This window comes from Taudactylus pleione, unplaced genomic scaffold, assembly GCF_031769625.1.
Source record: "Taudactylus pleione unplaced genomic scaffold, aTauple2 ptg000602l, whole genome shotgun sequence".
NCBI lineage: Eukaryota > Metazoa > Chordata > Amphibia > Anura > Myobatrachidae > Taudactylus > Taudactylus pleione.
In genome coordinates this window covers 3,667,188-3,739,276 of record NW_028285004.1, presented here as the reverse complement: position 1 = coordinate 3,739,276, position 72,089 = coordinate 3,667,188, and the positions used below count along the sequence as shown (strand labels likewise).

Sequence of the window (72,089 nt, the reverse complement as noted above, 5' to 3'; positions counted from 1 at the left end):
TCCCAGAGCAAGGCAGACGTCACACGCAGTAACAGTCATCCTTCAGCATACTTTCTGCTGATGGAACACAAGCCACTACATCAGCCAATCGGCTTTGGCTTGCGTTCCACCCAAACAATCTGCAGAAAGATTATAGTAGTGCATAATAGTGCTGTATTAACAAAGCAGCCTCTAGAGCACAAGTGTAAATTGGGATATATTATCAGTAATAATTCATAAGCCACATAGGTGTGAATATCAAAGTGTTATGAAGCTAATAATAATCAAAGCATATTCAAAAGAAAATTAACCAGTTTAGTATCACATATTATCACAATATAATCAATATTTACTATTATATGGTTAAAGGTTATATGGACAGACTACATCGTTCAAAATTAATCAAGATGACAAAAATCTGAAAAAAAATTAGCGAAAACTAAACAAAATTAGGAAAAAAAGAAATAAATTATCAATCTTCTTGGCAGTGCACCCCATAATGTTAAAAATAGATTCAATTTCGGAATACTCTATATCGAATTGATTCATTAAGTTCCCGTGGCCAAATAGAGTCCAGCTTATGAATAACTGTAAACGTTAAATCATATAGCGCTCACCTGTTGTGCTTACCTTAGTACATTGGATCTATATATTTTAAACAGACTTACTTATATGGATTTAAGTACTAATTTTATTTTATTTGAATTGCACCAGTGTATACAATGGCACCTGTGGATGTGTGACATACAGGGGATGACAGGACACAATAGGAAATGGGTGTGGGATGGTGTAGGATAGGAATAAGGGAGATAAGGGTATGGGAGAAAAAATATTTTTTATATAAAAATTGGGAGCAAACTAAAACTTGTTGATCAACTAAAGTCACTTAAAATCAATTATTTTCAGAAGATGGAACATGTATAAAAAATGCATTATTCTTTCAGATATATATCATGTAGTCAGTTTATGATTACATCTTGGTGTTTGGTATCCGGTGGATTGATGTAGCAATTAGTGTTAAATGACAACAGATAAAATATCATGCAATGGTTGTTCCCCGTTTGCAGGCACACCATCCAGTATCCGGCATACCACGGCTGCTACACATTGACTAAGCATACCGGAGACAAGTGGGACGCCAGCACACGGGACACTGAAACCGGATTCTTGCCTTATTGTGTGGCCCACCTACATTACAGATATTCTTTGAGCCAGCAGTAGTCTATTTAAAACTTCTATTTAGGACCGAGTTTGCTAAAATTACACCCGTGATTATAATCACGATTCTTGTTAAATTCCCTTGTTGTTTTCCAGTATATGGAAAGTACCTGCAAGTTTGGCTGATGGTGTATTTACTTCGATTTGTGTTTCACCCATGTTTTGCAGAGAGTTTCATGATTTCTCACCGAGTTTGCCTTTAGTAAATTTGTGAGTGGTAAAATATGGCCAAACACGCTGTCACGATTCTGGTATTCTGTATATCTGGCACGGGGATCAGGGTATTAACTGAGGAGTGCTGGAAACGGTGAGGCATCAAAGATACCACGACTCATAGGTAATACAAGTACTGACAGACTAGAGATACTAGTAATCACAGACCGGAGCAATGCAAGGATACTAGAATTGGAACAGTAACCCAAGCCAACAGGTAGCATCTCACCTAATGGTCCAAGGATCAATCAGACCAGAGAACTACTTCAGTGACAAGAACCTGAACTCAAAACAGTATAGTATTGACAGTCTGGACCTTGGAACCAAGCCAGGAATCAGAGTCTTATGTAACCAGGGAAGAACTAATGAAGCTATATCCCTGGTACAGCTCTGACGCAAGTCCTGGACCATAATCCGGAAGAGGACCTCAGGATAGAGATCCTCTTCAGGCACATATAGTACTGAACACCTCGATGCTAAAAGACTGTGACACGATCATGTCCTCCAGACCTGGAATCCCGACACTAACTGTCAGCCCAAGACAAGAGCACACAGTAGATATCCCCATGCTGTGATAAGTGGTGCTAGATTTTGGTTCCAGGAATTTAATGATCACAGGTACAGTGCTATCATCTGGCTCCAGGCAAATGATAATTGCAGGCATGGTACTAGTTCCTGACTTTGTTCAGCTTGTTATTAGAGGCACTGGACACCAGGGTATATATTTACTAAAGTGTGAGTTTTAAGAAGTGGAGATGTTGCCCATAGCAACCAATCAGATGCTACTTAACATGTATCTAGCACCTTTTAGAAGATAATAGCTTGAATCTGATTTGTTGCTATGGGCAACATCTCTACTTCTAGAAACCTGCACTTTAATAAATATACCCCCAGGGGTGGATTAGGAATTTAAAGTAGCCCTGGAAAAAACTAAAAGTAGCCCTATGTGTGCATGGGCGTGGCCTTGTGACAGTGGGTGTGGTCTAATGTAAAATGCCATGCTCGCAAGCCACTCCCTCCTTTTGCATCATGCTGGGGGCATGCACACGCTCTAGGAGATGATCACCATGACCACAGTCCCTTTCTCCAGTGAATAAGCACTATGTCCGGATGCGGCCTGGGATCGGCCACTACTCACCTCTGCGCCATGTCCTTGGGCTTAGGTGTTCAGTCACCGGGAGTGGAGGTGAGTGGTGTCTGAGTATTCTCCCCGGGATCTGCATGCATCCTGGTTTCCAGGGTCCCGGGCGCAGCCATGTTGGTCCATATCACCTGACTAGCCTCTCCCAATGGTAATTCTGTGGTCACTCAGCTGATCCTCTGATCCAATGACCAGCTACCCAGGGGTATTTAAGTCTGACTCCAGGAACAGGAAACTGCTGTTCAACTTTGCTGTTCCAGTGACTGTGTTACTCACCAGTGTGGCTCTGTGCTATTTCCTTCAGAGTGTTGCTTCACCCTACTCACAGTTCTCCAGTGTTTCCTGCATTAGCTTCCATGCTAATTTTCAGTCTGAGACTTGAGCTCTCTCTCAGTTTTCCAGTCTTTTATGTTACTTTTCCTGTATATTTTGTAGTGTGCTTCTCAGCCTCTATTGCAGCTTCTCTGTGGTACTGAGGTGTCAGGTTTCCTGCTAATTACTACTTAGCTTCAGCTGAACCTATACCAAATCCCAGTACATGCCTGTGTCCACATTTCTCTGAGTTCCTCTGTGCAAATCTTCACCAGGATCGCTAAATTCTCAAGTTAATTTCCATTGTTCAAGTGTACCATTAATTTCCAGGGTTCAAGTATTCTCTTCATTTCCAGTGTTCAAGCATTTAGTTCATCACCAGTGTTCAAGTATTTAGTTCTTCACCAGAGGTCAAGTATTTAGTTCATCACCAGTGTTCAAGTATTCCATTCTTCACAAGTATTCAAGTATAGTGTTCAAGTAGTCACTTCATCTCTTGTGTTAAGATATTCATGCTAATATAGTCCCGGTGTTTCTGCTACACCCAGGTACCTGTCCAGAGGGCTGGGACCTGCCTACTACCCATATCCTGATTGGAGGGGTCACTGGTGAAGACCACCAAGTGGGTTAGACTCCGCACCTCTGGGCAGGTCTAGCCAAACCTGGGTTTGGCCGCAATAGGGAGACCTAGTCATTGGCACTTGCTTAGTTGTTCCCTAGCCACCCTAACCCCTTGGCTTTTACCCTCACCTGAGGATTTTCCGTATGGATCGTGACATACAGCAAGCATGTGAAAGAGTTTTCTTACCTATATGATTTCTCTGCAACGAGGGAACCTCTGAAGAAATTGATCCTATCCTGGACAGGCAGTGTCTTTAGTCAGTATTCACTATTCATGCAGAAGATCTCATGGTCTGGAAGCCACCTGTTTGTGTTGTAATGAAGCCAATGTTATCATCATGCCACAGAGGTTCAACCAGATAGTAACAAAAGTTTTTGGACAAGACAAAATGTGCGTTTCCCATATCAAACCATTTTATATTAATAAAATAAATTTGCTCATTTGGTTTCATTTGCATCAGTAATATGGTTTCATTAGATTTGTTGTCTTACTGATGATTACTGTCCCACAGTCTTTTCTTTTAATAGTACCAGTGGTCCTACCATCCTCTATGTGTGTCTCCAGTGCCATCACCTTGGTGTGTCTCCAGCCCATCCACCCCCTATGTGTCTCTTCAGTGCCACCCCCCTGCTTCTCTCCAGCACCATCCTTCTGTGTCTCTCTAATGCCATCATCCTACATCTCCCTAGCACCATCATCCTGCATCTCCCCAGCACCATTGTCTTTCATCATCCCCAGCACCATCCTCCTGCCCTAGCACATAATAGCCCCACTCCCCCACAGACAGATCATCTCCTCTTAGCACAGAATAGCCCCCCTTCCCCACACACAGATCACCTTCGTTTAGCACAAACTAGCCCCCCTCCCCACAGACTGATCATCTCCCCCTAGCACAGACTAGCCCCCCTCAGACAGATCTCCCCTTAGCAAGGTATAACCCCCCACCAGACGGATTATCATCTCCCTCTAGTACAGCAGACCCCCTCAGACAGTTCATCTTCTCCCCCTAGTATAGCAGAACCCCCCCCTCAGACAGATCATCTCCTCTTAGCAAAAAATAGCTCCCTCTGACCCTCCCCCACAGACAGATCATCTCTAATTAGTACAGAATAACCCCACCCCCTTTCTCACAGATTATCATTAATCCCCCAGGGCCCCCACCCCAGACATCCCCGCTGATACAGATGAGAGATATATCTCTCCAGACTCTATCTCTCTATGATCAGCCTGGTGCCAACCAGTCATGTCACCTGACCTGACAGTGAGTCCTGCATGCTGCTGAGTCTTCCAGTCCCAGCAGCCAGCCCAGCCCCATTGTCCTTCCCCGGCCGAGGATCTCATGAATTTTAAATAAATTCCCAGCCCAGGTATTCCTGAATCCTGGGCTAGCCTATCACTGCTACCAGGCTCTGACTGCACCCAGCTCAATCGTCTCCTCTCCACTCTGCCCTCTCTCCAGGCTGTGAAGTTAACTTACCCCACGCAAGCTGCTGCCGCCACCCGCAGACCCGCTCCTGCTGGTGCTTTTCAGTGCAAACTTCCTCTTCTTCGATGATGTAGTGACATGTGACGCAGCAGGTGGTATGGTTGGGGTTTTAAATTGGCCGCGGGCAGCGGACAGTGACAGGCAGCAGAACTGCCTGTCTGTCATGCAAATAAAAAAAAAAACAGCTGGGTGACATGAATCAGGGGACGGGGCCACAATTGAGAAGACGCCCTACAACCAATCGACCGACAAGGGTTTTCCCCACAAAAGATAGAGGCCAATCCGCTCCTACTGGACCCTACTGACATTAATTTCCTATATAACCACATTAGTTGCTTTTCACTCATAGAAATATTATTGTCAGTATGGTATGTATTTGTAATAGTATTTTTTCTTTAAATCTCATTTGGTGTATGATTTAAATAAAAAGTATACTTTCACAGTGTTTGCGTGAATGCTTCTTTGAGTTGATTATATTTAACCTTTGTAAAATGTATAGGTTTAGGGATGTAATCAGCATGCAGACGGTCATGATAATGACAGCAGCATCCCGGCAGATTGCGGAGGTAAGTATTAAGGTCAGGGGAGAATTGGGGTGAGGGGGAGGGTTAGGCACTAGCAAGAGGGTTATGTTTAAGCTGCAGGATGGGAGGGGTAGCCTTAGGCTGAGGGAGGTGTGGGGGTGGGTTAGGGTAAGAGTTATAATACTTACAGAAATCTGTCAGGATGGCGCTGTCAGTATTCTGACCGTTTTTAATGTTTTCTATATTGATTTTTAAGTGTTAGTTAATGTGCGATTTAGCCACTGAAACACATACATTTTGATTGATTTATATTAAGTAAAAATCTATTAAATCGACCTTTAGTAAATTTACCCCTTGGGGGTATATTTACTAAAGTGCAGGTTTTTAAAAGTAGAGTTGTTGCTCATAGCAACAAATCAGATTTGTCACAGTGCACAGGATCCCGACATCTACTTACCGGGTCCGGCGCCACTGTTGTCTGGGGACTATGGCAGGGCAGTTGGTGGGAGGTGCCGGCACCTGCTGAAGTGAGTCCCGCTGGCTGACTATCAGCTGCTGTGGGTTCACCTACAATCTCTCCCTCCTCCCAGCTGCAGCATACTGTTCCAGCTTAGACTGCACAGACGGCTCCAATAGGGACATGTGTGCTGCTCTGCACAGGATTAAAGGGCCAAAGCACCAAAATTGAATCTCAATTGGTTCTCCTCCTATAAAAGGAATCCCCTGGGAGTACTTTCCTGCCAGAGTATAGGCTCCCAAACCTTTCTCCAGCATTCATACCTCAGTGATTCCGGCTGCTCATTCCTGACATTTGGCTTTACTAGAAAATTGGGTTGTGTAGCACTCAGACCTACTGTGGTATTGTTTCATATGATTGGGTGATGTGTAAAGAAGAATGGACCCAAAATGTTGCAAGATAATAGTTTATTGGTCTCAATTGACAGCAGCAGTAAACAGAATATTGGTGCTTATACAGAGAAATGTAGCAATCATAGATGTGGGTTGGTTGGTAGGAACAAATATTGTAATGTGCAAAATTACACAGGTGGGGCAAGCTTGGACATGCAGGATGCAGCAAAACAAATCAAAACAAGTCAATGTGGCAATGTCCCGTATCAATGTAGTGCGGCAAGTGTTTGCCGTAAAGTCAAATGTGGTAGTGGGTATTATCAGTACCCCATGATGGTCTATTCTGTTATTCAGAGAGCACTTACCTTAGTTACACAAGCACATACTCTTTGCGCAAGGATATCTATCCCAAGCTCTGACACTTGGCTTTGTTCGTGACCTGATTCCGTCTCCTCCCTGGTACTGTGCTCGGTATTCTGGGTTTGACCTTGGTGCCATTCCTGACCCGATATTTCCTGATCTCTGGTACCGTCTTGTTAACCACGTCTGACTGCTTACATGCCTGCAGACACTGGTGCAGCAAGTCTGTACTAGTCAGTTACTTTTGGTACATTCAGCGTCACCGCCTGTCCCAAATACCGGAGCTTCTGCTTCCCTACGCATTCCGAATCCCTTGAAGTTTAATTGTGACCCCAAGAACTGCTGGGGATTTCTGAATCAGAATTTAATCCAATTCAAGGTCCAGGCTGTAAATTTTTCTTCCGAATGAACTAAGGTTGCTTACATCATCTCCTTGTTGTCAGGCCAGGCTCTAGCATAGGCTTCTGCATTATGGGAGAGAAATGACCTGCTGGTCAAATTCAGTGTAAAATTTCTGGATCCTGGAGGGGTGTCTTCCACCTCTTTAAGCATTCTGCTATTGAGACAGGGAAAATTAAACCGTGGATCAGTATGCAGTACAATTGAGAACCCTTGCTTCAGAGCTAGGGTGGAATAATGAAGCCCTGGTAGCTGCATTTATGCAAGGGCTTTCGGATCAAATTAAAGATGTACTGGGGTCCAGAGAGCTACCAACGTCCTTGGACGATCTAATTTCCTTATGTATCCAGGTAAACCTTCATCATAAAGAAAAAGCACGAGAGAGGGAACAGTCATGGCAATTCATTTTCAAGCTCGCTCCTCATTCACAGCTCCTGTAGAACCTCCTGAAGAGCCCATGCAGACCAAGAAGTCATGTCTTCCTGCCACAGAGAGGGAAAGCAGATTCAAGAACAAGATATTAATGTACTGTGGTGAACCAGGTCACCTCCTTACTAGCTGTCCTAAACATCCAGGAAACAAGAGGGCCTAACTGATCGAGGGGTGGTCAGATTAGATGCATTTCAGCACACCCCAAAAAGAAAACACTTCCCAGTTTACTATTGAGGTGAAGCTGCTTTTAGAAGGAATCTCTGAAACTTTCAAGACCTTTTTAGACTCGGGTGCTGATGGAAACTTCTTCACAGTCAATGTCCTAGAGTTGGAAATCCCTAGAGTGCCCCTTTATACTCCACTCTGCATTATTGGAGTGGATGGGAATAAGCTCCCAACAGCGACCATCTGCTCCAGGACTTCAGATATTAACATTCAGATTGGCGCTCTCTACAGGTATTTGATTTCTTCCTACATTCTCCCAGCAGCTAAGAGTCTGATCCTCCTAGGCCTTCCATGGTTATGCAAGCATGCTACGTTAAACTGGAGTGAACCCCAAATCTTGCCATGGGGATCTCAGTGCCATCAGAGGTGCTTGCCGATCATCCGACCCTCACATTGTGTCATCCAGACTTTGACCATATCTCCAGATAATGCTCTTCCAGCTCCTTATCAGTCCTTCGGGGATATCCAAATCACCCGCAGGAGCTGGTCTTTTCTTCATTAACGAAGGATTAATACTCTGCATCGATTTCCAGGGTTTGAACGCTATCACCATAAAGTACCGGTTCCCCTGATATCAGAGCTATTTGACCGTATAAAGGGGGCAAAGATTTTTTCCAAGTTGGACCACCATGAGGCTTACAACTTAATCAGGATTTGATCTGGGGACAAGTGGAACACTGCCTTCAACACTTGAGATGGTCATTACGAGAACTTGGTCATGCCTGTTGGATTAAGCAATGCCCCAGATGTTTTCCAAAAGTACATGAATAACATCTTCTGAGACCTGTTATACAAGTATGTGGTGATGTATCTTGATGACATCCTGATATTTTCTGAAGATGTAGTGAAACATTTCAAACCTGTATGTGAGGTGCTGTTACGACTTCGGGTTAAACAGCTTTTCTGCAAGCTAGAGAAGTGCTCTTTTGAGCAAAAGGAGCTAGCATTCCTATGATATATGATTTCGGGTTCTAGTCTTCAGATGGACCCATTTCCGCCATTGTAATGTTTCTCATCATAATTAAAATACTAGAAATTAAGACTTTAAATATTTTTATGCAAAAAAAGAAAAGTTTTAAAAATATAAATATAGATCTTCATTAGAAAACATGGGTCCCAGAGCGAGGTATTTACACATACACAAGCAACATATGGGGTTGGAGGTGAAACAACTTTTACCAGCAGCTCATCAGGAACTATTTGTCTGTTACAGCCTCCATCACTACTCTTACCAAGAAGGGTCAAGATACCAGGTTATGGCCTTCTGAAGTGGAAGAAGTGTTTACTTGTCTGAAGCAGTGCTTTATCTCAGCACCCATTTTAAGACAACCCAACAGTGATCAGCCTTTTTTCTTGGTGCTTCTACAGTTGGGGTTGGGGCGGTGCTCTCACAAAAAGATGAATAGGGGAAGTGGTACTCTTGTGGCTTCTTTTTTTCGTAAAATATGTTTATTAGTTTTTCTAAAAAAGAGTTAGAAGAAAAACTGACAATTAGTCACAACAATAAGTAACCGGTCATAAATCAAAGAATTCCAATAATAGCAAAGAACAGACGATGAACATATAAAGTCCAAGTAGAAATTATGATTCATGGAAAAAGTCCAGTGAGAATGTCCATCTTTGTCCAAGGAAATATGAGTTTTCTCTGTAGGAAAATAAATCGCTTTTGAGCATGTAATAAAACATACCTGGAAAAAAAATTGTTGTGAACTTTGTTTAACACATAAAAGAGGAGAAAGGGAAGGGGGGATGGGAAGGGAAAAAGGGGGGTGGCTAATTGTGGAATGCAAGTACAAACAAACAAACAATAATATTGCATTATACCACATATTTGACCACATTATACCACATATTTGACCACACTCAGTTTGGATTTCTGAAATCCTGACATCCCAAGACGGCAGATGTAATCATGTCATGGTGAGTAACAATTTTTTATGTAAGAACCAATCTTTGGTTTCAAACACCTTAAATATTTAACATTGTAAGGTGTCATCCAGAACATCTATATATGGACCCCATTTCAGATAAAATAGAACCACCCCTTTTTCAGTTTGCGGCAGAGCAGACTGCCTATCATAATATAATAATCTAAGTAACATATGTGTAACCTCCATGACTGTTGGAGAGGAGCAGCAAAAAACCATTGATTCCAAATAACTTTTTTTGCCGCAGTGACTATTATGGTTAGGACTGGGCGCAGTGAAGCCACAAGTCCTAGATACTTCCAGTACTGAACATTTTCATGCAGAAGTGCCAAGGGGTCTAAAGTCAGATGAATAGAGGAGGTATTATTAATAAATGACAGCAATTTATGCCAGAAACGTTTGACTTGTGGCTTCTTTTCTCGTAAATTCTCAGCTCCGGAGAATAACTATGCCATTGGGGATAAGGAACTTTTAACCATCAAGCTGGCCCTGCAAGAATGGCGCTACCTGCTGGGGGCAAAATTCCCTGTGACGGTTTATAATGACTACAAGAATCTTATGTACCTAAAGACAGCCCATTACTTGAACTACCATCAGTCTAGATAGTTGTTATTTTTTGATTGCTTCAACTTGGTCATCATATACCGCCCTGGTAACAAAAATACCAAAGCTGACGCTTTGTCCCGGGCGTTTAATTCTGCCGAGGAAGAAGTTCGGGATGATAATTCCATTCTTAACCCTGCTTGCTCTGTAACGGTAACCAGCAAGGTCAAATTTCCTCCAGGGAAAATGTTTATAGCACCAGAACTCTGTGCAAAGATTCTTCAGTGGTCACATTCATCATGCTTCAGTGGTTATGCATGTGCTAAAAGAACATTGGAGCCAATCCTTAGGAGCTTTTGGTGGCCGACGGCCCATCAATATGTCAAGGACTTCGTGGCAGCCTGTCAACAGAAGGTTCTGCCACACTCTCCATCAGGTCCCCTGCTTCCACTACCAGTGCCTGATTGTCTTTGGTCCACATCTCCATGGACTTTGTGATGGATCTACCTTCCTCTCAAGGGTTCAATACCATCTGGGTGACAGTGGACAGTTTTTCCAAAGCCGCTCACTTTGTTCAGCACCAAAATTGGCAGAAGCATTCATAAGAGAAATCTTCAGGTTGCATGGGTTCCCCAAAGATATTGTTTCTGACTGAGGGGTGCAATTTACCTCTAGGTTGTGTAGAGCATTATGCAAGTGCTTTGGTGTCAACCTGGCATTCTATTCAGCCAACCACCCTTAGAGTAATGTCCAGAGACAGTACATCAAGATTTGGAGAAATTTATTCAGATTTATGTTTCTGCCAATCACGACAATTGGGTCTCTCTGCTACCATGGGCTGAGTTCGCCCATAATAATTTGTTTCATGAAACAACAGGTCACTCTCAATTTTTTATTCAGTATGGGTTACATCCAGTGTTACCAGAGTTGCCAGCCTGTCAATCAGTATCACTCCCAGCTGTTCATAATATGGTAAACCAGCTCATCAACATTTGGAAGGAGGTAAAACAGAATCTGGTCAAAGCTTCATCATGGTACAAACTTTCTGCTGACAAAAAGAGGAGGAAGTTTCCTTTGTTGAATCCTGGTGATAGAGTGTGGTTATCAACCAAAAATCTATGCCTGAAAGTACCCACTATAAAATTTTCTTCCAGGTTCATTGGTACCTTTCAGATCCTTCAAGTGATTACCCTGTGGCATACCGTTTGAAACTCCCTGGCACTCTCAGGATACCAAATGTGTTCCATGCTTCCCTCCTCAAACCTCTGGTTATCAACCAGTTTTTGACACCCGTCAAATCTCCTTTGGCTGTGTCAGTAAACCACGAAGAGGAATACGAGGTGAAACTCCAGGATATCCCAAGGAACAATTCAGTTTTTAAAATGTTTGCCTCTTTAAAAATGCCTCTTTAAAAATGTGCCAGTCTGCACATGTATATGTCTCTACCCGGCGGATACTCGGCAATGCAAGAAGACTTCACTGGGAGGCTGCTCTGTGTTATCAATGCAGGCAATGGGGACCATATCGCTTTCACCCTCTATTGATGGCGCAAGCGATACAGTGACAAACAGCTGTAATCTTAGTTTACTGCTGTTTGGTGAATACTGAAAGACGGGCATAACCCCTTTAGCGAGTGCTGGTATATTTTTCCATTTCTAAATAGGGCCCTAAATCTCTTGTTTAACCATCCAATTCCCACTCAATGAGAGAATAAAGAAGAATATTTAAATCACCTCGCACTGCCTCTAATGATGGTTACACATTTGTCGATATATCATTCAATAGACAAAGAATATTTCGGCAGAGAATTGGTGGGTGTGTACAACTGTTATCATAACTTCCAACATTTCACATGTAAAAACCAGAACATGGGCGTGGCCACATATATTGGGGGCGTAGTCACCAAAAAGGGGGCGTGTCCATGGGTACTGTACACTGGAGGCAGCTGGTGCACTGCTGGCTGGTTTTTTGAGTGCCTATGATTATATATATTGTGATAGAAGCACTGGTAAAGTGGTCAATATCAGGTACATTTGTCCTAGGTTTTTGGCCTATTCTAAGAACCCCCAGGAAAAGTCTGTTTGTAAGCAGACCAGAGTATCGACTTTTGGAAAAGCCGGTTTGGGTCTTGGGGTGCGGATGTGAGGAGAGGGAGGGCTCCATCCACAGGCCACTCCAGGTTTTGGGCCTTTCAGCCTGGTAACAGGCTCATTAGGGCTTGCAGCTGGAAATGGCTAATATAAGCTAGGTTTCTTTGTGGCTAAGTGTCTCACACCTGGGAGAGAAGGCAGACTAGCCTGTTCAGGGACACTTGGTTACTTTCCAAGTAAGTACTGTGCACATGTTTTGTTGATGGTGAGGGCAATAGGCCCTACCATTATTATATCAGGGAAGCTGCTGTGTAGCTAGTGCCCAGCCAGGCTAGGACTTATGTTTATGTTTTCTTTGTTTATATTAATTTGGCACAATAAAAACTGCCACCGACCAGTTTGTACGAGAACCCCACACTTGTATCCTGTTTCTACGGCTGCTGTGTGTGTTAAGAGGGAGTCCATCTACCCCAGGAGAGGGACCCCTATCCCGACTGTGTCACATTTGGTGGAGAATGCAGGCAATCACACTGAAGTTTGCAGCAAGAAAAAAATTTCCTTTAAAATTTAAAAGGGACAGACAAGAAGTTGTTAAATCCATGAAGGTGGCATCAGCAGATGCACAGAGAGGCCAGGTTCTGCTTTTAGTCTACCCCTAAAGGCAACATGGAGGACATTGTTAAAGCCTTGTTCCAAGCTACGGCAGCTCAACAAGAAGCTACCAGAGCTCAGCAGGAAACGAACAAATTTCATCAAGAAGCTACCATGGCTCAGCAGGAAGCTACCAGAGCTCAGCAGGAATCTACCCAGGTGCAACTATTGGCCTTAGAGGCAGCCCAGAGGTAACAACAAGTCACCATCAAGGAAACCCGCCAGGCCATAGCGGAAAACAGCCAGGCCATAAAAGAGGTGGTACAACAGCTAGTAGTCCGGTCTGGAAATGCTTCCCCTGCTCTTCTAACTAACACTCACACCATATGGGCCAGTCACTTTCTGCAAAAGATGACCCAGAGTGATGATGTGGAGGCGTATCTTACGGCCTTTGAAAGAACTGCCGAAAGAGAGAAGTGGCCTAAAGAGCAGTGGGCAAGTCTTGTGGCACCCTTCCTGTCTGGAGAACAACAAAAAGCATACTATGACTTGTGCCTAATGGATGCGAAAGACTATGATAAACTAAAACGGGAGATCCTAACTCGCTTAGGAGTCACCACGTGTACGTGCCAAACAAGTCCAACGCTGGGAGTTCCAAATGGAAAAGCCTCCATGCTCACAGATGCATGACCTCGTCCATCTAATCACAAAATGGCTACACCCCGAGACACTGACAGGACAACAGATCGTAAAAAGAGTCATGATGGACTGGTATCTGCGATTGCTACTTGCATCTCTGCGCAAGTGCGTGAGCCATGCAGACCCTAAGTCCGCAGACCAGTTAGTTGAACTGGTGGAAAGGTACGTGGCGGCTGAGGAGCTGATGAGTGTGCCCCACCGAGCCCCGATAGCGCGTCAGCGAACTCCCATTGACACTGGTAAGGCTGTTCCAGGGGAGAAAGGTGCTGGGCGGTGGAATATACTCAAGACTGGGGGTGTGGAACCTGGAGACAGGCCAGCCAGGCCAGGAAGGTTCCTACCCCGTAAAAGACTAGATAATAGTGTGATTCAGTGTTTTCGATGTGGTGGTTTCGGCCATATTGCGGCTAATTGTTCACTTACCTCTGAACCTATGCAATGTGATACTGCTCATGTTAACCGCAGGATGTCTTTCTTTGCACAACCAGCCTGTACTGCTGACCAGCCAGTTGAGACAGATAAGCACATGTGTATACTCACTGTAGAAGGCAACCGAGTAGAGGCTATGTTAGATTCTGGTAGCCTGGTTACACTTATGAAAGCTGAACTGGTGAACCCTTTGAAGCGTAAGGGGAAAACTGTTGGTGTGACCTGCATACATGGGGATACCCGGTATTATGTTACTGCAGAAGTGAGAATAGAAACACCATGTGGTTCCTCGAAAGTCTCTGTGGGTTTGGTACAGGGCTTAATGTATGATGCAATCTTGGGGAGAGACTTTGCTCACTTCTTGAAGTTGTTGGAAAGCAGATTTTGCACAGAAGTAAATCACCCTGACTCATTTGAGAGGGTTATTGATGTAGTAGCAGAGTCAGAGATGTTCCCTTTTTCTAGTATGATTGGCGAACTAGAGAATGCGGAGCGTGATAGTGGCTCACCAAGTGGTGTGCCTCCCACTGAGGTGGGGAGTGTTATTGAGCCTGTGGACTGCCTGCCTGATCTTGAGGTCAGGAGAGAGGTCTTTGCCGTGGAGCAGTTGAATGACCCTACTCTGGTAAAAGCCAGGGAGAATGTCAAGTTGATCAATGGTAAGCCCATAGACCCCGATAGTCCTTTGTCATATCCTCACATGGCAGTATGTCAGGATTTGTTGTATCAGGTGACTAAGAAGGGGGAAGATATTGTGGAACAATTAATAGTTCCCAAAGCATACAGAAGAACAGTATTAGATCTGGCCCATGGTCATATAACGGCAGGTCACCTAGGGGTAGAGAAAACTACTGAACGAATTGTGCAGAGGTTTTTTTTGACCTGGGGTCCATAAAGAGGTTTCTGACTATTGTGCATCCTGCCCTGAATGTCAGTATCATGCTCCAAGGCCACATTTCAAAACTCCCCTGGTTCCGTTACCCATTATTGAGGTTCCGTTTGAAAGATTAGCTATGGATTTGGTTGGGCCATTAATGAAATCTGCCCAGGGCCATCAATATATTCTGGTGATAATGGATTATGCTACCAGGTACCAGGAAGCGATACCATTATGCAATACGTCAACCAAGACCATTGCTAGAGAATTAGTCCATGTCTTTAGCAGGTTGGGAATACCTAAGAAGATCCTGACTGACCAAGGTACCCCATTTATGTAAAAAATCATGAAGGAGTTATGCCGCCTGTTTAAAATTGACCAATTAAGAACCTCTGTGTACCATCCCCAGACCGATGGGTGAGTGGAGAGGTTTAATAAAACTTTAAAACACATGCTAAGGAAAGTAGTGGACAAAGATTGGGATTACTTGTTACCTTATTTGCTGTTGGCCATAAGAGAGGTTCCCCAATCCTCCACAGGGTTTTCCCCTTTTGATTTATTGTACGGGAGACATCCAAGGGGGTTACTTGACATTGCCAAAGAGACATGGGAGGGGCAGTCCAGTCCGTATAAAACAGTTATTGAGCATGTTTCTCAAATGCAAGAAAGAATTGCTGCTGTGGTGCCAATAGTAAGAGAGCACTTGGAACAGGCCCAACAGGCACAGCAGAGGGTATACAACCGCAATGCTTGCTTACGCAACTTTGCTCCTGGGGACAGAGTGTTGGCGTTGGTTCCCACAGTAGAAAGTAAACTTTTGGCTGAATGGCAAGGACCCATTGAAATATTAGAAAAAGTAGGGCAGGTCAATTATAAAGTTTACCAGCTGGGGAAAAGAAAGCCAGAACAGATATACCATGTAAATCTTATAAAACCCTGGAAGGATAGAACAGCACTGTCAGCTGTCCGAGCCCCTCCAGTAAACCCAGGGCCCATGGTACCCGAAGTGACAGTGGCAAAAACCCTGTCAGTCAACAGCAGGAAGTTAAGGAATTTCTGATCAGAAATAGGGTGCTGTTTTCTGACCTACCAGGGAAAACCACAGTCATCACACATGACATAATCACTGACCCAGGGGTTAAGGTTAACCTAAAGCCCTATAGGTTACCAGAAGCCCAAAGAGAATCAGTGTCGAAGGAAATTAAAAATTTTTTAGAGTTGGGTGTAATTGAAGAATCGCATTGTTAGTGGTCAAGTCCCATTGTGCTCATTTCAAAATCCGATGGGAGTGTGCGATTCTGCAATGACTTCCGGAAATTGAACAGTGTGTCAAAGTTTGATGCCTACCCTATGCCAGGGTGGACAAACTAATGGAAAGGCTGGGGACAGCCAGATATTTAACTACTCTTGACTTAACCAAAGGGTATTGGCAAGTGCCGTTAACTGAAAACGCCAAAGAAAACACAGATTTTTCTGCACCAGAGGGGTTGTTTCAAGACAAAATTTTGCCCTTTGGGCTACATGGGGCACCTGCTAGTATTCAAAGAGTGATGGATAGGATTCTAAGGCCCCATAGACAGTATGCTACTGCTTTTCTGGATGAGTACAAGCAGTGTTGGACTCCATGTATAAGGCAGGTTTGACAGCCAACCCAAAAAAGTGTTCTCTGGGGATGGAAGAAGTTAAATTTCTTGGGTACATCATTGGCAGAGGTTTGATAAAGCCACAGCTCCATAAGATTGAGGCAATCCAAAACTGGCCACGAACTCTGAATAAAAAGCAGGTGAGAGTCTTCTTAGGGATCACTGGGTATTATAGGAGGTTTATACACAATTTTGCCACCATTGCAGTCCCATTGACTGATCTTACCAAAGGCAAACACTATGTCATGGTGGAATGGGGTCCTGAAGCAGAGAAGGCTTTCCAGGAGTTAAAAATAGTGTTATGTACCCAACCAGTTCTGATGACCCCTGATTTTGACAAAGAGTTTGTTGTACAAACTGATGCATCAGATGTAGGCATCGGAGCGGTCCTGTCCCAAAGCAAAGAGGGTGAAGAACACCTGATTTTCTTCTTAAGCCGGAAATTAAATATGCATGAAAGAAACTATGCTACGGTCGAGAAAGAAGCATTGGCCATAAGTGGGCATTAGAGACTCTCAGGTACTACTTTGTGGGAAGAAAGTTCAGATTGATCACTGACCATGCCCCTCTGAAGTGGATGTCAGAAAACAAGGACAGAAATGCGAGAATAACGAGATGGTTCTTGGCATTACAAACCTTTAAATTTGTGGTAGAACATAGGCCAGGAAGCCAGCTAGCCAATGCAGATGCTTTGTCACATGTCCATTGTATGGGGGCTGCGGTTGTTCCACCCCACAGGTCAAAACAAAGGGGGGGATATGTGATAGAAGCACTGGTAAAGTGGTCAATGGCAGGTACATTTGTCCTAGGTTTTTGGCCTATGTGTTCTAAAAAACCTCAGGAGAAGTCTGTTTTGTAAGCAGACCCGAGTATTGGCTTTTGGAAAAGCCGGTCTGGGTCCTGGGGGTGTGGATGTGAGGAGAGGTAGGGCTCCATCCACAGGCCACTCCAGGTTTTGGGCCTTTCAGCCTGGTAACAGGCTCATTAGGGCTTGCAGCTGGAAATAACTAATATAAGCTAGGTTTGTTTGTGGCTGAGTGTCTCACACCTGGGACAGCAGGCAGACTAGCCTGTTCAGAGACACTTGGTTACTTTCCTTGTAAGTACTGTGCACGTGTTTTGTTGATGGTGAGGGCAATAGGCCCTACCATTATTATACCAGGGAATCTGCTGTGTAGCTAGTGCCCAGCCAGGCTAGGACTTATGTTTATGTTTTCTTTATGTTTATATTCATTTGGCACAATAAAGACTGCCACCGACCAGTTTGTATGAGAACCCCACACTTGTATCCTGTTTCTACGGCTGCTGAGTGTGTTAAGAGGGAGTCCATCTACCCCAGGAGAGGGACCCTTATCCCGACTGTGTCACATTTGGTGGAGAATGCAGGCAATCACACACTGAAGTTTGCAGCAAGAAAACATTTTCCTTTAAAATTTAAAAGGGACAGACAAGAAATTGTTAAATCCATGAAGGTGGCGTCAGCAGATGCACAGAGAGGCCAGGTTCTGCTTTCAGTCTACCCCTAAAGGCAACATGGAGGACATTGTTAAAGCCTTGTTCCAAGCTACGACAGCTCAGCAAGAAGCTACCAGAGCTCAGCAGGAAACGAACAAAATTCATCAAGAAGCTACCAAGGCTCAGCAGGAAGCTACCAGAGCTCAGCAGGAATCCACCCAGGTGCAACTATTGGCCTTGGAGGCAGCCCAGAGGCAACAACAAGTCACCATCAAGGAAACCCGCCAGGCCATAGCGGAAAACAGCCAGGCCATAAAAGAGGTGGTACAACAGCTAGTAGTCTGGTCTGGAGATGCTTCCCCTGCTCTTCTAACTAACACTCACAACATACGGGCCAGTCACTTTCTGCAAAAGATGACCCAGAGTGATGATGTGGAGGCGTATCTTACGGCCTTTGAAAGAACTGCCGAAAGAGAGAAGTGGCCTAAAAAGCAGTGGGCAAATCTTGTGGCACCCTTCCTGTCTGGAGAACAACAAAAAGCATATTATGACTTGTGCCTGATGGATGCGAAAGACTATGATAAACTAAAACGGGAGATCCTAACTCGCTTAGGAGTCACCACATGTGTACGTGCCAAACAAGTCCAACGCTGGGAGTTCCAAATGGAAAAGCCTCCATGCTCACAGATGCATGACCTCGTCCATCTAATCACAAAATGGCTACACCCCGAGACACTGACAGGACAACAGATCGTGGAAAGAGTCGTGATGGACTGGTATCTGCGATTGCTACCTGCATCTCTGCGCAAGTGAGTGAGCCATGCAGACCCTAAGTCCACAGACTAGTTAGTTGAACTGGTGGAGAGCTACGTGGCGGCTGAGGAGCTGATGAGTGTGCCCCACTGAGCCCCGATAGCGCGTCGGCGAACTCCCATTGACACTGGTAAGGCTGTTCCAGGGGAGAAAGGTGCTGGGCGGTGGACTATACTCAAGACTGGGGGTGTGGAACCTGGAGACAGGCCAGCCAGGCCAGGAAGGTTCCTACCCCATAAAAGACTAGATAATAGTGTGATTCAGTGTTTTCGATGTGGTGGTTTCGGCCATATTGCGGCTAATTGTTCACTTACCTCTGAACCTATGCAATGTGATACTGCTCATGTCAACCGCAGGATATCTTTCTTTGCACAACCAGCCTGTACTGCTGACCAGCAGGTTGAGACAGATAAGCACATGTGTATACTCACTGTAGATGGCAACAGAGTAGAGGATATGTTAGATTCTGGTAGCCTGGTTACACTTATGAAAGCTGAACTGGTGAACCCATTGAAGCATAACCTGTAATATGTGTTTTAACCTGGGGGTTAAAACACATATTACAGGAATCTGGGATACAAATACACGCCATCCCTAACTTCTCCAGTGCTTCTATCACAATATATATATATTTACATGATTGATTTCACTTGGGGTGTTTATAATTTATTTACATTTACTATGTAAATAGTGGGTGGACTACCTACCTCTCTAGGGGAACAAGTGCACTGTGATTGTGCACTTGTTCCCCTACAGCAGCCGAGGTGTTGCAGCAGACATAGCTCTCAGCCTCACAGTGACAGTCATTGTCCTGCGTGATGATGAAGTCATCATTTCGCAAGACTTTGACTGGAGAAGCTCCTCGGCAGCCTGCTGTAAGTAACAGCTAAGCTGACTGACAGACCATGGAGCTAGCAGCCGCCTGTCACTTAGCAACGCTGCTATTGATATCGGGTGTTTGTACTAACTCGGTACAAACGGTACAGCCCCAGTTTGCCGGTACAGACCGTTAAAAAATGGTACTGTACGGGCAAAATCGATATAGTTGGAGGGTCTGCTGTTATGTCTGTGAACGACATCGTTAACAGACATATCAGGTTGGTCCTGCAGCACAGTCGATTCCGATTTAAGCAGATATTCCCAGCAGGGCGTATCTATAATAGGTGGTGGGTGTGCGGAGCACACGGGCCCCTGAGTCCAGGGGGGCCCGCACCACACACCCTGTTCCTAATACTTACCTCTCCAAAGTCCCACATCAGCTGGAGAGGTGCTACACAGAACGCCTGGAAAATGGCCGCAGCGATCACTGTTTCGGCGTTCGGCGCAGTAGGGAAATCATCTGGAAAATAGCGGTCTTGCATATGCGCAGTAGTCTAGTCTATGCCCGGAGTCTACTGAACCTGTCGGTAAGCCGCAGCCGGAGAGGAGGGGGCCCGGATGGTAAGTGAACACGGGCCCCCTCCACTCTAAATATGCCCCTGGATATAGCGGGACGTTTGGCTGTGTGAACGGGCTACCCACTGTATACTAGCCGCGAGAACTGCCGACACTGACATCACAACTGGACAGGCAAATTTAAATGCTCGCCCAGTAGTGACGTCTGGACAGACAAATTGAGTGGCCGATTGATAAGCGGGTATAGTTTACCAAATTGTCGCTTAAGTGTGTAGCCAGCTTATATTGGAGAGCGTTTGTCAGGAAAATGTTAATTTGAAATCTGTGTAAAGTTTCTAGTTTTTGTAGTTGGTTGGTAAAGGATTTTTTTTTTAAATTCTGTTTTCACTTATGATTAGAGGCAATCTGCATGAAATGCCTCTTCTTTTTGGCAACCTATAATATAATGTAAAATATGTGGATCATAAAAAAAAAGTAAAAAAAAAAATAGCTTCCAAATAGGAAAGTTGAGAGGTGTGATTTACGCATTTGTGGGAGGGGGGCGTATATACTGCTGTAAAGGAAGGAAACAAGTAACAGCGCTGGGTGATCAGAACACATGGCTGTAGCAAGTTGCTAGCCTAAGCCCCCTGTGCTGGCTGAATTTAATGCTGTCTCTCCGAGTCCTTACAGCTGCTATGATCATGTGATAAGAAACTAATGAATGATTAAAAAAAGGCCGTCGCCTAAGCATGCTGGGATAGTAGCGTGATGCTGAAATGGAACTTATTTTATGTCAGTTTCCCAGAGCCATTTTGAAGAAGCCTCACTCACAGAGCTGTACTGTTTAGTATTCGGAAATATGTCTCCCGTTCTGTACTGTAGGCACATGCAGGGAAGACTATTTCCGAACCGCCGTATATACTATTTTCTCTCTTGTGTTAGAAGCTTTGAATAGGAAGGTGACTGTGGTGACAAGACGCTCAGTCAGACTATGCAGCAGTTACCAGCCCAGCAGATTAATATCGTCAGGTACGTACAGGAGAAGGTGATGGCAAAGCCGTAACTTGGTAACGCACAGGCATCATCTTCTATACCTATACCATTGTTCCCAGCTGAAACATATATAGACCATATGTCATTATTTTTAACCACTTAACTGGATAATATTTGTTTCCAAAATGCCTCCCCAATTCTTTTTTTAAATGACCAATTTATGTAAATAATAGCTGTTTAAATTCGATTCAATTATGCAGACTTGTTAATTATGTTACATTGAATTAAGGGCTAAATAGCTATTAATTACAATATTTGACCATTTTAAAAATTAACTATTTTGGGTATGTTTTTGGAAAAAATTGTTTCATACAGTTAACAAACAAAAAAACACTTTATGGTGTTATATATATATATATAATCACCAGGCAAGTGGTGATCCCTCTTATCATTTGCCTAATTTGAAAAGTACAAGGCAAGTACAGCCCCATTGCCAGCAGTGGGGACTCGGCAAAAGCCTTTGTAGTTACAGTGAAGACTAAAGCCGCATATCCACTAACAGATATTAATGAGCGATTGCACGATTACGACATTAAAGTTCGTTTTATTTTTGCATGTTTGATATACATTTAACATGCCCCAAGCGACTTAGGTACTTTTTATCTACACTGCCCTGCCATCTCATGTAATGTGTATGAATTGTGTACACCTGCACTTGTATTGCTGGCACATCTGCTCATGTTATTTGCAGGCGGAAGGAGCCAACTTGGTTTTGCCTTTTAAATTATTGCCTATTTAAATCTCCAGGCTTAATCGTAGAGAGAGCGCCAGTTCACGGAGGTTGCACTCTGTTGTATATAACCCAATAGCCGTCACCAGCAAATTGTAGATTTTTGTCTCAGGTCTCATATTTTATCCAGTATTGATAGTAACCGGTCTCATCTGTCAATAGTTGAGCAACATCATACAGAGCCATATTACGCAGCCATTTGTTATGGCATTTAAATGAGGACAGGATAATGGAAAAGCACCATCAACCATTTCCAGGTTAGTCATTGAGCTCACACATACTATATACTGATGAGGGTTACTATTCTGTTTTATTACAATTTGATAGAAGAATCATTAGGAGGACGACACATCCGTTTATTGGCTTTCTGTCTTCACTGAGTGATCCTCTTTTCTGATTAGTTTGATAAGGATGTACTAGTGTTCAGCTGTATGTCCCTGCAACTCTGCTTTCTTCTTTATTTTTTATGTTTTTATTTAATCTCTAAATTCCCACATTTATGTTCTGTTTTGCCTTCTTAATTATTTATTGCTTGTTTCCACTCATTGCTTCTTTGCTCATGGCTATGCACAGATATGGAGAGATTGTGCTGCTGCTTTTTGTACTACTGGGACTTATTACAGCTCGAGGGACAAAAATAAATTCTGTGATTGGACCCAATAATCAGGCCGTAACGAGTGTGTGTGACCAGTGACACCACCCAGGACGCAAGGCCAAAGGAGTGGCACCATCACGTCCCAGTGGCACCTGTCTCCAGGTTGTTGTCTGGAAAGGCTCCCTGCTGCCTGAAGAGGCACCTGGTGTGACCATAGCATGCGCCTGGCGCCCAGCTTTAAATTCCCGACCCCTCTTGAGGTCATGTGTTTGCGACAGAAAAGTGCGCTGCCAATAATATTCAGTATAAACAAGACCAAACATAATATTTTTGTACAGTAAGAATCATACCTGGTAAACGGGAATAAAAACAAAAACATTAATACGTCTCTTGTCCCGACTACTGCGTTTACCAGACAGAGCCTCCGGTTCTCTGGCACCAGAGCCGGCGCTAGGCATAGGCATGATAAGCAAATGCCTAGGGGCGACTCTGCATGCTAGGGGCATTTTCCATCAAGCAGGGCTGAGGGCCGGCTGAGCTCTGCCCCCCGCCGCCGGCAACTGCCGCTAGCCACTGCTCCCTCCCAGTCCCACCGACACCTACCTAGAGCCGGGAGAGCCCGCCCCGCCGGCACAGCTAACCCCCCAGCGCGCTGCCACGATCGGAGCTCTCCGATCGGGCAGCGCAGCGGATGGCCAGGCGGCGGCCGGTCATGTGACCGTCATCCGCATCCGCCCGGCCCCTTGGTCAGAATGAGCTTCTGCATAGAAGCTCATTCTGACAGTACAGGTCGGAGGAGCTAAGGTGGCCGCGGGAGGGCATGCTGCGCATGCCCAGCCGCTGCCACACCTCCCATGGGCCTTTGCGGAGCAGAGCCGTGAGCAACAACTCACGGCTCCGCCTCCATCTTGGCCCAGCCACAGCCCACAGCCACTGTACAACGGCCACTGTAACGGTCGCTGTCTGACTCAGGGTGGGACAAATAATATGAAGCACAGCTGTCAGCTATATATATATATGACGGTCACACATATATATATATATATATGTATATATATATATGTATGTGTGTAGTTCCGTAGTTGCAGGCACTCCTTTTCACAAGTATCTGGCCGTGGTGCTCACAATGGGAGACGAATAGAGAAGCAGGGCAGTGTCACTCTCCGGACTTGAAAAAAGAACCATAATGCAGGCGTCAATACATCAACGTTTCGAGTTTAATAACAACTCGTCATCAGGACATACCATCAGGACATACCTGTATGTCCTGATGACGAGTTGTTATCAAACTCGAAACGTTGATGTATTGACGCCTGCATTATGGTTCTTTTTTCAGGTCCGGAGAGTGATACTGCCCTGCTTCTCTATATGTGTGTGTGTGTATGTATGTGTGTATGTATGTGTGTATGTATGTGTATATATATATATATATATATATATATATATATATATAGTGTGTATGGACATATATATATTAGCGTGTACACATATGTATGTATGTGTGTGTGTGTGTGTGTGTGTGTGTGTGTGTGTGTATATATATATTAGGGATGTGCAGGCTCGGATAGGTTCGAGTTTGCACGTGGAGTTCGGATTTTTCCCTCCAAAAAAACGGAACTCAGAACGAGGCAAAACGTCATCTTGCATGGACGAACATCATCATTCCTGGTCTTTTGTCCAGGAATGATGATGTTCGTCCATGCAAGATGACGTTTTGCCTCGTTCTGAGTTCCGTTTTTTTGGAGGGAAAAATCCGAACTCCACGTGCAAACTCGAACCTATCCGAGCCTGCACATCCCTAATATATATATATATATATATATATATATATATATATATATATATATATATATATATATAATATAATTATAATGCAGATAGCCGGCACTCTCAACCTGCTTAATATTAACTTGCGTCCGGTGCCCTCCGTTTTACCTCTCCTAAGCAAGTGAGGGCATATGTACATCGATGAAGGCGGCACTCTCGATGACTTAACATCAATAAAAAGTTATAAACCAATATGTTATTTTTGGCGTCCACGTATAAATATGTTTGGTGGTGGGATTATATGCTAGGGGGCACCAGTCAAAAGTTTGCCTAGGGCACCAAATTGGCTAGGGCTGGCTCTGTCTGGCACCTCAGTGGCAACTGAAAGTTGATGTTTGTTCATACATTGATTCCTGGGTTATGCTACAGATGTCTCCTTGCTCATCTAGCCTCAAAACACCATGCAGCGTGACATGCCTTGCCTGAGGGAGCCATCGTGATTTTTTTTGCAGAAAATGCATCTTAGTTACAATGTGATGCGACTAGGACGCACCAGGAGACTGCTGATTAATTTCATTAAATGGAATTTGGTGTGGAAAAGAGCTGTGGAGAGATTGTGCTGCTGTGTTTGTACTATTGATGCTGATTGAGAGACTAAGTCGCTGACAGATATACAAACGTATATCCTATTAATCAGCACAGTCTCCTGGTGCGTCGTAGTCTTATCACATTGCGACTTCGACGTATTTTCAGCTAAAAAAGATGCAAAAGTGACGCCCAGTGCTAGCAGAGACTCACAGGACCAGGTACGGCAAGAGGGGCTGATTACACGACTACAGCAAAGACGAGTGAGGACACATCTGTATGTCACCTTTTGTGATGGTTAAAGAGGCACATGGTTCTCACCTTCTTTGGGTTAGAACCCAATCTGAAATGATTATAACAGACTGACCTTCTTCATGGCACTCACAGACAGAAGAGGTTTCTGTATTCAGAGATCACTTGGCTGCAAAATAGCAATTTGTACAAAGTATATTTTATCAATCTACATTTACAAGATAGTTACTATGGATAAGCTAAACTGTTAAGGTATATCTTGTTATGCAAGCAATTGTTAAAGCTGGTTTATTTGTTTTATTTTTAGGAAGCTGCTGGCTTTGCAGTTGAGAGAGAGAATTTATCTTCATCTATCAAACAGGTTACCTTCATTTGCAAACAGGTGATATAAAAAGTGCCCTATGAGCAGTTTGTGTTTGTATATCATAATATATTGTTCATAAACTACTGGGATTGGCATTGCTGCTTAACCAAAAAGGACTACGAAAGTTCACATATGACAATGCCATTGTGATATGGCTGCTGAGATCTATTATAATCTACAGAAAATAAATATCCCATGCAACATGGCTTGCAAATGTTCATTACACTTTTATGCCCTCACATGCATTTTTTTTCGTCTGTCTGCAAACTATTTTATAACCTTTTTATCTATATAATAAACATGAAATCCTGTCTTTCTGTCCTTTATGCACAGCCAGAGTTTTGGACCTAGCTCCACCAAATTTGGCAGGGTAGTGCAGATTGACCAGGATTAGGTTTTTGCCTAGGTTTGAACTTTGTCAGGGCCACACAATTCCTAAAATGGGGACACTCTTAAATTATACAAGTTCCAGGGCTGGCTTCAGTGGAAATTGGCAGTCTGCCAAAAACCTGCGTGAAAGCTACAAAAGTATCCTTTTAATCTCAAGGCGCACATCCACTACCCGACTAAACAGAGCGATTGAACGATAATGACATCGTTATGGTTTAATCACTCATTAATCTGGCAGAAATTGGGCATGCAAATGTCGGAAACGACCAGAGATGCGTTTGCACCAGCTGGTCATTTCCGACATCAATAATCACCCGAACATACCGGTCAATCTGCCGATAACGACAGATTGGCCATGTTCGGGAATGATGGAGGGTGCCTACACTGAACGACTGATCGTTCAGTGTAGGCACTGCAGGGGATGGGGAGCAACGGTACAATTACGATGTTGTAATCTTTTCCTAGTCGGCATGTGGATGTGCGCCATCACAGTCTGAACAAGTGTCAAACTTTGACTCATGTAAGTTAATATTAAATCCAGAGTTAAGCCTAGTACACACTAGGGATGGGAATCATTTGATTGATGTTTCATTGGAAACCTTGATCAGATGGTTCAATGCTCGACCTGTAACCATGCAATGGTGAGGATGCAATGATTCCTCACCATTGCTAGATTTCTCCCCAGATGGTTTCCAATTTTTATTTTTGTTATTTTTTTTAACTGTGTGGCTTCTGGCAGCTGCAGCTACTGTGTGTGTGATGCTGACACTTCATTACACAGTTTACTCACACTGCTGTGTTTGTGCATGCTGCTGTGGGTAGTGGCTGTCAGTGAAAGACACTCTTGTCAGCCAATCAGCAGCTATGGGTATATATAAAGAAAGTCCTCAGGAAAATAATGTAGCAAAATAAAAAACCTGCAGCCACAAATAGATGCTACTTACCCCACTCTAAATAGAGAAGATACCAACCCAGTGAGTGACCGCTGGGACCATGAGGCACAGACAGCGAGGTGCTCAAAAATGTCAAACCGCAGTCTCCAAGCAAACACCAGCGGTGGCAAGTGCGCTGTCGTCTGGTAACCACCGGCATGGTCATGGTGCTAGATGCCTGCGCCCCGGCAGCACAAGTACCCTTTTAATGCCAATGTTTCAGGGGGACTGCTTGTAGTATGCTGCCTAAGAAGTACCAGGTCTTTACAGATCTTCTAAAGGAGTTTTGTATTTTTTTTTTTTTTTTTAACTGCTTGACTGTATATACTGTAAACCTCCATCAAATAAACATAGCTATGATTTCAGAAGTTTATTAGTGCATTATATGTTTAAGTAGGTAGTTTGCATAAAATAATAGAAACATTGTATAACATCGATGTTCCAGAACCAATGTTTAGGACTAAACAATGTTTTGTATTCAATGTTAAAAACATCGGTACTTCCAATGTTTTCTTTCAATGTCCCAACCCTAGTACACACTAGACGACTTGCAAACGATGCAGTGTCGTCAACGATTTCCCTTGAACTCCCGGACAAAACGATCTAGTGCATACACACTGTGCAATCAAACAAACGACCAAACAATATATCTTGCATCGTTTGGTGGTTAGATCGTTAACTATATAATGTAACCATATTGCCTGGTCGTTCGATAGTGCATACACACTGCACGATCTGAGAAGAATCGATAACGAGATTGACAGATCTTCCTGCATGTAGAGAAGATCTAAAGATGCTATGGGAGCGAGCATGGGGGGTCATTCAGACGCGCTCGCGAGCAGCAGTACGCTCGCAAGCGGGTCGATGTTCCCCACTGCGCATGCGCACGACAGAGGGAGCTCCGTCGTGCGCATGCGTGAGACCCGGGCAGCGACAGGCTTTCCATCGCTCCGGGTCTCGCACCAAAGGGGGCGTGCTGTCGATGTTGATTGACAGCACGCCCCCCTTTGGTGGGCGTGCCGGGGCGTGCCTGCCAGACGGAGGCGTTCCCATGGGAACGCCTACCGTCTGAAGCCGGCCCCACTGACATCACTAGTGATGTCAGTGGGAGTGATTTTGGCTCTGATAGAGCCAAAATCACTCCAGGGCTTGTGGCAGGGAGACCCTACCGCAGGGTCTCTGTCGCAAGTCCGATGGTCGCGATGGTCAAGACCATCGCGACCATCTTTTTGGCAGCTCGCATATGCTGTGGGTGGTCACCCACAGCTATACGAGCGGCCAGGAGGCCGCTCCATTTTCATGGAGGAGGGCCCTGATTCAGAGCGAGCGCTCTGGTCAGAGCGTCCAGCTCTGAATCAGGCCCATAGTGCGTACATACTTGACTATTTGAACGATTTGCCATATCAATGCGTCGAAGCGCCCATATCGTTCAAAATATCGTCTAGTGTATAGGAGCCTTTAGTCCTTTTTAAAGAAACCGTATAGATTTGTCAGCCCTCTGTGTTTGCATGCAAGGGCGTAACTAGAACTTTGTATGCCACATAGCAAGATCTTAAAAGGGTCCCTCCCCAGAGGTTAAAAAAAACACATACATATGCTCCCACACAGAACCCATTCAGGTTATGCCACACAGAGCCCATTCAGGTTATGCCACACAGTAGTACCTCTTATACTCATTGTTACGAAGTAGTAGTGCCCCTTATACATTATACCATACAGTAATGCCCCTTACACTACACAGCAATGCCCCTTACACATTATACCACACAGTAATGCCCTTTACAGATTATGCCACATAGTAGTATTGCCCCATATAACACATTATTCCACACAATAATAGTGACCATTACACATTATGCCACACAGTAATGCCCATTACAAATTGTCCCCCTTCCAGCAACTCACCTCTCCGTGTCCCTCCAGCAGCCTCTTGCCTCCCCCTGTGTGCCATCAGCAGCCAGCAGGTGTGGATTTGGTGCTGGGTCGCCAGCTAATTACAGCTGGCGCAGCGGCAGACATGGACAGACAGCAACGGCAATTTGAATCTGGCGCCGGTCACGAGCCAATCTGAGCTCACAGACCGGCAGCCAATCAGGTGCCGCCACTGCTGTTTGGCTGCCGGTCCGCAAACTCTGATTGCCTCATGACGGTCAGTGCTGTGTCTCCATGTCTGCCGGCACCAAATCAACACCGCTGCCACACGGGCCCCCTTTCTACGGCCCTGACTGGTTCGGCCCACCACCTGTGTGTCACTGGGTGAAGGGGAGCGAAGGACCACAAAGGCAGTGCGGGCACCATAACAGCCAAGCCCTTGCACCCACGGTAGTTACGCCACTGTTTGCATTCATGTTAGCAATAATGTGGTCCTTTCCAGGATCAATGGAATGGGGTTATAGGTGAGGACAATGTAAACAAATAAAGGCCGCAGGTGTACTACAGGATCCAGTCTTCAACCTGTATTCCAGCTAGTTTGTAATAGAACTGCAACCTAATAGTTATGTATTTTACATATGCTTGGACAACACAATTTTGTAGTGTATGTACAGATGTGTCCACATACATCTATCCTCCTTGCGCATTAAATAGCCCTTCTAGTCGTGCCATGCTCCATGCTGTGGCATGACTCAGTAGTGCAGAGCATCTTTTCTCTTTCATCCACTAGGGGACACTGATGATGCTTACGCTGTGGTATAGAGGCGTGGATAGCTGGAGCTGGCACTTCAATAATTTAAAAGTGTGAAGCTCCTCCCCCTCTATGCCCCACCAGCCCTCAGTTTTAGAAAATGTGCCTACGGAGCTGGTCACAACCTGCTGTGCTCCAGCAGGACGCTTATTTTATTTCTTTTATTTAACATTTATTCTTTTAATTTTTTTTTATTATTTGAAACATCTTTTACATTCTTTTATTGAGGTACCCTTCACCACCTCTCTAAAGGTGGAGTCCGGGCACCTGGCGCCCTGTTACACCTCCAGGGGTTAACAGGAAGGAGTGTGCAGTGCTTACAAGGAAAAGCATCTGGCAGCTCCTTAACGCCACTCACGTACACAGCACTTTAGCTGCAGAGACACGAAGACAAGTGCTGTTGAAACCGGCCAGGGAGCGCAGTGAGTATATCACCAGCGCATTCCCCGTCTCCTGCCCCGCTGTCAGCGCTGTATACAAAGAGCGCTATGGAGCATGAGTCATCTGCTCTCCCTCTCCCCGCTGCTGAGCGCGGCTATGCGGCTCCTACTCAGCGGGGCTGGCAAAGCGCTGCTCCTGGATTTACAGCTCCCCTCTCCCCACTGCTGAGCGCGGCTAAGCGGCTCCTACTCAGCGGGGCTGGTTAAAGGCTCCCCTCTTCATACGGCTGAGCGCAGCTGGCGGCTCCTACAACGGGGCTTGCAGGGGGAGGTGATTACTGCAGGCAGCCATACTAGAAGCCCTGTAGGCTTGAGGAAGGGGGGCGGAGCTTAACTGCGCGGGCTCTCTGTCTGTTTTACGCGGGAGCGGCTGTGAGAACAGTGTGGCTGCTGTTTGTTAACCTGTTGTTTGCCTGCATCTCTCCATTATAGGTAGGGTGCGGCACATGCAGAAGGCTGATTCTCCTGACTACATCCCTGGCAAGAGGCTGTGAGTAATCACTGGGGTGTAAGTGCAGGGAATCTAATCTGTGGGAGGGGGTACCTCTTCCTCTGTGTCCCAACCAGCCTTCTGTTTTATTTCTAATTCACTTTTATTTCTACTGTGTCCCTCTGGTGACTGTGTGTATCCATGTCAAACAGAACAAAAGCGGCTCAAAAGATGTTTGTCTGTTCTAAGTGTAACAACAAACTTACTAAGCCGCATGCCACTGGGTCTTCGTTATGTGATGCTTGTATAGCAATAGATCCACCTATGGCTACTGCTGACTCAGCTGCTCCTCCATGGGCCGCTGACATTGTAGGAGTTATGTCAGACTTAGCGTCAGAGTTAGCGGAGGCACGTAGGTCTCAGCCTCCCTGGGTGGCGGGGCTAACCAAGTCTCTAGACTCCCTGGTACAGGTTATGGGTACAGCGGCATCTGCATCCTCCACTTCCTACCAAAGACCGACACAGAAGCGTACTCTGACGACTGTTCTCCAGTCAGAGGAGTCGGACGAAGAATTTCTCGCTATGGAGGATACTGAAGAAGGGGAATTGGATGACGATACCCCTCAGGAGTTAAGAGTCCACCTCTCCCGGGGTGGAATCTCTAATTTTGGCGGTCAGAAAGACCCTGAATTTACCTGAAGATATAACTCCTCCATCACAGGAGTTTGAATTATTTCACGAACAACCTAAGAGCTCTGCGGTTTTTCCGTTCTCACAGCAACTTCAGCAACAGCTCTCTGTGGCCTGGAAAAAGCCAGGTAAGCGGTTCCAAATTCCGCGCTGGTTTTCGTCTAGCTACCCATTTCCATTATCCATGATGGAGATGTGGGAAACACCTCCTCCAGTAGATGCGTCTGTCTCCCGTCTCTCAAAGAAAACAGCACTCCCAGTACCGGGAGCTTCAGTACTAAAAGATCCGTCTGATCGTAAGTTGGAGACAACGCTAAGATCTATTTATACTGCAGCGGGTGCTCAACTTAGGCCCACACTTGTTACCGCTTGGGTTAACAAGGCTGTGGTTTGCTGGGCCGACCAATTGATTACAGGTTTGGACTCAGGTACTTCCAGAGAAGAGTTACGTCTACTAGCAGAACACATCCGTGAATCTGCAGTTTACATGGGAGAAGCTTCAAAAGATATCAGTCATATTAGTGCTCGCATATCTGCTTCGGTGATTTCGGGCCGCAGAGCCCTCTGGCTGCGCGCTTGGCAAGCTGACGCAGAATCCAAGCGTGCGGTGGAAGGTCTACCATTCACTGGCAACATGCTGTTCGGACCGGAATTAGACAAATGGATATCCCAGGCCACAGTGGGTAATTCTTCCTTCCTCCCGTCAACTGGCTCCCAGAAGATCATACACTGGACCTTCGTTTAATTCCTTTCGTGCGCCACATTCCTTTCGTGGTAGGGCCAGAGGTGCGCCCACACAACCAAGATGGGGCAGAGGTAGAGGTCGCCCACACACGGTTGCTCGTTGACAGGAGCCTAAACCAGCTGAGAAACAGGTGGCATTACGGTCTTCCGTCACACCTAGGACCATCTGCAGTGGGAGCTCGCCTGCAAGGATTTCAGCAAATTTGGAACCAGACTTCTACAGAACCATGGATCCGCAGACTTATTTCCCTGGGGTACCGAATAGACTTCGAAGCACCCCCTCCACCTCGGTTCTTCACTTCAAGTCTGCCAATACAGGCAGACAAAGCCAGGGTTCTACAGGAGGCTATCCAGTCTCTAGTAGTATCATCTGTGCTAGTTCCGGTTCCGGAACTTCAACGAGGTATGGGGTTTTACTCAAACCTGTTTGTAGGCCTTACCGAGCCATCCGGCTTGGGTACTATCTTAAACCTAAAGTCTTTGAACCTGTATCTGAGAATGTATCGTTTCAAGATGGAGTCTCTGCAGTCAGTCATAGCGAGCTTGGAACCAGGGGAGTTCCTGATATCCCTGGATATCAGGGACGCCTATCTCCATGTTCCCATTTGGGAACCACACCAGGCCTTTCTGCGTTTCGCCATTTTGAAAGATCATTACCAGTTTCGGGCATTACCATTCGGGTTATCCTCGGCTCCCCGCATCTTCACCAAACTCATGTCAGTCATGATCGCTCTCCTTCAGTCATCAGGAGTGAACATAATACCTTATTTGGACGACCTGTTAATCAAGGCTCCATCGGTGTCTCTTTTATCAGATCATGCCTTACTGACATATCATACTCTAATCCAACACGGTTGGATAATGAACTTCAAGAAGTCGAATCTCAATCCGTCCCAGAAACTTCTGTTTTTAGGCATGATATTGGATACGGAATTGCAGAGGATTTTTCTTCCAACAGGCAAGGCCAGGGATATCCGGTTGTTAGTTCAGCTGGTCCTCAGAACAAAGAAGGTATCCATGCTTCTTTGTCTGCGTCTCTTAGGGAAAATGGTAGCTGCTTTCGAGGCTCTATAGTTTGGCCGGTTTCACTCCAGGGTGTTTCAGCTGGACCTGTTAGCACAGGGGTCAGGGTCTCATCTGCTTCTACATCGACAGATCCGTCTGAACCCGGTTACCAGAGTAGCTCTTCTTTGGTGGACACAATCCAGAAATCTGTTAGCAGGCAGAAGATTTGGAGTGTGGGACTGGATCATCGTAACAACGGATGCCAGTCTGCGAGGTTGGGGAGCAGTAGTCCTCGATTATCACTTTCAGGGTCGATGGTCCCCTCTAGAACAGAAGTGGCCAATAAATGTGTTGAAACTCAGAGCGATTTACAATGCTCTGATAGAGGCAACAGAGTTTCTAAAGGCTCGTCCGGTAAGAGTTCAGTCCAACAACGCGACGGCCGTCGCTTACATCAACCGGCAAGGAGGGACTCGGAGTCGCATGACAATGCGAGAAGTAACTCAGATCCTCCGGTGGACCGAGCATCAGTCAGTAATACTGTCGGCGATATTCATCCCGGGTGTGGACAACTGGGAAGCAGATTACCTAAGTCGACAGGATATCCATCCCGGGGAATGGAAGCTTCATCCAGACGTATTCAACGTGCTGATATGTCGTTGGGGATGTCCTCAGGTGGATCTCATGGCATCACGATTGAATCGTCAACTTCCAGTATACATGTCAAGAACTCGAGATCCGTAGGCGGAAGCAGTAGACGCTCTGACAAGTCCGTGGATCTACGAGTTCGTTTACCTTTTTCCTCTGATTCCACTTCTTCCTCGTCTTCTAAAAAGGATAAAACAGGAGACAGCTTCTGTAATTCTCGTGGCCCCGAACTGGCCTCGGAGAAGTTGGTTCTCGGACCTTCGGTCCCTATTGTCAGACGATCCGTGGCCCCTTCCTCTGCGCCCGGATCTTCTACAGCAGGGCCCTTTCATACACCCCAACTTAGCACAGCTGCGTTTAACGGGGTGGCTCTTGAAACCGATATCCTAAGACGTAGAGGCATCCCAGACGCGGTTATTCCCACCATGCTACGTGCCGGGAAACCAGTTTCTGCTGCGCATTATCATCGCATCTGGCGTGCTTGTATATCATGGTGTTCCAGTCGGGGTCTTCCGTCTAGGACCTTTCGTTTGTCCCGCTTTCTGCTTTTCCTTCAGACAGGTCTGGATTCTGGCCTTCGTCTGGGAACCTTAAAGGTGCAGGTTTCTGCCCTTTCTATTTTCTTTCAAAGGAAATTGGCCCTCATTCCTGAGGTGCAGACGTTTCTTCAAGGGGTGTTGCGCGTGCAACCTTCTTTTGTACATCCAATAGATCCCTGGGACCTAAACTTAGTGCTTCTGTTTCTTCAGTCGCCCATGTTTGAACCTTTGGAGGAGGTTGATCTTAAGTACCTGTCTTGGAAGACTGTCCTCCTGGCTGTCGCTTCGGCTCGTAGGGTTTCAGAGTTGGGGGCTCTATCCTATAAACCACCTTACCTTGTTTTTCATACGGATAGGGCGGAACTCCGGACGGTAGCCGCCTTTCTTCCTAAGGTTGTGTCATTGTTCCATATCAATCAGCCTATTGTGGTACCGTCGTTGGTGGAGGACTCTGGTTCTTCTACCTTGGATGTGGTTAGGGCTCTCCGAATCTATGTTGCCAGGACGGGGTCCCTCCGTAAGTCTGAGTCACTTTTTGTCCTCTATAACGCTGTTCGGAGGGGTTGGCCAGCGTCTAAACAGACTCTTGGACGTTGGATCCGGCTGACTATTCATCAGACTATTCATGTGAGTGCCGACCGTCGGCCTCCTTCGTCCATTTCTGCTCATTCCACACGTTCTGTGGGTGCGTCATGAGCGGCCGGTAGAGAAGCCTCCACGTCACAATTTTGCCGTGCGGCCACTTGGTCTTCAGTTCACACGTTTGTCAAGTTTTACAAATTTGATATGTTTGCTTCTTCAGCATCCCGTTTTGGCCGCCTTGTTCTGCAGGCGCCACAGAGCACTCCCGCCTGTGGGGATAACTTTGGGACGTCCCCAGCGTAAGCATCTCCAGTGTCCCCTGGTGGATGAAAGAGAAAATGGGATTTTGGTACCCACCGGTAAATCCTTTTCACTGATTCCACAGGGGACACTGGACGCCCACCTCTGCGCTCTTTGCCTGCCTGTTCGGATTGTTCCGTATGTTGTATACTGTGTGTGGTGTTCTCTCTTTTTGTTACTGGGGCATAGAGGGGGAGGAGCTTCACACTTTTAGATTATTGAAGTGCCAGCTCCAGCTATCCACGCCTCTATACCCCAGCGTAAGCATCTCCAGTGTCCCCTGTGGAATCAGAGAAAAGGATTTACCGGTAGGTACCAAAATCCCATTTTTGTGCGACTTTTTATTTTCCAAAGCACAAGCAGCTTGTGTTGATTTAAAATGATATGCGGCATGCCTATATTCTGTGTGCAACTGCGGGTGTATCTGTATGCACAATAGCCGCTGACACTGTAACGTTACTTCGCATGCAGATACACCCACAGTCACACACACAATATAGGCATGCTGCATATCATATAACCAGCAAAAGCAGCTTGTCTGCGTCCTATTCGCATCGCTGTGTGAATCAGATGAATTTGAAGGTAAAAAGACACTCAGTGCTACCGAGTCACAGAGCAATCTTGCGTTATGTTTAACGCAACTTGTAGCACTTGGAGGATAGATCTATGTGGACACATCTGTATGTTTGTAATGAATTGCACAGTGACAGAGAGAGCTGTCTGAAGAACATATTCATATGTTACCAGTTACTTTATACTGTATATTACAATCATTGTGTAAATAAATATCCTATACATGTAATGTTTCAAGAATACGTTTTTAGGTTTTTGAAGATCTATACGTTTTAAAAACTTTTTTGGGGTAGCCAACCAGTCAGAGATCAAGAGCCATAAAATGTCTATTGATTACTCACAATGAGTCATGCCTATTAGAACTCTTCACATGCCATCACACGTGCCACACAGAGGTCCCCACATGCTCCTTATTTGCCTAATAGACCTCACTGTGTGCCCATCAGATCTCATACCATGCCCCTTGCATGATTACAAAATCATCCCACATGTCTCTTACATGCATAACAAACATCCTCACATAGCATCAGACCTACCCCACATTTACAGACATTCATAGTCAAAATTGGGACTGTATTTTCTCATAAATAAGTGATTATTAAGACTATTGCCTCCATATATGATCATATTGACATTTTTCTATAGTTATACAGTGAATGCAGTTATCTATGTATGTGGGGTGGAATTTAGCTGCATTAGGTTGATTGTTCTGTTTAAAATATCAGTTTGTTGATATTGATTGCTCCCTCATATGCCCAACACACCTTCCCCCACTTACCTTTCAGCTGGAGCTCTCTGACTGTGAAGCATAGTGGAATGTTGAGGGGGAGCGCAGTGCACTCCCTCCTCCTCAGCAATGCTGCATGACCATCATCTGCAGTTGGGAGACACTTTTACAAGTTCAAAGAGCCACAGGTTGGCCACCGCTGTTATATATAAAAAGCTTTTTTAATTGCAAAAGGTCCTTGTACTCCAGCCAGTAATGTATTTTTGCTATGCCACATGCAAGTTTTAGAACACACTGTAAAATATACACTTTAATGCAAGACTGTCTGCGGTATCATTTGGACACAATTTGGTAAGCAGAATTGTGAGGTGACCTTACAGGCTAATATGGAATATAATATTTATTTTAGCAGTGTATAGATGTATTAGTCCCCAGAATGTTCATAGTCAGGGTGTTAGATGAAGAAACCTGGACACACCAACTATTTTTTTCAGATGAATCTTTATTTTCTTGCAAGAAAGGCAGTGTGATTAAGGTAGATTGCAGTGTCCTCCCCTAGATTCACTCTTAGGGAATAATTATTAACTTATAATCTCTAATGGGAACAGCCATGATAATATTTATACACTATGGGATGGGTGTTTGCCCTCTTCCCCTTTATAGATTGCTAGAGTAGTGGACAGTGTTAGGGCTGAAGACCAAGGGCCTGATTCAGAGATGGATAGTAATGCGGTCGCAGCTTTGATTTTGTACGGAACGGAGAAGCGAAAATATTCTAATTGTCCCAAAGATCACACGAGCGTAAGGACACCCGATGCTGGCAACTTATCTGCGTACACCGTTGCTTTACTGCGTAAATATCGGTAACATTAACTCACATAGAGTGGCCATCTTGCCCTTGCAACAAGTCTGACCAGCCGCAGACTCTGCAGCTCTCCTGAAACGCAGAGAGCTCTCATGCTGCGTATGCAATCGCAGTGGCTAATTTATGCGCGCCCATGAAATGGCGTTCAGACACACGCCTGCGTTTTTCTTACCACCCACAAATGCTGACAACCTGGCACACACTTTGCAATGGATTACCTTGTGCATCCGTAATCGCAATGCAGCCGCTGCAGACACGCAGGACGGCTTATACTTGTGCACAATGGCAAACGATAGCTGGATTTGTGTAAATATCAGCATGGTGTAAATCTGAGTTACCCAAATGGCAGATCTGTTCTTCTCTTATTTCTTAGACTAGCCTGTAGGTGACAAATAAGGACCTATAGCCGAGGTAAAAGACCCTCTTTAACAGTTGCTGCTGCCTTGCTTGTAATATCAGAGAAATATCAGAACTGTATTTCACCATAACTCTTCGGTTAGGGTAATAATATACAATACATTTTTAAATAACACTTTCTGTTTATTTTCAGAATGGGCAATTTTTTTTCAAACGCCACAGATCTACCTCGGTTTGATGCTCTAAAAATGGTGGAGGTAAGGCCGTTTTACAGTACTTTAGCGGGTCTGATTATAAACATGTATCCAAAGCATTGTCCACCTTCTATAAATTTGTACTTGGTTAAGTTATTGTTACGGTTGCTTTCAACACCCAGATCATGTGGCCAAGTAAGCACAGGTCACTAAAGGGGGGTATCCACTTAGCGATTTAGCCATGCGATTGTACGATAACGATGTCGTTATCGTGCAATCGCTTGCAAATTGCACATGCATCGGGCATGTTTTGGTCTGAAGCGACCAGCGATGCGCGTGCCCACTGGTCGCTTCCGACATCGCCCGTACATGCTGAACCTGACGATTTTGTCAGGTTCAGCATGTGCGGGGATGAGGGATGTGCCTGGACTGAACGAGTGATCGTTCAGTCTGGGCACATCACTAGATATACAAACGAGAGCACGACAGTCGTAATGTCGTAGTCATGCTCTCGTTTGAATATCTATAAGCGGATACCCACCCGCCTTTAGCATGCAATGGCTTATCTTGTTTCTAAGAAAATGCTATACTTTTTTTTTTTTTTTCAAACAAAAGTAAACTAAAAAATAAATATTTTATATTTTTAACCACTGGTTTTTATTGATTTGTTGGTTTGTATCTGACAGATGACAGTCTCCAAAAATTGTGTAGTCATTTTTTCAAAGACCACCTGTCCATATTGCTCGATGGCTAAAGAGGCATTTAACAGTATAAATGTGAGTTATAAGACAATTGAGCTGGATGAAATGGAGAATGGAAACCAGGTTCAAGAAGCACTTCGTGAAATGACAGGAGGCAGATCTGTAAGTATCACACTTCATTCCGATCAACCGCTATGCACACCAAATATGTGCCAAGAAATGGGCACGCTATTAATGTCATTTATTGGGATACACAGTCAATAACAAACATACAAGGTGGGAAGTATGTAGAAAAGGGAGAGCCATACTTCTTTCTTGGAGCGCCGTATTAAGGAAATGTACTTTTTTACTCCGATATCTTTCCAGCAATTAGGTAAGGGTTCTTTGCTGAGTAAATCTTATTTTTTAATTAGTTTTAGCATTTCTTAGAATATTTTTTTTTAATAAATGTATTTTTACTGAGTTTACATTGCAAATGAAGTGCTGTATTAATGCGAATACAGACAGCTGCTGACGGTCCCAGGTCTATATTCTCCTCAGATACTATCTCAGAGAACATTTGTGGTCTTTATTATACTGCCTCCACTCTGATCTGTCCAACCTCTGCGAAAGACAGGCAAAGATTCCAAATTGCAGTTTGGTCATAGGGCTGCATTGGACCAGGCGGAGGGCTGTGTTTGGACACCCCTGGCGTAGACCCACTGGGGGGTGCGTCTGGCCTACTGACTAAGGTATGCTAATTAAGCTATCTGCCGTCTATGTGGGATTTCATGTGTCCCGGTCACAAGCCTCACTTTTTCTGCATCTTTACTGCTGCCTTCATCATTAGGATCTGTCTAAAATGGGCATCTTAACTGTGTCCGAACGCCTAAAACAAGCACGGAAGTTGGGCTACATGCCCATAACAATCTCAACAGACAGTCTTTCCGCCTAGAAACGCCCATTTCTTGTTAGTCTCCATTTACTCGAAATCCAGTCCTAGTACAACTACTTTCTACCATAGATGCATCAAGGGGCCCATGTGCATAACATGTTTTCAGATTAAGACACATACACAGTCCACTCGAAATCGCCCGTTCCTTAATATTCGTCCTACTCCTAAATCGAAAAGGATTATTGGATAATGAACACAGTGGGCCTGATTCGATCATTTTAAAGCATCACTGTAGTTTATGTCGTCGTCAGTCCATTTGCCCAATGTTTGCGGCCATCTTAAGACACCGCAAAGAACAAGAGGTTATATGGTTAGAAATCTAAAGATATGACAAGTTGTATAATATGGATGTAATTACAGGGCTTGGGGGCTAGAATTGAATTCTTTAACAGATTTCCTCAGACTATTATCTTTTATTTGTAAAGTGCTGACACATTACACAGCACTGTACAATGAGCGGATCATGACACAAACAAATTACATACAAAGACGTGGAAAAGAAGGTAAAGAATGGCCTGTCCAAATGAGATTGATGAATAAGGAAGAGGACTAACTAATAATTATATAAAACTAACCGCACATGGATTTTCTCTCCCTAGCGTATTTTATATCCTTTTCACATTTAAAGGGGCAATATGGAACTGACTTGAAGCTGGTGCTATAAGCTCATTTCCTGTAAGAAAGAACATGATTTCTGTCTGTCAGGGTTGATTCAATGTTCTGCGATGTGTGGTTGTACACATCACGGTGGAATTTGGCACCCAAGCTTCCCCAGTGTCCTGAGCATTTCTATGGGGTGGGATGGGATAGTTGGCGATGCTTGTAGTCACAAAGTGTTGGAGTTCCAACAGCACTTTGCAAAAATTGGGCTTCATTCAGTGTTGTATGCAAACCTGATGCTTTGTGTGCCACACCGATGGTGAGAGATCTGCGAATACGCAGGTCTCCTGCAAGATCGGTCTCTGTGCCCCCAAGCCACAGGCTGATTGACAAGCTGCGTCCGTTTGGGGACGGGATGGCAACAGTGAGTGTTTTTCAAAATAGAGGAGTGTCGTCCCCATTTTGTAGGCTGTCAAGGCCAAGATCCGTGTCTTTCAACACAGATTTTCTGGCCCCGGCAGAGTGAAAACACTGGCCATCCCGCATAACCTGAGGGATACTCAGATGGCCAATGTTTTCGCAGATGATCCAATGCTGCCTCCTCAGACGCAGCAACGGATCACAGAAGCTTACACAGGACGCCTCCTGCAGCATTAGCGTATTACACACAACTGCTGCGGCCACCTCTGAATTGGGCCCATTGCCAGAAACTGAATACCCCTGTTGGTGTGATAAGGAAGAATTTGTAATAGTAATACTGCATGCATTGTGTATCTGATGCATTCCATAGGCGTCGGGTGGGTTTCTTAGAGAACAGTCCACTACGAAGTAATGTGATCATTATTATACTATTGCCAATAAACAGAATTTGTTATTTATGGAATGCCAATATCTTTTATAGTAATCAGATTTCTTGGCATGGTTTCACATCCGGAAAGTATTCTCAACGCTACACTTTTTCCACATTTTGTTATGTTACAGCCTTATTCCAAAATGGAATAAATTAATTTTTGTCTTCAAAATTCTACACACAATACCCCATAATGACGTGTAAAGTTTTTTTTTTTTTGCGATTTTTGCAAATTTAATAAAAACAAACTAAGAAATCACATGTACATAAGTATTCACAACCTTTGCTCAATACTTTGTTGATGCACCTTTGGCAGCAATTACAGCCTCAAGTCTTTTTGAATATGATGCCACAAGCTTGGCACATCTATCTTTGGGCAGTTTTGCCCATTCCTCTTTGCAGCACCTCTCAAGCTCCATCAGGTTGGATGGGAAGCGTCGGTGCACAGCCATTTTCAGATCTCTCCAGAGATGTTCAATTGGATTCAAGTCTGGACTCTGGCTTGGGCACTCAAGGACATTCACAGAGTTGTCCTGAAGCCACTCCTTTTGATATCTTGGCTGTGTGCGTAGGGTCGTTGTCCTGCTGAAAGATGAACATTCTCCCCAGTATGAGGTCAAGAGTGCTATGGAGCAGGTTTTCATCCTGGATGTCTCTGTACATTGCTGCATTCATCTTTCCCTCTATCCTGACTAGTCTCCAAGTTCCTGCTGCTGAAAAACATCCCCACAGCATGATGCTACCACTACCATGCTTCACTGTAGAGATGTTATTGGCCTGGTGATGAGCGGCGCCTGGTTTCCTCCAAACATAATGTCTGGCACTCACGCCAAAGAGTTCTTCCTCTTTTTTTTTTTTTTTGTTTCTCATGGTCTGAGAGCCCTTCAGGTGCATTTTGGCAAACTCCAGGCAGGCCACCATGTGCTTTTTAGTAAGGAGTGCCTTCCGTCTGGCCACTCTACCATACAGGCCTGATTGGTGGACTGCTACAGATATGGTTGTCCTTCTGGAAGTTTCTCCTCTCCACAGAAGAATGCTGTAGCTCTAACAGTGTGACCATCGCGTTCTTGGTCACCTCCCTGACTAGGGCCCTTCTCCCTCGATCGCTCAGTTTAGACGGCCGGCCAACACTAGGAAGAGTCCTGGTGGTTCCGAACTTCTTCCATTTACGGATGATGGAGGCCACTGTGCTTATTGGGACCTTCAAAGCAGCAGATATTTTTCTGTACCCGTACCCTTCCCCCAGATTTGTACCTCCAGACAATCCTGTCGCGGAGGTTTACAGACAATTCCTTGGACTGCATGCTTGGTTTGTGCTCTGACATGCACTGTCAAGTGTGGGACCTTATATAGACCGGTGTATGCCTTTCAAAATAATGTCCAATCAACTGAATTTACCACAGGTGGACTCCAATTAAGCTGTAGGAAGATGATCCGTGGAAACAGGATGCAACGGAGCTCAATTTTGAGCTTCATGGCAAAGGCTGTGAATACTTATGTACATGTGATTTCTTAAGCTGCATACACACACAACGATTTTTTGAACAAAATCGTTTAACGATAATCGTTTGAAAAAAATCGTTCACTTTCTGAGTCAAACAATGAATGATAATCGTTCATGCGCGTTCACGTTTGTAGTTTAGACAGACTTGTCAACTCAACGATTTTCATTAAGGGAATATGCAAAAATCGTTTTGTAGTTCAAAAAAATCGTTCATTACACTTTAAAAAAATCTGACAGATAATCTGACAGAAAATCGTTCATAAAATCGTTGGTTATAAAATTGTTCTGTGTGTATGCAGCTTTAGTGGTTTTTTTTTTTTATTAAACTTGCAAAAATACGGAGCTTGAGAGGTGCTGCAAAGAGAAATGGGCGAAACTGCCCAAAGATAGGTGCCAAGCTTGTGGCAACATATTCAAAAAGACTTGAGGCTGTAAATGCTGCCATAGGTGCATCAACAAAGTCTTGAGCAAAGGCTGTGAATACTTATGTACATGTAATATCCTTAATTTTTTTTTTTTTTTTTTTATTAAATTTGCAAAAAAACTTTTTACACGTTGTCATTATGGGGTATTGTGTGTAGAATTTTGAGGACAAAAAATAATTTATTCCATCTTGGAATAAGGCTGTAATATAACAAAAAATGTGGAAAAAGTGAAGCGTTGTGAATACTTTCTGGATGCACTGTAGAAGAAGACTGTTTGCTGAATATATGGGTTATTGAGTTAATTTACGAAATCGGTATGATTTACCGCCGGACGGCGGTTGGAATCCCGACAGCGGCTGCCCGACATGGGTGAATATCCCGATCGTCCCCAGGTAAGTATTCACTAACCTAACCCCGCCCTAACCCTCCTTAGGGGTGCCTAACCCTAACCTTCCCCCCAGTGCCTAAACCTAACCCACCGCCTAAACCTAAGTCCCCCCCGGGGGTGCCTAACCCTCCCTTCCCCTAGCCTAACCCTAACCTCCCGGGGGGGTGCCTAACCCTAAGCCCCTCGGGAGCCCAATCCCCCAACCCCACCCAGCACCACTTCGATCTGTTGTTGTTTGATAATGATCTGTTGTTGAATGATAAAGATCAGTTCGAGACACTGTTAAACACTGGTGATAGTTACCTGGCTGATTAATATACATGAATACAACTATGTTTATATATCCATCATATTTTCATTCAGCTGCTGCAGGTTGTAGTGTTTGAAGAGATGTGTTGCTCAAACTGAGCAGTCAGTGTGTGTGATAAGTCACTAGACATCATGCTGTATTCGGACACTGTCATATGAATGTGTGAGGAGCTTCATTAGGGGGCATACAATTGTTTTTCTGTGTCCTCTCTCTCGTGTGTAAATTCCCATATAAAGTGACTGATGATATTCAGTTGTTGTGGCTAAGTCTGTCTGAAGTACTGGGTGCCCAAAACTCTGACTTTATGCGGATTTGCAGAGGGTGCGAGCAGAAATAATGGGGGTCTGTGGCACTTGCAGAAACAATTGAATAGCCTCTGCCGGGTGCCCATCACTAATGGGTGCCCAAAAAACAATTGAATTCCTCCTATTGTATGTAATAAAGTAAGGAAGTTAACGCTGAACAACTCTTTCTAAAAAAAATTAAATAAAAACTAAAGTATTACATTTACAATCCGGCTTTTCACACAAATTTATGGATGTGTTCTGTTAGCTTCTGATATAGTTCACAAAGCTGAGACTGCAGTAGTTTAAGCGCAAGTGACATCACTGTGTCTGTGTATAAAGCAGCAAAGCCATACTGAGCACACTTGCAGAATAAATCCTGCTAAGCTGTCTGTCCATCTGTGTCTGCTGTATATGAGCATCATCTCTGTCACAATATGGCAGCCTGCTTCAGAGCGATATTCACCATGCTGTCTTTAAACACTCCAGTGGTTTTGTGTTTTACAGGGGTTGATTTTACAGCCTAAGCCTCTTAGTATAAGGGCTCCATGATATGTGGAATAAAGTCAGATTTTTAACCAAGTAATATAGCAGTATCTAGCTTACTTAACCCGGGACTTTCACCGTAGCTGCGTCATTGTCAGCAAGTTACCGTATCACGTTTCTGGGAAAAGTGACACCGGCATCGATTATATTTGTTGTTAGCAGCTGTTTGGTTATGCCTGCGCTGCATTCAATCTATTTAAGGCATCTTTTGTTATCATTCCTTGCCTAAGCAGGTACTAGTTCTGAGAATTTAGTTTGTAAACTTATTTTCTCTCATGCTGGACTTTGCCTACCCACTCTGTTTTTTCCATCCCTTTACCTCTACCATCTCCAAATCTGACCTTTTGCTTTTAAATTGTATTATCCTGCTTTCTTAAGCTGGGTACACACTATATGATGTATTGTACAATATATCGTTCTGACGCTGATTGGAACGATACATCACAAACATCGTATAGTGAGTACGCCCGATCCTATGTTCACGTCACTCGTTCATTGCATCGTCCCATCTGCTGTTCTGCACGTCAGATGGGTGGATGCAATGAACGAGACTGTGCTGTTACATGCAGCTTGTAACGATACATTGCATCATCGTACACCGGATCGTGCAGTGTGCATGGAGCGTTACCTTTTAGTGTCTGACCTTGGCAAGTTTGTTTATATATCCAGAGAGCAGAATAGCTAGACAGGACACAGATCTAGATAGATTATATTAGTCCTTATCTATGCCTGGTGGACCTTACTCCTATCTGCTATGCATGTCCTTGAGTCAAAGCCCTATAAAAGTTTCACCCGGCAATAGGGTCCTAATGCCACAGTAGCAGTCCCTCTGAGAAGCACCCATAGCAGGTGCACAGGTGTAGTCATTACTCACTGACACATTTGAAGATCCACAGGTAGAGCTAATTATTTTACTTGTGTTCTGTGCAGGGGCGTAGAGAGCCCGGCGGGCCCAGGTGAAGGGAGCGTGGCTAATCGCGGGAGGCGTAGCCACGTCCCCTTGAGCTTAAAAAACAAACACACTTGCAGCGCCCCTCAGCCTGGCGCAGTGTAATCACTCCCCCCCCCCCACCACAGGCATAGAAGACTGCTGCGGCTGCTGATCATCAGCAGTTGCGAGCAGTATCCCTCTTCAGTGGGCTGCTGTGTGGGTGGGAGGAATGAGGAAGTGTGAGGGGGGGAAGCAACGTCTGGCCCCTCTAGCAAGCCTGGACCTGGGTAAATAGTATTCCCCCCTCCTCCTCTCGGCGCCTCTGTTTCTGTGAAGAGACCTGGAAAACATGCACTGTTTGGGGTCCTGAGGGGATGCAGTTTATTTACCGGCGTCTGGAATGCCAGATGTCAGAATCCCAAAGCTGGAAGCCCGACTCTGTACTAAACATAGGCGTCTAAATACCGGCGCCTATCTTTAGCCAGACTCCGAAATCTCGACGCCCAACATCCCGAACAAAGGTAAGTGGGGACTGTTAGCCACTGGGGGGGAGGGTTCGTTTTAGGCACCCCCCCGGTGAGGGGTAGGGTCAGGCTAGGGGAAGTTGGGGGTTAGGGATAGGCGCCACTGGGTGGAAGTTTCTGGTTAGGCACCCCCCCCCCCCCCCAGGAGAGTTAGGTTTAGGGCGCGGGAAAGGGGGGGGGGGGGGGGGGTTAGGGTTAGGCACCACTAAGGGGAGGGTTGGGATACTTACCAGCCCAAGTCGTGATCCTGACGACTCGGGCTTCCAGCATCCGTATTTAGTCCGCCGGCAATACATCCAGCGGCTTTACATACTGATTCCATCCTGAGGACCAAATTTGAGAACCTGTGCCATATAGTATTAATAGCCAAGCAAGCTCCTTTTTGTTGAAGACTGATTCACCCTTGTAAACAATTATACTGAATTTGTGTTTTCATTTTGCCATCCCTTTAAAGCTTCTTTCCACATTTCTGCTGCTGCTTAACTCCTGCATGACACTTAGGTGACCGCACTGCGGGTTAGTACGCTGTTAAATTTTGCCTCTTTGTTCCTGGAATAATTGGAGATTATCAGGAGTATTCAATATGGGAGCGAAAACTCATTATCGCAGGTTTTAGTTTTACACCGTATTCAATTTCAAAGACTTTTCGCAGGTTCGAAAAGTCTTTGATAAAAAACGGGGATAACTTTTCACCATTGAATAGGTGTCGAAAAAAAGTGCAGAATTGGGGTTTAGGGGTGCAGGCTTATAAAAAAAATAGCCTGCACCCCTGGGAATGACATTTAAAAAAGAACTGTCAAAAAAGTAAAAAAAAAAAAAAAATAGGAACACCCCAAAAAATTGATAAAAAAATTGGGGTGCAAAAAAAAAAAAAAATGGGAAAAAATTGTTAAACAATAGGGAAATAGGTTCAGGGCTATTCTGCAAGTATGCAGCAGGTGTTTTCTAGAATAGATTTATAGCGGCAGGTGCACAATTGCAGAATTTTTAAAAACTTACTTTAGGGACATCAAAATATGCTAGTACCCATTTTCATGTACCCCAAATTTGATGGGACCACTTAAAAAAACGAAAAAAATTATATTGAATTCCCCTCTTAGTTTTAAGAACTTATTTTGAGAAGAACTTTGTGAACATCTCACAGTCAAGGTGAACTATGAACATTTACAGTGTTCCCAGAAAATGTTTCCAGCCGGGTGGCATCAAGAAGTAGCCGGGTGGGGGCCTTTGCAATAATAACATTTTTTAAACCCTAACCTTTATAATGTTTTAAACTTGATATACATTTTATATATTAATTATCCTCTTCTTATTAGAGGCCCAGTAGTCTGATTATGAAAAACTGCAAACTCTGTAGGATCTGGTCCTTTTTATACAGTTCCCAGTTACTGTCCCCAATTGCAGGCTCCCAAAGTGCCGGCTGGTAGGCTGTTTCTTGCCGGGTGGTGCACCCGCAAAAAACAGCCTGGGGAGAACACTGATTTACCTATGCAAATGGATGTGCTTACTGCCTTTTTTTAACAATTTAGATTTTCACATCAGGCAGTACATCCGCTAGCTGCGAAAATATGCTAATGAATGCAATTGCACGGCAACCTCAGCACTAAACCATCATGTGACGTCCATCACTGTATAAAGCCGCCCACTTCCCATGACATGCAAAGTCAGTGGTCACATGGAGTAACATCGGAACCATTCGCACAGTTGTGGGTGACCTGACCCTACTTCATAAACTGCTAAACTTCCTGTTACCATCTAGACCTCTGCCAGCATATACAATCGCAGGGGCTTAATTATGCACCCCCCTGTAATGACTTTCCAATGCACAGGCATGCCTGCATTCTGCAACCACCCCTTCTCTCCACCCCTAAACAGTCATTTCATGTCAATCATTATGCTGTTGGACTGTGTGCACACTGCGATCGCTTGCCGATCGCAGAGGTCGCTTCGCGCACTGTGATCCATACACATGCGCAAAGAACAACAAACATCGACCGGCTGTGTGCGATCCAAGCTGAATAAGGCCCGAAGTTCAGTCAAGGCACCACGCTATAGCAGTTTCTGCTTATGGTGTTCCCATCCTTTTAACCACTTTAACTGACAAATTGTTTTTCTAAAAACTGCTCAGAAATTGTTGGTTTTTTTCGATGAGTAAATTTGGCGAAGAACATCTATTTCAACTTATCCAAAATGATTTCATTAAAAGAAAAAAAAAAGATTTTTTACAAATATAAAAAAAAAAATAAAATTTTTTTTTTTTTTTTTGGAACATCTGAAATACCACCATCGGAACATTGGAAACATTGTGACCATTGCGACTTTCCATTTCACAGCGGCTTCAGACACTAAGTACATATTGGGGGGGGGGAGGTTAATTTACATTTTCCCAGCAGCTGCTAATCTCTGCAGCCACTGGGTGGGTTGTCCGGCTGTGCTGACCGAGCCTAATATGTCCCACTTCTTGACAGGTGCCATTTTAACGAGAATCAATGTTATTAACTTCACTTGTCAGTGGCTTTAATGTTATGGCTGATCAGTGTGTGTACATATATATATATGTGCAGTCATGACCTTATATTAAGGCTGAATTGAAAAAAACTGCATTCTTCCAGAGAACTCCCGAGAGGGGCATGGTGTTTAAGGGACTACACCTCAAAAGCTATTGGAGTTACTGAGCTGAAATTTGGCATAGATGGTAGAACTGTTGCACAGTGCTGCATGCCATATTTCAGGGCAAAATAATAAAAATTGAGGAGTTGGGAACAATCTAAAGTTCCAACTGTCAGTTTTTTCTGACACTCTCAGTTAGGACCACTTTTGTGCTGTTCTCTATGGGGGATTTTTGGGAAGGTATAAATCAGGGTACAGGGCGATTTTAGGCTTGGGGCTTGTTTTATTAGGTAGCTATTGTTCCAGGGTAGGTGCTTTTGGGGTTCTGGTAATTGAGAAAGTTAGTATTTTTAAACTATAATTGTGTCATTATACAGATAAAAAGCTTTAATTTGTGGAGCAGTCTCAGTAGGTGCCTCCCAGCAGGGGGTGTATTCAAAGTGGCTTCACTTGGGTGCACCAAGATGGCTGTCCTTTGCAGGTGTAAGCGGCGGTGGGACTCAGGGGAGGGGGGGGGAGGAAGCAGGCGTTATATGCGGCCGGGACACGGGAAACGTTGCGGCGGTACGGGCTGCAGGACCTGGGGGAGTTAGAGGTGGTGGTGCCGGTGGCAGGACCTGGGAAGGTAGTGGGCGTTAGTGGCAGACAGATGCAGGCTCGGATCAGGAAGATCCGTGATGCCTGCATCTGCGTATTAAAACACAGAAGCACGGACAGGATCAGTGAAATCCGTCTGTCCTTCTTTGTTTAAAGAAAAAAATGTAAAGCCTGTGTAAAAAAGCAAAAAACAAAACGTGTGGTTTCCCCCCCTAAAAGAACAACCAGCCCCGGGCTTTGGAGACCAAGTACGGATTGTGCTAAATACAGGGGACAAATTACGTAGGTATGAAGCATAACCAGCCCCGGGCTTTTTAGAACCAATCCTGTTTGCCAAAAATAAGGGGACAAACTACGTAGGGGTCCCCTGTATTAAGCGCAACCAGCACTTGGCTCTGAGCGGGTCCTGGTTCTAGAAATACAGGTGAAAAAATGTGTAGGGTCCTCCTGTATTATCCAGAACCAGCACCGGACTTTTTCTAGCGGGGGGCTAATGCCGAGCCCTTTCACTGGTTCCCCCAGCTAAAGCATCACCACTGACCGCTAGTCAGCCCAGGCTGGGGAGCTGGGGAACCCCCTCATAAAGGGGTCCCCCTCTCCAGGGCACCGGCACCCCTGGGTGGTGGGTGTCGGGTTGATTGTGTAGTGTGGTGCATTTGTTGATAGTTAATATGTTTGTCTTTTGCTGTGGAACTGCAGGACCCAGCAAGGCTCCCCCACATGCTGGTATTTGGAGAACCACACGCACCAGCATACGGGGGATTACGGGCCCGCTGGTACCTGTAGTTCCACACCAAAATATATATTAAAATAAACACAAAACACACACACACTGTAGAAAGTAAAATTTTATTAAAACATACATGCACACACTATCTCACATACTCGCCTAGTATCCCTGAAGCCATCAAGTAGGAATCCATAGGATACCTGTAATAAAAAATCCATACTTTCCTCCTATGCGTAGATCACATCCTTTTCGTTCCATGTAGGCAGGGCTTGGCAAAAAAAAATCTGCAAATACTCGGACCCACCAACTTACTTCCCTGAATGACGGCTTCGCAGCGTGATTTTACTACAGAAATCCAAGTGCGGAGAGCTCATTGGCTGAGAGAGGCGAGCCTTCTGCCTTTCAACCAATGAACTGTTCTCACCATTGACTTTAATGGTGAGAACCGCAAAAGTAACTTAAGGTTACTTCTGTGCCAATTTAAAAAATGGAGCCTCCGTGCCATTTTTGATATGTAAAGATAGCCGTCGCAAGCCAATCACGGCTCACGACATCATCACCTCGCCCCCTCGGCTGGCTTATATAAGCCAGCGCGAGGCAGCGGCATGGCAGTCCGATGGCAGGGAAGCAGCAGAGAAGAGCTGCTGAAGAAAGAAGATGCTGGGGAAGTCCTGGGGGAGGTGGCAGCCATGTAAAAGAGCTTAAAGGCTGCCGCCCCCAGGTGAAGGTGCAGGAAAAAAATTATTAAAACAATCAGTGTTCTTGTTTTATTTTAATATTTCTTTTACAGGGGTACTATAGGTACCAGCGGGCCCTTACTCCCCTGCTTGCTGGTACTTGTGGTTCTCCAAGTGCAGGCATGCAGGGGATGCTTGCTGGGACCTGTCGTCCTACTGCAAAAGACAGTATTTCTACTTCAGGGTCCATAGGGTATCCACAGGATACCTTGGGGTATAGGTGTGACGTCAGTCGCAGGGCACAAAAGAGTTAAGCTTTCAGCCTCCCAGGATGCACTAGGTCCCCCTCCTATACCCCGCCCCCGGGCCAAGGCACCTCAGTTTAGTTTGGTGCCCGGCCGGAGTCGGGTGCACCTGTTGGAGTGGGGGCTAGAAGAGCCCCTGAAGCTTTTTCTTCATGCAGCTGTGGCTGCACATCTGGATGGACAGTCAGTCCTGACGTCCATGCTGTCTTCCCTACACCCCGCCGGTACCAGAACGCCGGTACTGATCCGGGGATGCTGGTGGGCGTCTGGGGTCACAGCTAGCGGTGACCCCAGATGCTCCGGACCATGGCCGGATTCAAGGGGGACAGAGGTAAGCAGCGGGGTCCCGCGGTGGGTCCCCGCTGATCACATGGTCCTAAGTCCCCAGGCAGGGGGCTCCCTGGGGACTGGCTGCAGCGTGGAGCCAGGCGACCAACCTGCGCTTCCACTACCCCCTGGGACAGCGGACCGCAGCAGAGCGGTAGCGCTGCGGCGTCCCAGGGGTTAAATGCATGCCAGGGGAGCGCGCCTTCCCTGTCTCACAGCCGGCGCCTCCCCCGCTGCACACAGCCCTCTCTGCATGCTGCCGACTGGTCCTGTGGCAGCGCTCCTCCCCCAGGCCAGCCTCCTCTCTGCTCCTCGGCGGCCATCTTCTCCAGAACGCATGGTGAACGCTGCTGGAAGCGCTGGACGGAAGCATCGTGGTCTGGGTCCCCCCGCATACCTCTCCTCCGCTGTGGCTCAGGTCTGTGTATGCAGCGCTGTGTCCTACCAGGCCCTGTGTCTGTGTAGTTGAGTAATCAGCGCTGTTAGTGCAGGAATTGTTATTTCTCTGCATTGTATGTGACTGTGCTAGCGCTGCTGCCTGTAACTTTTCTTCTCTAAACTGTCAGCTTTATTACTGTCCCTGTTCTTCTGCCAAAGCCCTTGCGGTGCGGTGCTGCAGGGTGGTCTCTCGCCTATTTAATACTTAATTGGTGAGAGAGGTCACATACGTGGTGCCATCATGTCTGAAAGTGATTTTCCCCTCCGGCTACAGTGTACCACGTGCAAAGTACCGTTAGCGGAGGGGGAGGGTAGCGCGGAGGGCCTTTGCCGGCAGTGTTTGTCCATGATTCGGCCACCTACATCAACGAGGCGGCTCTAGACATTAGTACTCTGGTGTCTAGAATTTCTTCAGCAGCGGTAGCTGCTCGTCGCACCTTGTGGCTGCGATCCTGGAAGGCGGACGCAGATTCCAAGAAAGGTCTGGAAGCGTTGCCGTTTACCGGAGAAGTTCTCTTCGGTCCGGATCTGGATAAGATTGTGGCCACTCTGGCGGCAGCCAAATCTGCTTGTCTCCCGTCGGCCGCTGCTCCTTCTGGTTCGGGACCATCGTCCTTTCGGTCATCTAGGGCCCAGGGCAGGCCCAAACCACAGTCGTTTCCTCGACAGGCTGGCCCTAAGAAATCGGTCAAGCCCCGGAAGCAGGCATGGAGTACCAGACGTCCGGCCCCCAAGCCAGATGACAAGCCTGTGGCCTGACGGTCCGGGCCTCCCTTTGGGGGATCCCAGGGTGGGAGGCCGCCTGCTACAGTTCGCCCAGTGTTGGTCGACCACTACGACAGACACTTGGGTTCTGGAGGTGGTTTCCCACGGATACGCCCTCTCCTTCCGGCACAGACCCCCGGCTCGCTTCTTCACCACGGGTCTCCCATCAGACCGGAACAAGGCTACGGAGCTGCGGAAGGTATTGCACACTATGCTCCAGGCTGGAGTTATAGTGGCGGTTCCATTCTCCCAGAGGGGCCAGGGTTTCTATTCAAATCTATTTTTGGTACAGAAACCCAATGGGTCATATCGTCCGATTCTCAACCTCAAAGCACTCAACAAGTCTTTGCGGGTCCCGAAGTTTCGGATGGAGACCCTACGGTCCATCATTCTGGCGCTGGAACCTGGGGACTACTTGGTGTCATTGGACATACAGGACGCTTACCTGCATGTCCCTATTCTTTGGCGCCATCAACAGTTCCTCAGGTTTGCAATTCGCAGCGACCACTTCCAGTTTCGGGCGTTACCTTTTGGCCTGGCAACAGCACCACGTGTTTTCACCAAGGTGATGGCGGTCATGGCGGCTTCTCTGCGGCTGCAGGGAGTCCGCATGTTGCCGTATTTGGACGACCTGTTATTGGTGGCAGGATCTCCAGAGCTCCTGTTACGCCACTTGGACCTGACCATTGCACTGCTGCAACGGCACGGCTGGCTAATCAACTGGCAGAAGTCCACTCTAATCCCGTCTCGGAGGATTCTGCATCTTGGAGCCTTATTGGACTCGGGACAGCAAAGGATCTTCGTGACGGAGGACAAGATCTCTGCTTTACAGTCAAGGGTGCGCAGTTGCCTGCACAGCCGCCGGGTGTCCTTACACTCGGCGATGAGGTTACTGGGCTCCATGGTGTCGGTGTTCGACATGGTGGAATACGCCCAGTTTCACTCCAGACCTCTGCAGCACCTGATCCTGTCCAAGTGGAACGGGCTGACTCAGTCTTTGAAGTCCCAGACGATTGTGCTCACCCAGGAGGTTCGCCTGTCCCTTGCGTGGTGGTTACAGACGACCCACCTCAACAAGGGACGTCCGTTCTGGGTTCCAAATTGGGTCCTGTTGACAACGGACGCCAGTCTTCGGGGCTGGGGAGCAGTTTCGGGTCCACACTTGTTCCAGGGCAGGTGGACGCCGACAGAAGCGGAGCTTCCAATAAATATCTTGGAACTCCGTGCTGTCTTCAATGCTCTCCAGCAGGCACAGCGGTTTCTCCAGGGTCGCCCGGTGCAGGTCCAGTCGGACAACGCTACCACCGTGGCCTACATAAACAGGCAAGGAGGAACTCGCAGTCGGGCGGCTCTCGTAGAGGTCTCTCGGATCCTGGTTTGGGCGGAGCGCAATCTTCCGGCCATATCAGCGGTCTTCATCCCGGGAGTGCTAAATTGGGAGGCGGACTTTCTAAGTCGCCAGGACGTTCATCCGGGGGAATGGTCCCTGCACCCGGACGTTTTTCAACTACTGGTGGACAGGTGGGGTCTTCCAGAAATCGACCTCATGGCGTCCCGGCACAACAACAAGTTGCCGGTGTACGGGTCTCGCACAAGAGACGAAGGGGCGTCTCTGGTGGATGCTCTGTCCGTCCGGTGGACGTTCCGGTTCGCATACCTGTTCCCTCCGGTCTCCCTTCTTCCACGGGTAATCCGGAAATTCAAACAGGAAGGAGGGACGCTCCTGTTGATAGCTCCCGCGTGGCCCAGACGGCACTGGTTCTCAGACCTTCAGGGTCTGTCCGTGGACATTCCTCTGCGGTTGCCGCTACGACCGGACCTTCTGTCTCAGGGTCCTTGCCTTCACCCGGACCTGACTCGGCTGTCTTTGACGGCGTGGCTGTTGAGACGGCCATGCTGAGGTCCCGGGGGTTTTCCAGCTCTGTGGTGCGTACCATGTTACGAGCTCGGAAACCGTCTTCCGCGAGGATATACCATCGCATGTGGCATACGTTCTTCCAGTGGTGTCGACCGAGAGGTTATGCACCGCGGGAGTTTCGTCTGTCTCGGATTCTCGCCTTCCTGCAAGCGGGACTAGATCATGGGCTTCGCCTTGCTTCTTTGAAGGTACAGGTTTCGGCCCTATCTGTCTGGTTTCACCGTAGGATTGCTACAATCCCGGATGTGCGCACCTTTATGCAGGGTGTTCTCCGCATTCAGCCGCCCTTTGTTCCACCTGTGGCGCCTTGGGATTTGGCTGTGGTCCTGAGGGCTCTCCAAGGACCGCCGTTTGAACCACTGGGCTCAGTGGATCTTAAATGGCTAACAGCTAAGACTGTTTTCCTTCTGGCCATTGCTTCGGCCAGACGTGTTTCTGAGTTAGGGGCTCTTTCTTGTAGACCCCCTTTCTTGGTTTTTTATGGGAACAGGGCAGTGCTCCGCACTCGGCCCGAGTTTCTTCCCAAAGTTGTTTCCCAGTTTCATGTTAACGAGGAAATAGTTGTTCCGGCCTTTAACTCACCGGGTCTTTCCGTGGGTGAGGCCTCTTTGGATGTTGTGCGGGCCTTAAGGACTTATGTTGACCGCACTTCTTCGTTTAGGAAGTCGGACGCTTTGTTTGTCCTCTATGGCTTCCGTAAAAAGGGTTGGCCTGCTTCAAAGCAAACTTTGGCAGCCTGGGTCCATATGGCTATTTCTGAAGCTTATCTTCATGAAGGCCTACCGGTCCCTCCTTCTCTGAAGGCTCATTCCACTAGGTCTGTGGGTCCTTCGTGGGCAGCTCGACGTGGTGCCTCGGCAGTTCAGATCTGCAAGGCTGCTACGTGGTCTTCTGTCCATACCTTCGTGAGGTATTACAGGTTTGACACCTTCGCCTCTCAGGATGCTTCCTTCGGGCGGCGGATTCTCCTTTCTGCACAGGAGCGTCCCCACCCTTAAAGGATACTGCTTTGGGACATCCCCAAGGTATCCTGTGGATACCCTATGGACCCTGAAGTAGAAAATATGAGATATGGTAAGAACTTACCCTTGTTATCTCTATTTCTACGAAGTCCATAGGGTTCCACAGGACTCCCGCCCTGTCGCACCTGTGCTGCAGATGGGCTTTGCTCTGGTCACCGGTTTTCCGTCTCCCTCTGGTGAGAATGTGATTCTTGTATGTGTCCAGATCTTTGTTCTCTCTCTTCCTTCTCCTCCTCCGGCCTATGGCTTGGTAACTAACTGAGGTGCCTTGGCCCGGGGGCGGGGTATAGGAGGGGGACCTAGTGCATCCTGGGAGGCTGAAAGCTTAACTCTTTGGTGCCCTGCGACTGACGTCACACCTATACCCCAAGGTATCCTGTGGAACCCTATGGACTTCGTAGAAATAGAGGATAACAAGGGTAAGTTCTTACCATATCTCATATTTTTATCTTTCATACACCACACCACACTACACTATCAACCCAGCACCCACCGGCCAGGGGTGCTGGGGATAGCATAGAGCTATCAGTCCCAACTCCCCAGGGATACCCGACCTGGGCTGACTAGCAGTCAGGGATGATGCTTCGGCTGGGGGACCCGGTGAATGGGCTCCCTGGCTGTGGCATTACCCCCCCCCCCCCACTAGAAAAAGTTTGGTTGTGGAATTTACTGGGGAACACTACACATTTTCTCCCCTGTATTTCCAGAACCAGGACCGACTCAGAGCCCAGTGCTGGGTTGTGCTTAATACAGGGGATCCCTACGTCGTTTTTCCCTTGTATTTTGGCAACCAGGACTGGTTATGAAAAGCCCGGTGCTGATTGTGCCTCATACGGGGGACCCCTACGTTGTTTGTCACCTGTATTTAGCACAACCAGTACTGGGTCCCCAGAGCTGGTTGTTCCTTTGTGGGAGGTTTATATATACTTTTATTCATTTTTTAACACATATGCATGGACAGATCTCACTGATCTGTCCGTGCATCTGTGTCTTATTGATTTTTCTTTTTTTTTCTTTCAGATACAAGCCACATGAATCACACTGATCCGTGCATACATCTCTGAATTATTTATTTTACACAGATGCCTGCATCACGGATCTCACTGATGGTTAATAAATTATAAAGAAGCAATGACATTCCATAGACAAAAAAAACCTTACGGTTTCACATGTCCCATTAAGGCTTCTTAGACATGATCTGAAATTTCACTAAACTTTCTGTCACTCAAACTTAAAAAAAGCAGTGAAATTCTGATCATTAAAGCTGACGCTTTTATGGACTTGTTCCTTGCGCAATACAGATATTGTATGCCATCACACCCTGTGGTTGACCGCAGATTCAGCACTATCACAGTGAGATTGCCGTCACTCACAAAATGGTGGAGCTGCTAATTCACAGACTGCATGTGTGTATTCCAATGAGCACACAATTCTGTGAATTAGCAGCTCCACCATTTTGTGTTTGCATATTATTATTCAATTGGACAAGCACCCAGGCAAGTATTTTGAATTGTGGAAGTGGCGATCATTGGACATCTATCTACCTACTAAAAGTATAAGAATGTTGTGTCTGTCTGTCCGTTCCAAGTTGGTGCAAAAACTACTGAACCGATTTTCATGGAAAGTACATCATTTCAAAGTGGAAACTCCTAGAAATAACCTTTCATCTCGATCCGTAAAATTAAAACTGACCGTTAACCGAAAAAAAAAAAATGACATCAATGCGTGGCCAGTTAGGGGGGGGGGGAGAGAGGTGCTTTGGATAGGTTAGGCTACATGGCAGTCTGTGCACAGGGCACACAGTAACATTGGTGTGAGTGCTATGTATCTATCTAATCCTATCAAGTAAATTCTAAATGCAAATTTTTACTCCGGCCTCATCAACATACGGTATGATTTAATATGAACGATAACGATATCATTCACTGATGAATCGTTCATATCGTTCATTTTTATGCAGCCATCAAACGTCCAACGATGCCTGTTCCCGCATGGATGATAATGACAGCTATGGTCGTCCGTACATACAGGCCAACATGGACGATTTCATCACGATTTGCATGTTAAGAGATGTGGCAGGATGACTTCACTGAAATCTATCTATCATAGATATCTTTCAGTGTGTACACCCAATATAGTTTGTCCTGCACTACAGAAAAGTTCAAGGGAAATCGTTTAGCGATATCGTTGGTTGTGCAGATAGTACCGTGTGTACCCAGCTTTAGAGCATCTCTTGATGCGTCCACAAATTTACAGTCCATCTTAATTTTGCAACAATAAGTTTACACTTAAATGTAAGCTGGAGAAGTGCAGCCTTTTCTTGACACACTATTATTACACTGTTCTGTTTCTCAGGTTACGCAGGGTCCCAGCAGCTTTCCATCGGTTTCTGATTGTTTACCTTAATTAGCATCCGATGAACCCACATTTTTGAAGCTTGTCATTACCAGGTCTTGGACGTAACATGTTTGTTACATTAGAACCTCTCCAATGGGGTCATTATAACCACATTTGTAGACAGTACATTTTTCAGCAAAAATGTTACAATATATATGGGGTACCAGCTAAAAATACTTGAACCCTACATGATAATAGAAATTCAGAGGTATTAGTTGCATACATTTGCAAATATATGATTAAGCGCCGGGCCAGCGTCAAGGCTCCTCTACACCAGCTTCCCTAACATTCAGGGGTTCACGACTGAGGCGCAGGGCGCCCCAAAAGAATCCAGCCAAGGACCATCCCCAGGGCATCACACGAAAAAGGGAAAGAAGGTGATAGTGAAGTGTAAAGTATAGATGTGTCAAGATAATCAATAAGTGTTAATATAATAAGAAAGAATTAAAATTACATAAATAATAAACAAACAAATAGAAAGGTGAAGAAAAAGTATCTATGTGAATTAAGTGGTGATGCCCTGAAAAAGGCCCAGCCAGAGCAACTCCGGGGGCACCACGCCCAAATGCTCACCCCAAAATAATTAATGCTATCTAATAGTACCTGCGCCTCAGACTTGAATGTGGTGCCCGTCCCCATTAGCAACCTGCAGCAGCCTCAAAAGTGTAAGTACGTATATGCAGCTATGTGTATACTATGTATGTGTTAGTGTGTACATATCTGTTAATATGTATATATGTGTATGTTAGTGTACGTAGATGTGTATGTGATAGTGTGTATGTGTTTAGTGTTTGATTGATATATATATCAATCTAGAGAACTCCCTTCCCCAGAAAATCCTGAGTTTGCCCTTGCCCCGGGATTTGGTGCTGAGGGAGTGAGCAGGTGGCTGTGGGGGCTGGGGGGTAACTTCCTGCGGCTGCTGAGGACAGTGAAGAGTGGTGGGCAGGCGGCCACAAGGGAGTAATACCGTTTGGCAAACAATAGTGGGAAGGGGGAGGTGAGGATGGGCCAGCTGCTACTACTGCTTTAAGCTATCTACCCTTACCCCCTCAATACCCCCAGCACTGCCTGCCTCGAAACTCCTCCTAGCCCCCAGTACTGCCCCAGTTGCTATCTACTCTTGCCTCCTCCCACCCTACCCCCCGTTCTGCCTTAACCTATCCCTCTCCTTGCCCCCCAGTACTGCACCAGCTGCTATCTACCTTTACCCCCCTACCCCCAGCACTACCTGCCACTAGCCCCCTCCTTGCCCCCCAGCACTGTCCCAACTGCTGACTACCCTTATTCCCCTCTATCCCCAGCTCTACCCCAACTTCTCCCTGTTTTTACCCCCAGCTCTACAACAACTGCTGCATGCCCCCAGCACTGTCCCTACTGCTGCCTGCCTTCACATCCCATAATATGTGATGGGACCCAGAAACCTTGGAGTAGGACCCCAATTTTCAAAGTGAGGGGTCCCTGAGACCCACATTTTTTTTTCGGTCAGCGCGATCACTGGTGTAATGGTTAGCATTATTGCCATACAGCACTGGTGTCTTGGGTTTGATTCCCACTGTGGAGTTTGTATATTCTCCCTATACTTGCGTGGGTTCCTCCCAAAATCCCCAAAAGTACTGGTACTGTAGACTGCTGGCAAACTTAACACTAGTGTTTATGTATGTTCATGTACATGTAGTAGAGAATATAGTTTGGAAGCTCCACTGGGGCAGGGACTGATGTGAATGGTCAAATAGTCTCTGTACAGTACTGCGAAATATGTGTGCTTATATAAGTAACTGATAATACAAATATATGTGCTACTATGGACTTATTTAACAATTAAGATCTTTTTACACATCTTGGGTGAGTTTCCCTGAATTTTTTCATGGTTTTCTTGTTTTTAATCTGCAAATTTGTATTAATTCTAAAATAGACTAATCTGCTTTGTCCAACACAATTTGAATATCTCTGTACATGCTCCATGGGCTTAAAGAGAATATTTTTTTTTACATAAAACAATATTAGCAGGTCGTTTTCACTTATCTTGTGGGGTGCCCAATTATTTCTCAGTTCTGACACAACATGAACCTCCTCAAACATATAAGCAATGTTCATGTCTCTACTTTGACCCACTTGTAATATAAAACTGCTTGGTAAATAGAGTATGCATGCAATGCTGAAAGTATAGAAGAAGCCACAGTTGCTTAACTTCTATCATGTTATGTGATGCCAAAGGTTATGTGTAGTTCTCAGCCACTACTAGGGTAATATGATCAGGAGTTATGAATATGGCAGTGTAAGGATTTAGCGACCTCTTGTGGAGAGACTCGAGAACAAAGGAGTACTTTTGTTGATTGAATCTTAAAAATGGAAGGAAGCTGATTAGACTTCATTCAAAAATTCTACTCTTAAAACCTGTGAAAGCAGATGGGCTGTGTTTGCCAAAGTGGATTTAGCCACATAAAGATGTGTCCTTATACATCTTAATGTAGTGCTAAAAAGACCCTCCCGGCACGCCAGGTCCTGTGAGAATCTGCTAGCTCTGGGTGTCTTTATTTGCGTATTTTTTTTCCAGAAGTGCGCCTATTGCAATACGGTACGACTTGGATGTACCAGCAGACGTTTGGGTTCATATACAGACTCTGGTGCACACAGATATTTAAGTGTCGCATATCAAATTAATCAGCACAGTCTGCTGGTGCATCCTAGTCGCATCGCAATAAATGCATTTGCGTAAAGACACCCGATGCTAGCAGGGTAGCACGGGACCTGCTGGCTCACTCACGCCAGGCAAGTCACGCTGCATGGGCGTATTGAGGCTACATGTTTGAGGATACACTTACATATATATAGATAGATAAGGTAGATATATCAATGATGATATCAAGCAAGGGCACTCACCAGACTTGTCACAGGAAAGTTCATTTTTATATTCCATCTTATCATAAATGGTCCCAGATAGACAGGCATGATTTCGACGTTTTGGACCTTGAAATATGCCTTTCTCAAGAATTGCGATCCAAGCACATGTTAGTATTTACAGCATCCTCAGCAGAACGGCAGCAGCCCATACACCCCACCGAGTCCCTGCATATATACTCGTCACATGCTGCAACATTGAAATCAACCATAAAACATGGTAAAGTAATCCACCTCTAGAGCTACCAAAAGCGCATATCACTAAAATCCACCCCAGAGAAAAGGACACACTCACTTACCAGAAGATGTTATCCCTTATTACATGCGTGTGTATCGGAGACGCTGCATTGCCGGCGCCACTCTGACATCATGCGTCATGGCATGTGAATCTTCTGCACTCGCCAATGCGTTCCACCTGTCGAGCGCAAGCAAGAAAGCAATAGAGACCGGAAGGCTGTGGTTGCTAAGTAGTCTTATACAACAGTAACCCGGGTGCTAATCACATATAGACAACACCCAACATAGTAATATAGACCATTAGGTAAAACCCTGCACTATATCTACAGACTAATAGTGGGATAAACAATATTGGGCGGACATATGCAGAGACCCGGTAAAGACACATGACACTAGTGCAACACGTGATAAAGGACCAAAATCGTCATAATAATACAAGTACAAAATACATACTACAACATATAAGTGTATTCAATATTCCCTAAAATGATCAAATATTCAAAGGTATACACTTGATGTGTTCTCCAGTAGGTAAATCCAAACATGCAATATCAAGATGAAAATGCAGCGATATAATTCCACTCTATTGGTGGACACTGCCAACAGGTTAAGAAAAACCATACATGCTAAATGTCCAACTGGAGACCATCAGAATCACATTACCAGACTGAGATGCACAAGGGGGGGGCAAAAGAAACTACCACCTTTACTGCTTGAAGCACCAAAACAGGCACAAAACATACAGTGAATCATAATAACCAAAAAACAAAAGAAACAATTAGACAAACAAGAAAATAATGATCAAACAAATCAAAACCATAAGTAAAAGAAGAAAAAAAACAAAACATGTATTCTAAATAAAATAATAAAAATATAAACATTATAAATAATAATAGTAATAATGCTGATAATCTAAATACTAACTGTAAAAAAATTAAATATGTAAAAAATGACCAGACATTGAAAAATATAATAAAACGCACCCTCAGAAAAATCTAAAACTATATAAAAGTTAAAAAAAATATCAAACGAGAGAAAAAATAGCACAAAAATATTTCATATATAAGCAGGCTGATATCTTCAATGAAGAAACACTGATAACGAATTTAACTCGTTCAGTCCACTTAGAGCGACCGTATCCAGGCAATTGATCCCTATGCTCGCTAATGTAGTTTCCTTACTCTGTCGCCTCCACGTATTGGCGGAGGTTCCCAGTCGATGATCTTGCATCTTAGAGAGGCCATCTGATATCCTTTTTCCAAAAAATGCCTGGCTACCGGTTTATCAGGCGATTCTGTAGGGCTGACCTGATACTGGCCCGATGGTTTGCCATCCGTTCCCGAAAGCACCGAGTGGTGAGACCCACATAATATAATCCACATGGACATATTAGGATATAAATAACATGGTCCATTAGACAATGTAAGTGAAATTTTAATCTTGATTACTTTCCCAGAATGTGGATGGGGAAAGGAACGTCCAGGATCCATGCTTCGACATGTGACTGTTACAAGTTGCGGTCACGACTAGCTCCTCTCCAGCAATTTACCTCCTTCCGGCATTATTGTTCCAGTCCGGACACCGCAGGGTGTCACGTGTTTTCCACAACACGGCATGATTGGTTCCTTCTCATTTGTGCACGCTGGTCTTTTGCCGCCTCGCCGACTATAGCGTTCTTTGTGGATTTCTCGGCTCTGCTGCGTGATCAGCATTCTTCTTGTTCCAGTAAACAGTGAACCCTGTTTCTCTGGCTCTCCAGACACTCCATCAGCTTGCAAGCTGCTACAGGCTCTCTAGCAGCTCCATCGGCCCTCCAGCCATTCAATTAGCTTAAAAGCTACTACGGGCTCCCTAGCCGCTCTATCAGCCCTCCGGCCACACCATCGGCTCTCAAAGCCACATCGCTGGCTCTCGAGCCGCACCATTAGTTCTCCAACTTGTAGTTTCGGCCCTCCAGCCATATCACCGGCTCACAAGCCGCACCATCAGTTCTCCAACTAGTTAACGGCTCTAAGTCACACCATCGGCTCTCAAGCAGCACCATCAGTTCTCCAACTAGTAGTACCGGTTCTAAGCCACATCATCAGCTCTCAGGCCACACCATCAGTTCTCCAACTTGTACTATCGGCTCTAAGCCGCACCATCGGTTCTCAAACCGCACCGCCAGCTCTCCAAGTTGTACTACCGGCTTTAGCCGTACCACTGACTATCTTACTGGTATCCAGAATCTCATGCTATTCTGTAGTTCCCATAGGTAATTTGTGTAAGCACTACTACTCCGAGTATGAGTCCAGGCAGCCACTTAAGTAGCGGTGAACGTTTCTAGTTCTAAGGGAACAGCGGGTGGCAGAAGAGCTCGCTAGCCTGGGTTCTAGGAAGTTTACACAGAGCAGCCTAGGGAATTGTAACAGTATCCAATTTCTGCAACTTATACATCCTGGCTTCTGTTGGTTCCTTGCTGAGGTACAGGAGACCTGATGGTCTGAGGAGTAACCCCTCTTACATGCCAACATAGGCGGAGAAGAATCCTTCAATCTGAAAGTGTAATCTGTTAAAACCAACGGCCGTCTCTGACATAACGTGTTCTTGGTGACAGTAGCCATATAGTCAAATCTGGTAGGGAAAATCATCCACTTTTGCCATCCTCTTAGGCGATGGTAACGGTCCAGTTGTTGTATCAAACTTTTTTTTGCATCTTCAAGGCATTTATGTACCACTTTTTTAGAGTACCCCGGTTCCAAGAATCTCTGCGTCATCTCCGCCAGGCTAGTCTCAGCAATAGATGAGTCCGAGTTTTCGCCTAATATTTGAAGAAACTGTGATGGAAACTGTGGGCGTGGAGGATCGTTTTCCTGTCTGTTTCCATCGATTTTTTTTTTTTTTTTTTGTGTGATTGTAATGTCCAAAAAATGGATCACATGCGGATCAAAGTGTCAACCATAGTAAAAAATATATCCATGGGCCCCTTCCATAGCAAACAAATATTGTCAATAAAACGTCTGAAAAAGACAATATTTTCACCAAACCTCGGATAGATGTTAATATTTTTGTATGCTGTCATGTAAAGATTGGCGTATGACAGTGCCAGGTTGGAGACCATCGTGGTCCCGAACCGCTGGAGGTAATATGTGTTGTCATAGAGAAAATATATTATTGGTGAGAACAAATTTGGCCAATTCAATCATGAAATCAAAGGGTGGTCTATTAGGTGGTTGGGATACTAGGGCTTCACGTAATGCCGCTAGGCCTGCACTGTGAGGCATAATAGTGTACAGTGAGCCGACGTCCATGGTTGCTAATAGTACATCTTCCCCAAGTGTCCCAAGTTGCTCCAGAAAATCTTTTATGTCCCTGATGTGACTGGGACTCATGTTCACTAGTGGTTGCAGTATGTTATCCACAAAAATTGCAAGTGGTTGCAAAATAGACCCTCTTGCTGAGATTATGGGCGTCCCTGGTGGCTTATCAATGGTCTTGTGAACTTTGGGTAATGTGTACAGAATGGGGCAGACAGGGTGTTCAACGAAGCAAAATGCGTTTTGTCCTGCTGGTCACCCCTGAGGAAGTCCAGGAGGACTAAACGAGTTGGGTCCACTATACCAGCCTCTCCTACGTGACTATATGTAGATAAGCACTTTTTTCTTTTCTTATTAATGTATTTTTTGTTCCTGTATTCCATACCCCCTTTGTTATGTTACAATAAATCCCATTTGGAAAATTGCCACTGACGAGTCATTTTCTGCTTAGGCTTTAAGCTTATAACTTACATATATGAAAGGTGCTGCGGTTACTAAAGAATACTTGAGGAGCGATCAGGAACTTTTGATTACATGCTGTATTTCAAGTGCTATCTGGTACACATTATTTTATTAATAGCGCCATATAACTGATGTACTGCACTATATGTTCTTTCCCATCTGGCTCTGACCGAGCCCCCCCACTTAAGGTTCGCTCATCAGCAGAATCGCGGGAACATCTTATCCATCAACCGTGTGGAATTTCAGATAAACCAAAAAGATTTTTATTTGGTATGCACATTCATTTTATAGCATGTGTACCTTATCTAATTTACTACACTATCAGGCGCATGTTCTTTCCAACCCCCTTTTACATATATCTTTCAAATGTCCTGACTGACTCATCTACACCCAGCCCAAACCCCTGGACCTAAGAACATGAAAATCGGGATAGTGAATATTATACTGTAATGTACACTCCGCACGCTACTAGGACCGTAATATTGAACATGACTTGTGTGGGTATAACATACATTGACTGACAAGTGGCTGTGGCTAATATATATAACCGATATATGGGGGGGGGGGGGGGGGGACAGAGAGCATTAGTCGATGTAGGACAGTAAAGGCATTGGTGGCTGGGAGAGGTGCTTGGCAAGTATAACTTGAATTCTACATTTTTAAATAATCACTTAAGGTGTTTTGAATAGTTAATTTTAAGGCTTGTAAGTGTTCTACTTCTATAAATATGCAATACTTAAAAGTATTAGGATCATACAGTCTCTGTGATTATCAAACAGCTTAAAAAAAGATGCAGTTTAATCTCATATAACCAGTTGCTGGTAACATTGTAAAAATAAGTTTCATGCCTGACACAAATCGCTGTGAAAGGGGGCGTTCCTGCCAATTTATATATAAAGAACCAGAAAGTTATTGACTGATGGTAACTTTAGCATTATGATTTTTATACCTCATTAAAATAATTAAATTAACAATTTATGTTTAGCGATAGTAATATTATTAATATGTTTTTTTATGCCTCATTTTATTTTCTATCTGCAGGTGCCAAAAGTATTTGTTAATGGAACCTGCATTGGAGGTGGAACTGAAACCCGAAAACTAAATCAAGAGGGCAAGTTGCTTCAATTGGTCCAACAGTGTAACATCACAGCTGACATTAGAACCTGACAGTTTACAATTAGACCAAGGATCTTGTTGAAGTCTGTATCATGGTTGTTACAAATTTATCTAAAAACTATCACACCTTACAGTGCAGTTATACTTGATATCTGGCTGTCCCAATTTCTAGTCTGTTTGATAAAAAAAAACAAAAAAAAAACTGTTAATGGGATAGTATGTTTGGTTTAATGGAGAGAGAATGTATTTATTCTAAAACTACCTTTTTTGGATCGGAATCTGTAAATCTAAATATCTGTAGAGGCTATTGAGCAGTATGAATTTTTTTTTAAATAGTTAATGTCTCTAATTGTCCATAGCAACACTTTCATCCTTAGCTCCAACCTGTACTGTATAATAAGGTTGTTTATCTAAAGCTGAGTACACACTATACAATAAATATTAGTCAGATACATAGTCTGCGCCAAATTGGAATGACCATTGTACAGTGTGCATTCTAAAAACCACCTAATTCACTTTTACGATGATTTGGGTAGTTGCATCTTCCCACCGAATATGCACATCAGATGGGACTATACCGCGGACAATGCGGTATAGTTACATTAGACATGTAACGATATATATCACACCATCTTACAGCATATCGTGCAGTGTGTATGGCGATGTGATATATTGTTCATCTTATTGCTGGGTCACCTGGTCGTCCAGGTGTGTATCCAGCTTTAATCTTTTCTATACACGAGGGCTGATTGAAAAGTAAGAATCAGATGACTCCACAGGATCTGAACACAAAGTTGCGTCCTTCACATTCAATACATTTTTGCAGCGTTTCAACAACGATTCAAAGAAGTCCAGTAGTCTCTTTTGTGACATCACTTTTAGTGTTGCAGCTGTGGCATTTTGCACTTCATCATCTGTTGAGAACTCATTTCCACACAATTGTATTTTCAGGTTTTGGAATGCTCAGATATCACAGGGCGCTAAGTCAGGGCTATATGAAGGGTGTTCCAGTGCTGTCCCATTAATTTGAGTCAGTGCTGCCAATGCAACAGCCGCAACATGTGGTCGGGCATTGTCTTGGAGCAAAAACCACTGTTTCTAAAGCAAATGTGGTCTTTTCTTCCTCATGGCTCCACGCAAATGGGTTTTCAGGATGTTTGCATAGTAGTCACCATTGTCTGTCCACGGGGAATCCATTCCTGTAGGATCATACTGTGCGCATCAAAGAACAGCAGAAGCATGACTTTACACGCTGAAGGAATTGCACAGAATTTCTTTGGGCTAAGGTGAATGTGTGTTTCCATACACTGGGCTGTTGTTTGGGGATGTAGTCAACATCCCGGCGTGCAGGATGCCGACGGTCTAAAAACTGGCGCCGGAATCCCGACAGCAGTATCCCGACCGTCGGCATCCTGAAGTTAAGTATTGGGGATTATGTTCAGAGTTAGGCACTAAGGGGTTGGGTTTAGGGTGTGGGGTGGGGGAAGTGGTTTAGGCAGTAGGGGGATTTTGTTCAGGCACGAGGGAGGGTTATGGGAGGGGTAGAGGTTAGCTTTAGGGTTAGGGTACCTAACGGGTGTCAGGATTCTGACTGTTGGGATGCCGCTGTCGGTATTCTGATCGGTGGCATCCCGACCGCCGGGATCCCATACCCAACCCATAATGACGAATCCACAATTAGTCCACGTCACAATCGATGTCAGGAAATCGGGTATGCTGTCCGACATTCGAATGGTGTTCCTGCACGATTCAACTTGTCGCATCTGCTCTTCTGTGAGATTTCTGGGTACACACCTGGCACACATGTGATGCATTTTCAGTTCCTTTGTCACAATATGCTGAACCCGTTTAAATGAGATGCTAAGTGAAGCTGAAAGTTCGGTTAACCTGTCACTTTGCAACATCTCCGCAGCTTTGGCACTGTTGACATCTGTAACCACGATGGATGGTTTCCCAGAACACTCTTTGAACTGCTTCCACTACCGAAATACTGCAACACGGCTAATTGTTTCTCCACCATATGCTTGCCGTAACATTTCATGAGTTCCATTTCCGCTTTTTCCAAGTGTAAATTCAATCACACATCTCTGACATAATCTCACAGACACATCTTCCTCATCCACCATGACGAAATGTACAAAGATCTTCCACTCGCTGTGACCAAAGAAGACTACGGCAGTCCAACCGCAGGTTCAGACACATCAATGTATGAGCTTCACAATAACCAGCGTTGCCACGTCTACCTATGGGACAGAAAAACCGAGGCAGTCTCATTACTTTTCAATCAGCCCTCGTATATAAATCCTACTAAAAAGTTTGTTCTGTCATAATCCAGAAATATGCTTCTGGTATCCCGAAAACAGATATTTTATTTATATTATATGTATGATAATATTCTTCCCAATAAGTTTAACATTTTTCTTACTTGGTGAATATATTATCTGCAAGACAGAAGTTTGTGTGTGTGTTGGGGGGGAAGGAGGGGGAGAGGTAGTATGGTGGGAGGAAATCCGTTTTCAAAAGAGTGTTGCTCCAAGACTGTACTCATCAAAAAGCTAAGCATAAGGCTTAGATATATATATTCCATCTGATATTGCCTGTACTTCTGTTTATCACAGTGCTAATGTATTTGTTATGTGTATATATACTATGCTTTAAAATATTCCTGTATATATAATGCTGAATTATCTATTCTGTTAACATTTTAACTGCCTGAGTTTAAATAAACATTTTATGAACTTTTGTATTCTTGATTAACACCACTTTTTTTTTTTTTTTATAAATGTATAACATTGTACTGTATAAATTCCTGTAAATATCTGTATGCATCATAACTATTGATGTCTTTGCCATATATACAGTTGGAATACATCTACAGAAAATATTTTCTTTTGTAACACACTAATATCTCTATTAGATATAGGGCCATATTCAATTTGGAGTGAAATGCCGTTCTCGGCAAAACTTTTTCGCCGATTTGAGATATCCCCATATTCAATTTGTCAGACTTTTCGCCGGTGCGAAAAGTAAATGCATCAGACCCTGCGATAAAATATCACCTATGAATAGGTGGCGTAAAAAACTGCAGAATTGGGGTTTTGGGGGTGCAGACTTCCAAAAACCACCCTGCACCCCTTGGACAGGCCCCAAAGTTATTCTGTGTCAAAACATTTTTAAAAAGTACCTTAGGACACCCCAAAAATATTACTTTCGTTTTGGGGGCGAAAAAATCCAAAGTTAGGGAACAAACTACTAAACTAGCGAAATAGACTCAGGGGGGGCCCCAAGTATTCCCCATGTGTTTTTTTGATTGCAGGTGGTTGCACCTGGTGGATTTTTCACGTTTTAAAAAAAATCACATTAGCCACTTTAAAATATGCTTGCACCCATTTTCAAATACCCCAAATTTGGTGGGACTAGTCATTTTTCAAAAAAAACCCTTGCTAAATGCTGTTCACTTTGTAAAAGACGCTAAACAGCAGCTAATGAAACCATTTAAAGACACCACATACCTTTAGTAGGGCTATTCGGAGGTATCCATGTCAGAGCATCTTTTGGAGGGTGTCAGGCTGACTTCCCCAAAAATGAAAGGACTTTTTCGAACCTGAAACCTGCGATGACAGCGAAAAGTCCGGCAACTGACTTTTCGCTCCAAATTGAATATGCCCCATAGTCTAATAGCACATTCACTTAGTAACCTGAACAAGACAAACCTTAAAAAAAGAAAACATTTGGAACTGCGCCTAGTACAGTTGAACGTACTGTATGTAAAGGGGCCTATCCATTAGCAGGTGTTTTTCTGAAAGACAAAAGCTATCTATTGAAAATTCCGGTGGCTGTGCTGAAAGATATCTGTCATGTACATGACAGATTTTGGCAAAAGATGAACGATATCGCATGACATCATTCAGGGAGTGGATTTTTTTTCTCTGTAGCTGCTGCTAATATCTTTCGTCGTTTACCGCATATAAACTGCCAGATATTTCTAATATATGGCAGCGATATGTGATAATTGACCAACATGAAAGACTCAATTTATCGGCCTCAGAAGTGCGCATCTGTCATCGTTCAGGGCCTATCCAAAGCAGATAAATTGAACGAAACAGTGCCTTGCAAAAGTATTCACCCCCTTTGGCTTTTTACCTTTTTTGTTACATTACAATCTGTAATTTTTTTTATTTTTTAATCTGTATTTTATGTGATGGATCTGCACAAAATAGTCTAATTTGGTGAAGTGAAATGAGAAAAATATATAAAAAAGAATCTTTAAAAATAAAATTCTGAAAATTGGCATGTGCATATGTAATCACCCCCTTTACTATGAAGCCCCTCAAAAGTTCTGGTGCAACCAATTACCTTCAGAAGTCACATAATTAGTGAAATGAAGTCCACCTTTGTGAAATCTAAGTGTCACATGATCTGTCTGTATAAACACACCTTTTCTGAAAGGCCCCAGAGGCTGCAACACCACTAAGCAAGAGGCATCACACCATGAAGACCAAGGAGCTCTCCAAACAAGTCAGGGACAAAGTTGATGAGAAGTACAATTCTGGGTTGGGTTATAAAAAAAAATATCCAAATCTTTGATGATCCCCCGGAGCACCATCAAATCCATCATCATCAAATGGAAAGAACATGGTACCACAGCAAACCTGCCAAGAGATGGCCACCCACCAAAACTCACAGACCAGGCAAGGAGGGCATTAATCAGAGAGGCAGCACAGAGACCAGAGGTAACACTGAAGGTGCTGCAGAGTTCCATAGCAGAGACTGGTGTATCTGTGCATGTGACCACAATAAGCCGTACACTCCATAGAGCTGGGCTTTATGGAAGTGTGGCCAGAAAAAAGCCGTTACTTAGTGATAAAAAATAAGACACGATTTGAGTTTGCCAAAAGGCTTGTGGGCGACTCCCCAAATGTATGGAGGAAGGTGCTCTGGTCAGATGAGACTAAAATTTAACTTTTCGGCCACCAAGGAAAACACTATGTTTGGCGCAACCCAACACATCCCATCAACCCAAGAACACCATCCCCACAGTGAAACGTGGTGGCAGCATCATGCTGTGGGGATGTTTTTCAGCAGCAGGGACTGGGAAACTGATTTGAGTCGAGGGAAAGATGGATGGTGCTAAATACAGGGATATTCTTGAGCAAAACCTGTTTCAGTCTGCCTGTGATTTGAGACTGGGACGGAGGTTCACCTGCCAGCAGGACAATGACCCGAAGCATATTGCTAAAGCAACACTCGAGTGGTTTAAGGGGAAACATTTAAATGTGTTGGAATGGCCTAGTCAAAGCCCAGATCTCAATCCAATTGAGAATCTGTGGTCAGACTTGAAGATTGCTGTTCACAAGCGGAAACCATCCAACATGAAGGAGCTGGAGCAGTTTTGCCTTGAGGAATGGGCAAAAATCTCAGGGGCAAGATGTGACAAGCTCAGAGACTTATCCAATGCGACTTGCAGCTGTAATTGCCGCAAAAGGTGGCTCGACAAAGTACTGACTTTAGGGGAGTGAATAGTTATTCACACTGAAGTTTTCTGTTATGTTGTCCTAAATGTTGTTTGATTCACAATATAAAAAAAAACACAACTTCACAGTTTTAGGCATGTTCTGTGAATGAAATGATGCACACCTTCAAAAAATCCATTGTAATTCCAGGTTGTGAGGAAACAAAACATGAAAAATTCAAAGGGGTGTGAATACTTTTGCAAGATACTGTATATTGTTCAATTTATCTGCTAATGGATAGGCCTCTTAAGAGAAACCGTTTATGTAATATTAGATGGAGGCTGAAACTTTGCCCATAGTACACTGAGGGAGTTTTCCTTTGGACGGAGAGTACATTTTTGGGGAATATTGAATAATGAATTAAGGGCCTGATTCAGACCCACTCGCGAGGACTTTCCTTCGCTCGTTGTGTCTGATCAAAGGGGGCGTGCTGTCGATGTTGATTGACAGCACGCCCCCTTTGGTGGGCGTGCCTCCCAGACGGGGGCGTTCCCAAGGGAACGCCTACCGTCAGAAGCCGGCCCCACTGACATCACTAGTGATGTCAGTGGGAGTGATTTTGGCTCTGATAGAGCCAAAATCACTCCGGGCCTTGCGGTTGAGAAACTCAACCGCAGGCTTCGGCTCGCAGTGGCGATGGTCAAGACCATCACGACCATCAACCTGCACGCTCGTATAGGCTGTGGGTGGTGACCCACAGCTATACGAGCGTCCAGGAGGACGCTCCATAATTATGGAGGTGGGCCCTGATTCAGAGCGAGCGCTCTGGTCAGAGCGTCCGGCTCTGAATCAGGGCCTAAGTCTTCTTCCTAGCACTATTAAAGAAGTTGGGTAAGGTCCTACAACTAGAGTTGAGCGGGTTCGGATCTCAGATATCCGAACCCACCCGAACTTAGGGGATCCGAGTCAGATCCGAGCCGGCTCGGGTTTTCCCGCCTGACTCAGGTCTCAAAACGAGGCAAAACATCAGCATCCCGCTGTCTGATTCTCGCAGGTTTTGGATTGTATAAAAGGTCCCGTGATTTCCGTCATTTTTCATTCCGGCTGTAGAGAGTGAAGAGGGAGGGAGCTGTGCTGTGCATAGGAGCTGGCTACAGTTGTGTTGAACTTGTCATTGTCAGTCACTCAGGG

At 45.0% G+C, this 72,089-nt stretch overlaps 1 protein-coding gene across 3 annotated transcripts; it reads left to right on the top strand.

Moving 5' to 3' along the window:
• Positions 1-20,947: 20,947 nt before the first annotated feature.
• Positions 20,948-66,902, top strand: GLRX2 (glutaredoxin 2). 3 transcript variants are annotated; one of them, XM_088453886.1, is made up of 7 exons: positions 20,954-21,234; positions 22,151-22,245; positions 25,495-25,569; positions 30,429-30,486; positions 37,650-37,713; positions 38,337-38,513; positions 65,371-66,902. In XM_088453886.1, exons 4-7 carry the CDS (start codon positions 30,443-30,445, stop codon positions 65,494-65,496), a joined length of 411 nt encoding a protein of 136 aa, XP_088310012.1. In that variant the 5' UTR covers positions 20,954-21,234; positions 22,151-22,245; positions 25,495-25,569; positions 30,429-30,442; the 3' UTR covers positions 65,497-66,902. The 3 variants fall into 3 exon arrangements, 2 of the variants coding, with proteins under 2 accessions (XP_088310012.1, XP_088310011.1); XR_015871945.1 differs by lacking the exons at positions 22,151-22,245; positions 30,429-30,486 and adding an exon at positions 38,892-39,082 and having other exon boundaries at positions 20,948-21,234; positions 65,371-65,456; XM_088453885.1 differs by lacking the exons at positions 22,151-22,245; positions 30,429-30,486 and having other exon boundaries at positions 20,956-21,234.
• The last annotated feature ends 5,187 nt before the right edge of the window (positions 66,903-72,089 follow it).

Coding starts and splice junctions, on each gene's coding strand:
- GLRX2 (XM_088453885.1), top strand. CDS start 21,197: ATGCAGCAGTTACCAGCCCAGCAGATTAATATCGTCAG. Junction 25,570..37,649: donor TTACCTTCATTTGCAAACAG/GTGATATAAAAA, acceptor GTTTATTTTCAG/AATGGGCAATTTTTTTTCAA. Junction 38,514..65,370: donor AAATGACAGGAGGCAGATCT/GTAAGTATCACA, acceptor TTCTATCTGCAG/GTGCCAAAAGTATTTGTTAA.